Here is a 51,822-nt window from a genome sequence, read left to right as displayed (position 1 = left end):
AACTGGAAACCGTTGCCCTGGGAGTCTCCAAAGACTTCAGGAGGGTCAACAGTAGACGTTTCTCGCGAAGTGGGAGAACAGTAAACACAACGGGCCTCAGCCTAAAAGAAGAAGAATACAAGGTTACAGAGAAGACCCATTTGTCTTTTTCAAGGAGGATGAGCCAGTTTGGCCTTTGATCAAGTAAGTTGCTAATTAAATATGCATTGGGTATTTAGAATTTTGTCTTTGTAATTTTGTTTTTGTTTGGAAATTACAGGTAACAAATTTAGTTTTTGAAATGAAAAGTGTTAGGGATTAATTTGTATTTAATTTTCAGGGATTTTTATGAAATGAAGCCAGAGTTGCCACTCGATTGTTTACTGACCAGGTGTCATGTGGGCAAGAGGAAAAACATTTACTTTGTTTCGCCAGCAATCCGAGACATTATTGACAAAAATCAGGACAAAGTTAAGGTAAGAGTCGACAATATTTTTGCAAATAAAGTGAAATTATTAGAACAGAAAAATATTAGAATGTTATTTTGTACTGATATTACAGTGATTTATTTTCAAACAAAATTATCTAACAATTTTTTTGTGTTCGAATAAACATAAAACTGGACCAAGAGAGAGGAAGAGAGATTTAGCTACTAATTTAATAATCAGGTTCAAAAAACTAATTTGAATACTTATAACCAGTTTGGGTTACCATCTTTAAATAGAGTTTTGTATGTGACTTTGACAACTTGGTCAAGAAAATGGCTTGTTCTTGACCACAGTTCTCTCTTCTGAAATCCAGGGTGGTTTTTGCCTGGGTGGGTAAAAGACTATAGGTACAATAAAGTGTTGAGCAAGTATTGTTAACCAACTGAGCACTTATGACAGATTCTATTATGGACGTGGGGGGTACCAAAGCACCCATGGTTCCATGGTAAAAAATAATCGTTCCATGGTACTAATCTCAGAAAACTGAACTATTATTTTTAGAGGGGGTCACTCTGAAAGTTTTGAGATACCACCAGACAGTCCTTATCACAATTTTCTTATCCATATTTTCCGAGCACCAGTCAGTACCTGAAAATAACTTGGATTCATCTTGTGTGTTGTCTGTCTGGAATGATCAATTTTACAGCGAACCCGATAAAAATGTTATTACACCAGATTAGTAACTAAATATATGTGTACATTTTGATAGGCTGTCCTTTAGTAAAATAAATAAATCAGTATTAAATGCCCTTCTTTGCCATGGAAAACTAACAGAGCTGGTGAGAAAATATTCTGATAACATATTTCTCCTTGTGTTTGTTCAGTAGCCTGTATTGTCAATTTCACGTATTTCGTCTGCAAACATTTTTATAATATCAATTACCAGATCAAGATTTAACATTTACATTCATTGGTCTATGGAATATACCATTATTGCTTGTTCTATTCTTTTTTGTCTTGTATGTATTATCAAGTGGAAAACAACAAATAATGAGCCAAATAGATAAGCTCAATACCTTTCTTACATCTTGCCACATACATCTTCAGTTAACAGATAATGCCAGACTTAAATTCGCACATGCATAGTTGGTGTGTATTGTACGATTTAGCTGTACACTGTGATATCATTTGTGTAAACCAAACATATTTCAAAAACAAAATCATATTATAACCAATTGTTGTGAGCATTGTGGTCAAACCATACGGAAAATCAACAGTAAAGGTCAGGGCACACATACAAGGTTGGTGACCAGAGGTCGGATCTTCAATGTGTGAGAAATGGAGTGCCTCAGGGCTCTGCTCTGGGTCCTTTCTTATTTGTTATCTTTGTTAATGATTTACCTGATTTTGTACCAAATAAAAGTGTTCTTTATGCTGATGACACCACTCTATTGTCATCAAACAAAGATAGCATGCTAAATAAAGTGATAATTAATTACATGAAAGAAAGATCCTTCCTCTGGTTTGATGCTAATAAATTAAGAGAAAACTATGAAAAAACTGAGGAGATTGTCCTTAGTTTGAGCTCAAAGGTGGACAGTAAATCTGTAAAACTGCTGGGCATAAACCTGGATTCTAAACTGAATTGGTGGGTTCACATAAACTCTCTTCGCTCTCGCTTATCGAGGGTTATTTTTCTATTAAAAAAATTAAAGTCCTGTACAAGCAAAAATCTAGTTATGAATGCTTACTTTGCTTTTTTTTAATGCTCACATTACTTATGGCACTCTCTTGTGGGGCAACTCTGCTGGTGCAAAATTAGTTTTTAAGACTCAAAGAAGGACATTACGAGTTATTGCAGGTATTGGTGAGAGAGATTCTTGTAGGCCTGTCTTTGTTGATCTAGGTATTCTTACCCTTCCATGTATATTTATTTTGCAAAGCCTAATTTTCCTTAAAGAAAATCTTAATTTGTATAATATTAGATGTTATGTCCATAATTATAGTACTAGATCTCAGAACTTGATAGACCTCAAATAGTTTAGATTAAGTAAAACTCAGAACAGCTACATGTACATTAGTGTAAAACTTTTTAACCTACTACCACCAGATGCAGTTACCACTACTTTAAGGAATTTCAGAAATTGTCTTGTGAAATGGCTGAAGCAGAAGGCTTTCTATTCAGTAGAAGGAATACTTTTACATGATTTAAGTGACCTTAAATTTTAATAATGCTATGTTTTAATTTGTAACAATTATTATTTATTGTGATCTGTTGTTTGTTATTGCTATTATTAATTTATTATTATTTATTTTAGCATTAAGTTTTAATTAATACTATATTTTGACAATGTTTTAATTGTATATTTATTTGCATTTCTCTATAGAGATGGTGTTCTTGACTGTTGATCTAATAGTACATTATTGTAAACCTTATCTGACTTTGTCAATGCATATAACATATGTGGGACGACAATAAATGATTCTTGATACCTGCACCGCGCCCAACACTTACATTGGCCAAGTGCAATATTCAACCTGCAAGCCTATACATGTCCGCACTATCACCGGACCTTTGAAGCCGCGACGTGCCCGCACCGTCACAATTAGTTTCAGTTTTAATTTTGATGGGAACAGTGTGGTCTGAGCGTCATCTATCATAGACATAAACTTATTGAAGAGACTTTTTTTACAGTAAACTAGTATTGTTTTTCTTACTGATGCTAAAATTACCACACAACACAGTAGATGACATTTAAAAATTTAATAGTAAAAAAATTATAAAAATATGTTGTATACTTAGTGATTTTAGAACAAGTAAGGTAATTTTTTTATAATTTAATAATTTTGGATGTATTGAAATTGCTTGTCTAAATTTTTCTGGTATTTTGTAGGGATTAGATTTAAATGTTTCATTTTGTATTTATTTTATTCTTCTCACTAAAATAAAGGCTTAAAATCAAAATAATTTTAACTTTTATCTTTTAGTATCTGTCACTTTAAAATTGAAAAGAAATATGCTCTATTCTAAACAGTCAGATTTTTTTTGCCCGGACAGCATGCGGACATGTGTGGCTTCATAGTAACTGAGCCAGGCCTGCACTGACACTTGTCCACAACTCGCGTGTTAGGCATGGTGCGGGTATGTATATCCCGACCTAAAAGGAGCCATGTAAGATTAAGAATAAAATGTGTTAAAATGTGAGTTTAAGAATAAATATTTTGTAACATATTTTATAAGTAGTTCATGTATATACAAATATTATATATATATATATATATATATATATATATATATATATATATATTAACAAATATATACAAAAGATAAATGCTAAATATGAGCACAAAATCTTAAAAAATGTCAAATTTATTAAATATCTGAGTTTAATTTGAAACCATATCTTCAATTATTTCTATAAAGAAATTTTTGTTATTTCAGTTGATAAATGCTGGAGTCAAAGTGTTTGCTCGATGTGACAACAAGAATGTGAACTGTTGCTTTCGTCTGGCACAAGAGGTAAGATTTGTATGCTAAATACTAATAGTGTATTTTTCAAGTCCGTTAAGTACAGGGCTACACGAAAATCTGTTTTATCCAGGATTATTGTTTTACTATCTTTGAAACAAAGTTTGATTCCAATATCAATCCTAGAATCGTGTATTGATTGAGGGTGTTATATTATCTAGGATTAAATTTGTTACTATCTTCAACTAATGAAACAAAGTTTGATTTCAATATCATTGTTTTATTTTAGTGTGGCAAGTATTAGACAAATTTGTGTTTTAGGAAATATTGATTACAATAATTTGGACTTTTGAAAAAATAAACTAAAATTTAAAGTGATAATACATTAGCACATCATTACCAGAATCTGGAGCTTATAAAGCACCAGAGGGTTGTATTAGTAGACAATAGACAATATCTTTATTTGCATAATCTTGGAGATCAGCATGGCGTCACAACTGTTACAGAGAAATTAGTTAAGTATGAGAAAGTAGTATAGTATCGTAGTGATCGTTTTAGTAGTAGAAGATCATCACTGACCACATGGGCTTATGCTGGTTAATGAAAAAATTACTCACCTCACAAAACACTTTTTACTGAAAAATCTATATTAACCCTAGAGCTGGCAATGGTGTCACTCTGTACTGGCGGCTCTATTTTAACAGCCTCGCAGACATTTCTTATAAGGTATTACATTTCATAACTGTTAGTCCAATGTAAGAAAAATGTTTTTTGGAAATTTTTGTTGTAAATATTCCGTTGTGTAACTGCTTAGCAATAAGCTTTACATCAAAACCGTAAATTTTTAACTATTCGAAAGTTTATCCTGATTCCAAAAATATATAATTATTGTAACTTTTACCTCAAAACGTATGTGTTACAGGGCTTTGTATGAAAAAGCACCCATATTTACTTATTTTTAAAAATGCGTACATTTCTAAATACATATTATTGTTCGTGGGTAAACATAATCTCTTGACTGCATTTATACTTATATATAAGTATGACAGTTAAAACAAAAATAAAATAAAATTTTTATCTTACCTTATTTACATATGTACAATATATACAAAGTTTCATTTTTCACTCAGCGTCACTAGATCCCGCCCTGCGAGCTCTCTAAGATCATTTGATCAGTCTCTAAAGTTTTCACCCATACTGAACAACTAAAACTATAACCTAAGAAAGCTAAAAAAACAATAATAACAACACCAAATACTATTGGATTCGTAAACTCAAACACAAAACCCGGCACTTGTTTACAGTTTCACAACAATGTGGTTGACCCGTATACGTTCACGTCAGCTGTCCAAAAAAAAAAAAAAACGATGTTTTACGGTAAACAAAGAAGACAATAATCGAAGTAAGAACAGTAAATCGGTACTATAGTTATTGCTCTTCCAGAATATATAAAATAAAAATCATTTATATGACCTTAATTGCCTACAATTTCAATAACTGTACATGTCTACTTTGGCGACGAATATTCGTCGTTGCCAAATCGGACGGGCCTTTGGCGACGAAAATTCGTCTCATACCAGCTCTAGGGTTAAATAATACTTGAATGAACTAGCACTGTACTCTTCTGTAGGACTTTAGATAAATGTAATCTTAAATATAACAAAAAATTGTATTTATAATTGTTTGTAAATTAATAATTCTAAGAAATAAATATTTTTTATGCATCAGTTGTATATTTATTTTATTGGAGTGTATAATAAATAACATGTGAAGCGCCTCTGTGTATTATAGTTGGCATTAAATTTATTTGTAATTCTTATTTACTATTATTCTTTATTTATTTTGTTATACTAAAACTATTGTTTTAGTTTTATTTACATATACAACTACTATGATACCATTCTACATCCAGAGATGGATTTGCATAGAATAAATAAGTATTGAATTTTACACCTAATAGACTCAAGTAGTAAACTACAAAATCTTAGTAACATTCTCTTGAAGGAATGTAGTGGTACAGAAAATGGTAAATCATGGTCATCTGATAGTTTTGAGAAAGAGTGTAATAGTAAAATTACAATAATCTTTTTATTCTAGGGTTTAAATAGCATATCACAGTATATAGGAGATTGCCGGAGAGTATCTATTTGCAAGTCTGATCTACTCACCCTCCTGACTGTCGATGATCCCAAACATCCTCCTGAGACTACAACTCTAGATCCTGCCACACAAAAGAGACTCGAGGCTGTCTGTAAGTCTACCTAATCATCAACGATTTATTTTAAGTTTTGATTAATTGAGGCAAAAATGTGCAAATATTAAAAATTCCAAAGCAAGCAACAGTTTAATTTTTTATTTTGAGTTTTTTTATTTGAATTAAGGTAAGATTTATTAACCAGTAAACCATAAACAATTTGTCTTTGTTGTTTGATTATTTCTCTTGATCATATCACTTTCACGATCGCTTGAATATCAACCCTTGAAATGGCATGTGCCGGGTATCCAGAGTGAAAGGTCATCATGTAAATATCCGATGCAACAGAAACTTAGGAATATTCAACAGGTAGAATGCTAGGACTTCAAATTATGCCCCACGCACATGTGCACACACACACACAATAACTTTTAGTTTCTGCGCCAGACCTTGTCAAATTGGTCGTGTCACAACAGAACAATTTGGCAAAATTACCATTAATTTACATTTTTTTGTTTATTCTCTTTTGTAAATTCCAAAAGATGTCTATGGATCCGCATATATAAAAATAACTGTACTGAAATCTTGTGAAATAGAAAGTCACGGAAAAATCTCTTATAAGTCCTAAATCTTTTCTAAAAAAAATACCTGGTCTGAATCAGTTAACCTATTTTGTTTGTCAGCTGGACATAGTATTGGTTATTTAGCAATATGTGTAATGGATAGTTGGACTTTTTATAGATTTCATCTTAAAATAGTCCGCTATGAACTTCTCAAAACCAGGGAATATGACTTTGTTCTGTATTGTAATTAGGTTTTAAAAATTGTTTATTACTTTTATTCCTGCTTTTCAAATAAAAATGTTTTAAGGATATTGATTGTCTTTGTCATAGCCCATGGCAGTTGTGTGCTGGAGTATCGAGGGGAAGATAACCTCAATCTGGACCTCGTGGGGTGGAGGGGCTCGTGTTCTCTCAGGGCCTACGTCTCTCAGCCTGACTGTGTGCACTTTCTGAGGCTCTTGGGTGGTGACACTTCTATGTTTGGTAGGTAATTCTCCTCGTACTCTAGTAGGAAATTATTGTTATTTAAAGAGAGCAAGTTTCAACATAAAAATATTTTGTTGAAGTATTCTTTGCAATTACATTTTAGAATTTAATTCAAGTGCTACATAAAACCGAATTTTAAAATAAACACAACACACTTAAAATATGTTTTTAACCCTTTGAGTGCCACAGCGTCGCTAATTTTGACGCTACGAAAAGTGCATAAAGTGCCAGCGTCGCCAATTTTGACGTTTCGTATTTCGATAGTATTTTATATAGTACAAGATTATTTGGGCCAAATAATCAGACGGCTGTATTCAATAGGTTCCAAACTATCAATAAATACGAGTTTTATGTTGTTTCTCTACTATTTTATCTGTGAAACTTATGTTGTTTGGGTACTTATCAAGAAGCCACTATTTTTGGACGAGTTTTCCTTATCGGGGACAAAATAAATTACATTGTTAACAACAACTGACTTTATTTAACCTATTTTGGAATGTACAAGTTATTACGACAATCAATTAAATCAAAAAACTATAAGAACAACGTTTCATTATTCGGAAATGTCAGGTCATTCGTGTGTCTATTTGGAGACGATTTGGAGATAAGAAGTATGACTCATCGAGTATTTTTCTATTCATTATGGAAGAAGGAACGTATAATGAAGTTTATTTTGATCTCTGATAAGGAAAACTCGTCCAAAAATAGTGGGCTGTGATAAGTACCTGTACGATGATTCTGTCTTACAGTCACGCGACGTAGCGGACGAGTACCGTGTTGCGTAACGGCCTTTCTTGTTGTTTATGTGCCGATAACCAAGCATTTGAGTTAATACAAAATAAAATAGTAACTTATATAGTATTTTACTGTATTTCTTTACAAAAGTAATGTATGATTTGAGTTGTGTTCAAGCGAAAAACGTGAGTTTTCAGTGTAAATATTATTAGGGTTATTATTTAGTAAATGTAAACTTTTATGTAAATATGTTAGCAAGTATTAGTTTCTAAATTTACTAATCATAATTATTTGTGTTGTATTAATGTTTTATTAGATTTATTGGGAAAACTACATCATTACTAAGTAATTTCTAAACTCTGACAAATGAAGTACAGTTTATAAAATGTCGGTACCGGGCAGCATTTTGTTAATACATATAATGCCATGTTTTTAAAATTCTATAATAAGATATTACACATGGGTTTTATTTATAATCATATGGCCTTTATCATGGTATAAAGAAAAAAAATCTTAAAAATACCGTATACACACAAATTAGGTCGAAACTTAACTTTTTATACAAAAGTAAAAAACTTTTTTTATAAATACTGAAATTTTTTTATTTTTTTAAATCAAATTTTATTTGTAACGATATGTATCATATTCTGCATTTAATAAGAAAAAAAACAACAACAAAATGATGGAAATCTGTTTGGTAGTTATTTTACAACAGCTTTTTTCCCAAAAGCTTACAAATATGCGAAAAACAGCGTGGCACTTTATGCATATGCCTTCGGAAAGTTCCCGTGGCACTCAAAGGGTTAAACTTTACCATTAGGATACTTTAATATTAGGATAACATCCTAATATTATGATTCAGGCCATTCATCATGTCACTCAGTGTGTTTCACAATGAATAAAAGAAATATGGTAGGTTTATAAAATTCCTGTATTTGTTAGTAAAATAAAACGTTTGATAATGTTTATAATTTTCGTTATTGGAAAATGTCATGTAACAATTCTATTGAAGTGATAAGACACAATCAAAAACGTTTTTGTTTGTACGTCTATCTTTGTTAAGTGTAAATCCAGTTCGAGTTCAAGTTATTTTTGCATTACTGGTTTATCCTAATATGTTTTTAGTGCAGGGATAAAAATGAGTTGGTCAAACTGTAGCATTACAATTACCTGATAACAAATTTTTACTTTGTAAATGTTGTTATTCAAAAACGATATTTAAAACTGTGAAATCATTCTTAGATGTTTTATATCTCAGCTATAACTGCAACAACAATTTGTAATATTTTCAAAGCTCTGATATTTATATCACATCACATGGGCTCATTGCACAATGGTCGTGATGCACTATTATTTATTTATTCATTGGATATATCACCACGTAATGCAGTGGTAACAGTATCATAAAGAATAACTCATAAAAATCTATTGTTTTCAGATAAAAATAAGTTCAAGAAAGAAGATGAAATAAAGGAAGAATCATCTGAACTAATAATTACTGATAAAGATGAAATTCTTGAAGACATGGAGACTAAACAAGAGGAAAGTAAAGATGAGGTTGCGACAAGCGGTGCAGGAGATACGACAGACCCTAAGTTGGAAGAAGACATATAAAGAAATTGAAATCAAAGAAAATCTATGATAGAGGTGATTGTAACAGGTGGTACAGGATATACAAATTATGATAGCAAACTCCATACTGTATACTATGTGTTAATGTGAAATGTTTTCCTGTACACAATTCATTTTATTGAAAGTATTCACAACCACATGCTTCACATGTGGTTAAACCACATTAATTTTGTGTTGACTCCAATGTGTTTTATTTTATTTAGTGATTGTTAAAAACAAAATATACTATTTTTACTTATGTTGTTGTTTCCTCAATAGTAACCTCAAATTGTAATTGGTGAGATTTATTTACTTTCATTCACCATACAAAATTATGTATTGAAGATGTGAAAATCACAAACATTTCTTTCTATCTACTAATTTGTATTAGATTTTTCAACACTACCAGAGAACTATGGAAAATGTAGGTTGGGATGGTGTATGGATTCCTATGGATCCAATTGCAGTTTAATGCAATAAAATATTATCTTTATTAAAGTAAACTTTTATCAAATGTGGTTTACATGATTTTAAACCATTTTATGAATCATAATTTCCCGTTAATAACCAAAGGGTTGCCAGCCCAGTCTATGTGCTAGGCAATCAATCGCTGATGCTTTTCCCCATTTTTTGAGAAGGTATTGAACAGTTTTGGTGTTCTTTGTTTAAAGTTTGTTATTGACAATGGATGATTTGATGAAAGGATAGTTGGATGTTGGACATTTACTATCATCAAGGTAGAGTGTTCCACCTTTGTTATTTCAGTGTGACATGACTGTTGTGCTCTTGGCTCCTGTACATTGAAATTGCTTGGGTTCATTATCTCCAGAGTCTAGACTTCAGCCGTCCGTCTACCACTTATCATCTATACCTGTAAGTGGCAGCCCATTGCCATACTCTTTGGTTTATTGACCCCTTGAGTGCCTCGGCATCAGCATATCAGATTGAAATATACGAGTAACCATATAGCTGCATTCAATACCTCATAGGTGTTTGGAATGATAATTAACTATAACGTTATGGTCTGTCAGCTGATGAATTTATCAGATGGGAATTATGTGTTTAAGCTAGTAGTACTGTTTACTTCATTCAGTAATTAATTGTATATTGATGAAACCAAATCATAAATAAATCTGTGTATAATTTACATGTATTAGTGTAATAATATAAATATTGATGTTTGGATGTTTCCACAACAACAAGCTTTTATTTGTTTTATTGTTTCCAGTATATCTACCTATAAAAGCATGAGTTTGATGACCTATTGTTGACATTAGTTTATTGTGGATAAATATATTGTGCATACATTTTGTTTATGAATTCATGGCATCCCCCCCCCATCGCATGGAGGGGCTAATAATAATAATAAATATGGACAATTTTGAATAAAACTGAAAAGTTTAAAAAAACTTCTTAAAACATTTGTACCAACACAAACTTAAAATATATTGTATTTTATTGTTACCTTGATAAAATATTTATTATATTCTTCATTTTATTGCAAAAGAAGCAAAACAATAATTAATTATGAAAATCTGTCAAGTGGTTATTAAACAATTTTTTCAGAAAAGCTTGCATATGTAAAAAAAATCAGGTAGGCAATTTAAGGGGCCAACATAGCAAAATAATTAACCTAGCCTCTCTAGGACTGAATGTTTGAATTGATTTTGGCAAAAATGCATGCATGTTCTAAAATATTAATAGAATGAATTTGGTCAGTACAGATAAATTAGTCATTTTTCAGGACATTTTAGTCCATTTAGTTGCTCTATAATAGTGTTTGTTACTATTTCCAAGTAATTTCTTATTTAATTTTGTGTAGTATATATTTCATAAATTTTTAGTAAGAAAATCAAAAAAATCAAAAGCAACTATTAATTTTCTATTACTTTTTTGTTTATCTGTTTCAATAATTTTTTATTCAAAACAACAAAATGTTTTTTACGTGGAAACCAGTTTTTATTGCTTAATTATAAAACATAATAACAAAACAATAAAAATTCATACACATTTTTCCACTTTTTGATGATTTTATGACAAGATCCTGAATTAGTTGTCTGGGAGATGAGATAAAACTATTTGTTACATTCAATTGTTATTATTAAAATGATTTAAAAAACTATTTACACTACATACAATGACCATTCATTTACTTTTTATAATTCACTTTTGTGTCAGTCTTTGAGTATCTTTGATATATCAATGTCACTGACCAAGTATCTGTCTACTGAAAATTGTCTTGCTCCATGAGGTAGCAGAAGAACCAAAAACTCATTTAACAACTATAAACAGGTAAACACTAAACATTGAGAACACAATACATAGATGTAAGCAGAACAATGGTGTCGAAAATTGAGCATATGGCAAAATGCAAACAATGATGAAACAAGCTATAGTTGTGGTTCCAGTGTGCAAACATAACAAATCGAAACTGAATAATTGCCTATAAGAATGCATGAGGGCACAAAACTGCGATATAGCGGAAAAACAAACAAATACACGATTGTTAGCATCTAAAAAGAGTCCAACGAGTGCCGCTCGGACAAGATTATTCAGTACCACTCGGCCACAACGAGTGATGTTCAGTAAAGTTCCCCAATGGGTTAATGTGTTAGTGTTATATACACGTGAAGAACGTTTTAACTAGTACACAACAAAGCGGGAGTAAATGTGAACACGATAACTACCTTATTTTTTTAATAGACATTCCAAACTTGGTACATAGACAGTATTTGTACATAGCTTAGAGGAGTTTGTTAGCCAGTCTAAATCAATAAAAATTTTCATGATGGCGATTATTCTATTATAGTACACTCTCAGAAATTAGGATAACATTAATCTAAAGTCTGTAAAGTCCGGACCTGATTATCAAATAAAGGTTTACATCAGTACATTGAAGAAAATTGACATGTTGGATATAATTAGGTGGGTAGCTGAAGGATAGGAAGAAATCACTCCTATGTTATTGGTTTCATTGTGGAAGGTTCTGTTTGAACGTGACTGCAACAAGTTCATAGAAATCGATCGAGAAGAGTTTAAAGAAAATGAAGTAGATTAAGAAAATGTTTCAATCTTACAAAAACTTTCCGGAGTTGATAATGTAAATGAAAATGACTTTAATGAGTGGATTAAAATTGACGATTAAGACAAAATAACAGATGGTATTGTTGAAATGTGACAAATAACGAAATTTTGGTAGATGAAATGCCTATCCAGGAAAGTTGTATCCCACATTCCAAAGGGTTTAAAATGCTAGACGGAACACTCAATATACGGAATACGTCACTCAACCAGAAGGAATATCCACAGCTGACTTTATGCATTTGAGAAAGTTGAGAGACTGCGGCAAGAAGACAAGCCAGAACAGTGAAGCAGGCGTCCATTATTGACTTCTTCAAGTAATAAGTTCCATTCCTTTATTTTAATATTAAAACCAGTGATATTATTTAATTAAGTTGTATAGTTCCTACATGTAATTTGATTTAACTGTGTTTTGTTTACAGTATACTACATTGTGTATGTACATAATCTTATATTTTATTAAATGTTTAATATTCAAACAACCTCGATTTTGTCTTTACATATTACCGCGACCTCATTATGCTGTAATGTGACACCATTTCTGTTCTTGATGAACATGTAATAAAGGATATTGATTTGATGCTATTATTTTCCCCACTCATCATCATATTTCTCCGTGGTAACAACAGAAAAAATTAATCATACCAACCTATGGTAAATCTTGGTTTTATAAAGTCCGTAGTTTGTATGATTTTGTTGATTGACAAATTTGTTCAAAATTATGTGTAAAATTGAATACAGACACAGAATAATTGGTGGCTTAAATTACTGATAAGTTTGTATTTCATTGAATATTTAATAATCTTGTTGGTGGTGCATGCCACGTAACAGAATTCACCGATGGAAGGGTGTAGTTGACCTCAATTAATCTTCTGATATTTGATTTTGATACGATGATATTCATGTAGAAAATATGCTAGCGACTTGCACTATCATCGATCTATAAACTTAGTATTAGTAAGTTTATAGGGCAAAAATGGGTTCTGAATCAATTTGGAATAATCAGTGAATTCGAAATTTGGCACACTAATCACTGTATTGATGGACTCCCACTCAAAGGTTTTTGTGAAAAATCCATCACTTGTCTCCTAAGAATCATATATTTAAAAACTGTCACAATGTTTTTCAAAATTATCCAGGAAAGTCTTACCACTTTCATTCCAATTTGCTTTTGCTTTGTATTGACTAATTAAATATTGTTTGGCAAAATCAATGAATAATTAATTATTCTAATCCTTCAACATTACTAAACATTCAGAAACTATTATGAAACAGTTGTTTATAACAACTCAAGATACATCTTACAAGAGTGTGACGTCTCTCTGAATGAGTTGTATCGCCTGATCTCTCATTGACATAAACTTGTGAATATTTATTTAAATGTTTACCCACCTTGTTGTATTCTTCCAATTAATTGGGTTTGATCAATTTACAAATTTCAGCTGCTGAATAAAACAGAACACGATTAACACTGTGCATTTTACTATTTGCTAGATCTATGAGGTTGAATCAGGTTGAAAAGTTTCTGAATTGGTTTATAAATATGCATTGAACAAAGTTGAAAACTTACAAATCTATTTACCCTCAAAATACTTTTCTGCAACAATACACTTGCCCCAATGTTAATACAGCTGTTCAAAATACTTTTGGAAATCATTATGTGAAAATTTGTTCATCGCCATTTCCTTTACAGCCTTAGCATCTGCAAATTGTTTGCCTTCAACAACGTTTTCAATCGCGGGAACAGGAAAAAAAAACGGCTGTCACCAGGTCAGGTGAGTAGAGTGGATGTTCTAGCGTGCCACACACTATGAATATTCTTGGCTAGAGAATTACAGTAGACAATAACAAAGACTGATATGTAAGGGCATTGACATGAAGAAGCAAAAACCAATTGTTTCTCACTCATGTTTCAGGGTGTTTCCTCCTGATGGCATCTCTTAGCAAGCACCTATGAATTTCCATATAAAATTGTTAAGTCACTGTTTGTCCTTCTGGAATGAAATTGTAGTGATTTAAACCTCTGTAGTCAAAAACATTTTCAACATAACTTTTGCCTTGCTTTTGTCCAAGCCAAATTTTTCTTTTCTTGGACTTGTTTTTGATTTCTATTTAGAGTACTGATGTGTTGTTTTAGGGTCATAGAGAAAACACCATGTTTTGTTACTAATTACAATTCTTTTCAACAAATCGATCTGCATCGGCCACATAAATTAAATCACCAGCCATTAACATTTGCTTTTCTTAGCGGTCTTTAGCCAAAATTTTTGGAACCATTCACAAACAAATTCTATGCTTATTCAAATGATTACGAAGACACTACCGTGTTATAAATTTATCTCAAATGCAATTTCATTAATTGTTAGTCTCCTGTTTGCTTGCACAACTTGCTGTACTCAATCAATATTTTCATCACTGGTTACAGTTTTAGGTCATCCATTACGAGGGCCATCTTCAATGCTTTTATGACCTTCAAGAAAATATTTGTTATATTTGTAAACTTCATTGTCTCATCTCCGTAAGCATACATTGTTACTCAAGAGTTTCACTATGTAAATTTTGAAGCAAAACAAAAATTCGAATTGAAGGAGGAGCTCTTCTTATTGGAAAACACTATGTTCTATTATTTGATAAAAGAAAAGTCACAATTATCCAATAATTGTATTGATAAAATTATTGGATAGTTGTGACTTTTCTTTTATCAAATATTAGAACAAAAATTTAATGTTTGATTTCTGTTCACTAATTGCCTTTTTTTAATCGAGCAGGTTCACTTGCAGGCACATAACAACACCCAGTGTCCACAAGTAAACATGGCAACTAACAACACTAAAGATATTCTCTCCCTAGGTATAGTACCAATTGTTGCAGAAGAAATTTCCCATTGGCATATATTTTAATTTCCAGAACTCATTGAATCCACCTCATATTATTGTGTTGGAGCCAGTGGCTATTTCAAAAGGTAGGACCTTTTGAAATATGACTTAGTACAGCCATTGTTCTAGAACAGCTAAAGTAGGATAATGTTACTCTGAAATACGATTTATCTATGGCATTTTAAAATATTGTATATTTACTTTTCTAAATTTTCCATTGACCAGTATTCTTTATCATGTTCCACCTCTTTATCAAGTCTTCTTTAATATGTTTCAGAACATCTTCACATTGATCTTTAACTAGGTTAAAATGAGATCACTATATTTTTAAGTTCAGTAAATAAAAACCACAATATTGGAATTTCAAAATAATTTATTTAGTTTGATTTAAAATTAATAACAAATAAATTAACCAATATTTTAACATATAATAATATAAAATATTTAAAAAATAACACATTAAACAATTAGAGATTGAAACACAACAATTCAACATAGTAAAAATTCTAAATAACACATACACGTAAAAACAATAAATACAATTATCACAAAAGTTTTATATTTTACACTATATAACAGTTGAGAATTAATTGACTTAGTAAATCTAAATTGTTCTATGTCGGATTTATCCTTAATTTAAGAGTCTTTGAAGTACAAGCTCAAAATTTTAATCAGGACTTTGAACTTGTTCACAGAATGTGACATAGTAGTTTAACGGACAAGAGGTGAGAACATTCTCAAGATGGCTTAATAATTTGGCCTAATTTTAAAAGGTGAAACTGCATATCCACACAGGGCCTTAAAATGTGATCACTGATACAATTTGAAGTTTTTTATCTTTAGGGGAATAATCTTTTGTGCTAGGATGGAATAGAAATGGATGATTCCACCTTGCAAGGAATATCTAAATCGATCCCTCTCAGATCCCAGCACTCGAGAAAACATGTTCTCTTGACTTGACTTCACTCTTTACATATTGGAATATGTTTTTGAGTGTTGAATGACATTTTAGCGATAGATATAAATAAAGAATCTTACCAATTAAAATATAAGATGTATTAACTTTTTATTATTTTTAACAGATACATTTTGGTTGTTATACTATGCAAAAATTGTTATGTTTTTATGTTGAGGAAAACATTCTCAATGACCAAGTTACAAATAACATTTTTACTTGAAGACTTTGTTTTTGTAAGATTATCTAACCAGCAACCGTACTAAGAGAACACCAGAGTTGGTTGAGTGAATAGAATAGTCACGGTGCTGTACCATCCATGTGCCTCTAATCTTGAAAAAGGCATTTTTCACCATTTCCACAGTACATTTCATTTTGTCAAAGTTATAAAATCAAGATGTTTCTTATAAAAAGTTATTTATACTGACAAAAGTAAACAATTCACTTTATATTTTTATTCAACCCTTTGGGTACCAGATGAAATTTGTCTCTGTGTCTGATGAATACCAGTGACTTTTACCTAGGGATTACCGAAGAATGACGAACTGGGTTGTTATAAAAATTGTGCACTGGAGCTTAACATTAAGGAGCTTTTAAAGTTATTTTATTGGGTGTGTAATTTTGTAAACCACTATTGAATAATAATAAAACGTTCAATTTTTTACACAGTTTAATTGAACAAGGCTGCGATGATTACTGCAAGCCTAAACTAAGAGAAGTGTAACATTTCTTTGTGAATGTTTGTTTCTCATGATTTTCTCAAACACAAGAAATTACTGGATGAGAAACAACTTCGGTTCTACAAACTACAGTTAACAAGAATTCATGAACACTTTTAAAATAAAATGATTGATAATAGAAATTAGTTGTGGTAATTGCTTTATGCTTAAAATTAAGATTATTCACAAACTCTTCAAATGGTCTCTTGAGTAAATAATATACTCATTGCATTATATGAAGACACGAGTTCTTAAAGTCCTGAGTGGAAGTGCATGAATTCACTCTTTAATGTTTGAATATATTAAACGGATTTCACTGAGCCAATCAAACACTTTTAGAACATTCTCACATTCTGTATGTATATCAATAAGTAACATCTAAACCTAATTACAGGGAAAATCATCAATCTTTACAATAATACTTCATTGAAGGTACTTTTAAATATAGAAACACACAACACCAATATTGAAAATATAATTAGAAACAATCTGAGGAATTTCTTATCGTATAACTCGTTCTCTACACACAACATCAAAAATAACTTGCTAATTCTAAATGAATGTAGTCTTGAGAATTGTGCAATGCTCGTAATTTGTGCAATCGTAGTAAGCAGATTCAAGGCAGGTTCTAAAAGCATGGTTTGAAATTTCTGGCTTACACTGTAAAGAACTTATTCAATATACAAAAACTGTTCAGTTAGGAAATTTGTTTTTACAGGTTTTTCTTATAAACTTTGTTCAATAATGTACAGTAATTTTCTTGATAGTAAATAAATTAACTGGTGTAAAATAGTACTTTTTTCAACAATTAAAATACATACTAAAGAGATTAAGAGTTCTATAACAAAATGCAATCATTGCATTTTTATTTTACTGTTAACATTTTAATTATTAGTTACTGTATAAATTTAATTTCTTTAAAATAGATTTTGTAAAATAGATTCCTTACAGTGTAATCACAGCATGACTTCATTTCTTAATCTTAACAAGGTACTAGTTTCAATTTTAAATCTTGTTAAAACGATATGCACAGATTTTAAAGTCTTAGTGCGACTTCAAATTCATATGTTTGAAATTGGATGCTTGAATGTGTCTTTATAAATGTATAAACATATTACAAAGAAACCTAAAAGAGAAATAAAGGGATAAGAGATAAAAAATATTTGAAAGTTATAAAACTACAAATAAATTTAGTCCAATATTATTGATTTCATACAAAGTTACTGATTGATTGAAGATATGTTGATCTTGTGAGCGCTATATAATTTTACATCTTTTTATACTTAAATTTTTGGGCTAAGATTAATTAATCATTTTTATGTATTAGTTGTGCTTATTTAATGTTAAGGTTGTAGTATGTATAAATAATGTTTATATCTAAAAAGTTTTCATAGTTTTGAATTTTATATCCAAGCTTTGTCTCAGCCAAACAAAAGTTGCTTATACTAGGTTTAATAAAATAGAAATTATAATTTTATGTTATAGCATGTATTCATTTTATTATTTCCTACTAAATACCTATTGGTTATTTATTTGAACATCTTATATGAAATGGGCGGATTTGTATTTACTTTTTATTACCTAAAGTTATTTTATAAGTGTACATAAACCATGCTTTATTATTATATTTTTTGGAACAGATTTTGATTTTACATAGATTTGCCTTTGTTGTATAAAAAGGCTTTGGCAATTTAAAAAGCGCTATGTGCAGTAGCTAGAATAAGAACAATAACTATTGAGCAGTAACAAAATCTAGGAGACGATTGCTAAGCTTAGGCATTCCTTTTCTTGATTGGCATTTTGCTCAGCGGAAGTTGTACATTGATGAGGACGTCTGAGGCAAATCTGGAGTTTTAGAACCTGTAATTTAAAGTAACTGGGATTAAAATTATTATTATTACTGTCTATTTATTATCTAGTAATTAAGTATTAATCAACATACATTTTATAGTTATATAACTTTGTTTGGTGAGTTGAAACCTACGTGTTAGTTTGGTTTTGACGAACTTGCGTCTTGGATGTTTGGGGCAGAGATGGGCTCCATTCAAGTGTTCCCGCCACCAGTCCTCACCTGCTCCCACCACAGTCCGACACAATGAGCACCTTAGAACTCTGCCCTCTGTACACATCAAACATGGGGTTTTTATTAATCTGAACAATAGGTTCAAGTACACATATACCATTTTTACTTAAACAATTCAGGAATAACTTACGTAAACAAGAAGGAGAATTTCGGTGTTCTTCAAAACTGTCAACATGTTGTACATCGGAGCAAAGATCACACTTTTTATACAGCTTGCGCAGATCACATTCATCTGTAACAGGAAATGTGATTTGTTAGAGAAAATTGTAATCAATTGTATTTTAAAAGCAAGTATGTGTGCTGATATAACAATTTTTGTGAAGACTGGGTGAAAGTTGTATATAAGCATATAAAAGCTCTTTTCTGCAAATTGTTAAACTTCAGACTTGGAGCTTCATATTTTATTGTATCAAACTATTTGAAAACACTCGTTTTTTGGCAAAACTGAAAGGCTTGAGTATAGCGACTTGCTTCAGGTTACGTTAACTAATGTTTTTATTTAGTTATACTATTATTTTGGTTTGAAATACATTATATTGACAGTTAAAACAAACAAAATTAACCAAAGTACACTCAGCAGATGAGCATATTATTACATGCCTGCAAAAAAGGACATGACAATGTACCCAGATATCATTTCTTTTTGCGCTCACAATAAGTGTTTTACTTTTTGCTACTATTATTCTGATAAAGATTAGAAATGAAAGAAAAATTATTGTACTTTTATGTTAATTCACCTGCGAGGTGTTGGTTCAGTGATGCAACCTCTACCACTTCTTGGCAATGCTGGCACCGCATCAGCATGGGACAACTTTTCCAGTAGTGGATGTTAAGACCCTCCTCTGTAAACGATTCTGACCTCTCGAGGCAGAAGATACATTGCCTTGAGAAACAGATAAGCAAGACAGATCAGATAAGGAAGACAAGTCAAATAAAGATGAATAACTGTTAAAAGATTTATTAACTACTGTACAAGATAGGTTTATACATACTTGTCAAGAGGCTGGTCAGGTGGTGGGGAGAGGATACCTCCAGACGAGGATGATGATGCACTGTGGCTCTCTGAGGAGTTGGTGGCAATGTTGGCAGCATTGTCAGAATGAGTGTATGCACTGGTGGACGGCCTTAGAACAGACGACGTAGCCGGATTGGCACTACTCACACTGCCTGACCTCACTAACTTGTTCTTGTTAGAAAATGTTTCAATAGGTTTTCTCTAAAAACATTTTAAATTTGAATCATTAACATATTAAAGATGAAAGTTACAAAATAATATTTACTATTGCTATTTCCAAACTACCAAAGTATTAACCAGAATTGAAACCATGAGCATGTAATATATTGTATTAACTCTTTCACTCAGACTCGAACTTGTACAATTGTCCTCTCTGCTTGTGGGGTTGCTATGGGTGGCATAGGTGTTCTCTGTATCTGGTTGGAAGGTTATGACCATGTGGTCCCTCAGCTCGTCGGGCCACTCTTAATGGCCCTCACTGTTTTCCTATTCAGCTCGCTAGGTTACTATGTGTGGTCCACTGTATTGCACAGTTATCAAATTCAATCCTTATTCAGTGTGACGGAAAGCATTGTAATTTCTCAAACAAATATGCAACTAAATTAATATTTCTCTATTTGCAGCACATACCACATTAAGCATCATTTAAGAGTTATTTTTGTCAGAGTCATAGTCATAGTCAAACTACTTTATTCTGTAATATGAACAAGGTACAAAGAATAGCGTCACTACAATGAAACTAAATACTAATATTAATTTTAAAATAAGTAACATTAATAATATTTTTAAGTAAAAAATAAAATCGTAACATCTTAACAATTTATCTTCAATTCTTCTTTAAATGAATTAATTGGTTTTTGTATTGAAATATTCCTCAAAAGAATATAGAGACAAATTAGTTAAATAATCTTTGACTTCTTTTTAAAATTTTAACAGATCTGTTTCCATTGTAAATTTTGTTGGTAAATTATGTAAATATCTAACACCTCTGTAATATGTTTTCTTTTTGTAAAATTCGAGATTGTGTTGATCGACATGTCTATTAAAAACAAGTATTATATGTATGTTTATTGGTGTTTAGTATCGGATCAAAAAGTTGTTTTACATAAATTATTGATTCAAATATGTGTAAACCATATACTGTCAGAATTAATACAAGTTCAGAAAAAATATGTTTAACAGAATCTGTATATCTTAAATTTTTTATGATTCTCAAAGATTTTTTTGTAGGACCAAAAGCCTATCTAAATTACTTATTGTTGTTGCTCCATAAATGCTTATTCTGTAAGCTAAATGTGGATGGATCAAAGAGAAATATATTAATTTCAGTGTATGTAAATTATTAATTTTTGCCATTTGTAGCAATGCATATAGACCAGTAGACATCTTCTTAGTAACATGATCTACATGTCTATCCCAAGCTAAATTTTTATCTATTATAAGCCCTAAAAACTGTTTGTGGTCTACTTGTTTAAGTCTGTCATTGTCTAGAAAAATGCCACAGTTTAAATTTGATCTGGATTGCTTTGTAGAAAAAGAAATATAATTAGATTTATCTGAATTTAATAAAAGATTATTTTTGTCAAAAAAATCCTTAATTCTACTTAGACCAATATATGATGAAATTTCAATATTTTCAAGCTTCTGACCAGAAAACAAAACATTTGAATCATCAGCATACAGACACACGGCACCATCCAACCCCTCCATCACCCCTGGCAAACCTCCTATATAACATAAAAACAATAGAGGTCCCAGGATAGACCCTTGGAGCACACCATGCCGTAGTGTCTGCAGCTGTGATCTGTGAGCCCTCACATAATGATTTTTATTGTGAAAAATTGTTTCTTCTATTTCTACATATTGTTTTCTATTTGTTAAATAGGAATCAAACCACATTTGCTCCTTTCCATATATACCGAAGCTGTTTAATTTCCTTATTAACTTTACATGACTGACTCTATCAAATGCTCTGGTTAGATCTAAAAATATCCCAATTTATTACTTTTTCTCTTTTATCAACTGTGTCAATAATGGACTGGATAAATTCTATACCGGCCGTTATTGTTGATTTTCCACGACGAAAGCCATGTTGTTGTTTGTCCAACAGTTCATTAGACTCTAGGTGTTTTAAAAGCTGATCATAAAGAGTGTCAATGCCACTGTAACTGCTTTAGTTGTCCTAATCACATGATAAATTTCGTGATGCTTTTCACACATTTTACCCAAAATCACATAAAATTCAACCTGTTATAATTTTAAAACCATTTTAAGGGAGGTCAGTTTGTCCTTTTTACGGTATCTAATCAGGTATGAAAGTACAGATCCAAATTACATAAAATTCAACCTGTTACAATTTTAAAACCATTTTAAGTGGGGTTAGTTTGTCATTTTTAAGGTATCTAATCAGATATGAATGTACAGATCCACTATATTATTGTTATAACGTTTATTTAAAAATATTTTTATTTGTTAACTAGAACATGTGTTTTTGAGTAAGAAATTAAAAAAGTATTTTGATAAAACAGTACCGGGTGTTTACTTTTACATAAACATTCAAACACATGTAAGGAAAAACATGTTTAAAACAATTTATTGACTTGTGTACCTTTAAAGCATTCACAAAAAAATGTATTTTTTTGCATCTCACAATACTATTATTATTATTATTTCTAGTTAGTTGTTTCAATCAGTTTTTAACACTTTCTTATCGTACACCAAAAAATTCTTAATTAACAATATCAACCTTGTCCCTCAAATTCTACCTGCTGAAAACTGTTTTAACCCTTCCAGGGTCAACTTACTGTAGCCTTAGATTGCCTATTATTCATGTGTTGGGGTAAAAAAAATTTTTTGACCAAAACTGCTCAATTTGATTTTAAATTGCTTACCTGTCATGGAAAAATGGAAATCTATCCATAAATAATTTTTCCCACCTTTTTTTGTGTGATAGACCAGTATGCGTATATAAGCGTCATTGACCCTTCCACAAATTGACATGCGTATATAAATATAATTGATGTTTAGGTTTAGCGTAATAAAAACATTTTATTATTAAAAATAAGTATGCATTACATGATTAGGGTTAACATACAAAACAAATAAAGTAAAAACTAATCATATAACAAAGGAGATTGATCACTGTCCATTCACATAGTCCTCCATGTTATGATAAGCTTTGAAACAGCTATCTGGGTGAAGGAACGGTTTGTTGACACACGTTTTACAAATATAGATCGTTTCTTTTCGCAGATATTTTTTTGTAGCAGACATGGCATCGATGACCCTTTGTGTCTCTTCCCATGAGATGAAGTTTTCCGTCTAGCCGTGGTACGCGGGGTGCAGAGCGACTGAGAAAGGAAGAGGCAGGCAGCCGACAATGACCTTGACTTGCCACTAAAACCCCTCCCCCACCAAGCAGCCCGAGCCATTCCGGCACACCCTTCCCCTACCTTACTGCCACCAAACTACTTCACTCAATAACTACAGAACTGATTGCAAATTTACTTTTTAGAGTACAACTGGGTGAGATGTAGGAATAAAATATTCATGACTTATTCTAAGGCAACGTACATTATAAATTTCATCTACATCAATTCAATAGGTATGATCGAGTATGAAACAACCTAACAACTTCAGTTCAGTACGCCGAGTGGAGAGCGTCTCAGTAAACAAAGAGGCAACCGACAATGACCTTCATTCAGTTGCCGCTAAAGCCCCTCACCCCCCCCCACAAGTTGCTCAAGCCACTCCGGCACCCCCCCCTTCCATACTGCCGCCAAACCACTTATATTATGTTCCCGATTAGCTGGAATAGCTGACAACTTCAAATAATAAGGATATTCATGAACATGATTATGTGTATATACACGCACTTGACGCTTGGCCAAAAGAAGTGTATGCGTAAATATACGCATATGGCCCCCGGGAAATGTTAAGTTAGGCATATATAACCGTCATTGACCCGGGAAGGGTTAATAATTTTAAATGCTAATGCTACATTTAGTACATTTTCAAATATACAAACAAACACATACAACAGATACAATATTTTAATTACCTCAAGGTCAACCTTATCAAACTCCTGCATAAGATGGCGATAGAGCAGATTGCGACGTGTAATATCATCATCAGGTGGCAACTGTTTGCGCACAATGCGTGAATTGACCTTGTACACATGGATGAGAATACGCTCAGCTACCTTGCGTACTGCCTCGGCAGGATGGTGTAACCCAGACACTCCCAGTTCTGATAGAACTCTGCAGGTCATTCCACTGCACACAGTCATAAAATTGATATAAGTATTATGAATTACTCGGCCTTGGTATTAACACATTAACTGCTGACTAATTTTACCTATGAGTTAGGCTGTGCTGAAAAGAAAAATTTTACTTTTCGATGTGTAGACACTCAAAAATATTTGTCTTGGGTACAAAAATAAACTTTATTACGAATTTTACCTTATTAGAAAAAAATTAATAATGGACTCGTAAACGCGTCGGCAGCATATAGCATCACATATTGACGCTATGTGCTGAAGACGCGTTAACGAGTCCAGGAGCTTTAAGTGACAAATAGCACTTGATTTAATAATAATAATAGAATGGAATTTCTTTTACTTACATCTCTGGATCGAAACACAATAATAAATTCATCACTACAAATATTTACACTATATACAGAACGTTTCTTCTAGGCGTGATAACTAGCAAAACAGTCTTGAAGACACAAAGCTGGTGTTTCTGGACAAGCTTTGCACTGGTATGTTGTATCCTTTCTTCGTCCGTTACGAGTACACACTTTACACTTTTTTCTTGCTCTGATTCCTTTGTCATTCAAAGGCAGCTTTGTAGGTAGGTGCTTCACTTCCCCCTCGTTGTCTTCCTCTTCTTCATGTTGATGTTCCCTGTCAGGCCCTAGAAGGTTTTTCACGATATCCAATCTAAAGTCCAGCACTGTCATTTTCTTGCCAATAACAAACTTGTTATACAAAATAAAAGCATTGAGGATACCCATTTGTAAAATGTGGATCAGCAGCTTTTTGTGCCATCGCATGGTCTTCCGCTCACATGGATAGTAGCTCATGAGCTGATCCTTCCTATCCACTCCACTCACATAATTATTATATTCTATTATAGGTAAGAGCTTAATGTTTTCCTTACCCCATCGGTTCACGGACAGATTCATGTCATTTTCATACTGGTTACTAATATAAACCACCTCTCTTACATCCTTCTACTTCCCTACCATTATACCATCATGGTATTTTGCCACCGTTTCGCCTTTCTTAAGTTTTTTAGTTATCACATCTTTTGATACACCTACTCTGTCTGATCGTAGGGTTCCTGTAATGTAGGTTCTTTTCTCTATAAGAGATTTTGTCAGAGAAATACTGTTGTAGAAGTTGTAAGCAAAAATTGAATACCCTTTTCCAAGCCATGGTTCCATCAAGTGTAACACTACTTTCTCGGCATGTCCTTCTCCAGACAAAATGTCCATAGCACCTGCGTACACAGCAAACTTCATTACTAGTCCATTTGGTTCAGCAAGAATGTATAGCTTTACTCCATATTTATGTCTTTTATTCTTAATGTATTGTTTAAACTTAAGTCTGCCTCTAAATAGAACCATAGACTCATCTAACGACAACTCTTTACTGGGTGAGTATATACACAACATTTTGTTGTTGAAATAGTCAACAGCAGGTTTTATTTTATGTAATCGATCATTATTTTCATCACAGTAAACAACACGTAAACATCTTAAAATTAACAAAAATCGGTCTCGTGACATGTACTCACCAAAAAATGTTTTGAATAACTTGTCTGTACTCCAATAATGTTGTAGTTGTGGCAAACGGACAATTCCAGTATGAAACAAAAGACCAAGGAATATGTTAAATTCCTGCAAAGTCAGATCTTTCCATTGACATATTCGTGACTTTAGTTTGTTCAGATAAGAACACCTTTTCTGCGTAACTATTGGTTTCTTTGACAATACTTTGAAGAAACACATCATCAATAATAAGTCTAAACCAATCTATTGGTTTATTACCTGGTGGAGGAATTCTTAAACCCGTTGGTCCATTAAATAAAAATGTTTTTAATTGGGGCAATTCACTCCATTGCAAAACAGGACGAGAAGCTTTTTTCCCTCGACGAGAAGTTGGTTTAGCTGAGGGTAGACTGTTTATATGGCTAGGACCAGGTATAGCAAGATCGTTATCACTGGCAGCAGGTGATGCATTATTGGGCTCGGCTGAAGTAATGTCAAGAACAGAACTGTTCTCGAGCGTGGTGTTATCAAACTCATCTTCATCACTTGATTCATTTCCACTCGGCCTAAAACTATCGCCACTACTATACTCATCAGATTGAGAGTCGTAAAGAGCATATCTGTCGATTTCACTGATAGTTAAATTATCAGGATTACGAAAATATGTTGGATCTTTGTCACTTATGTTAAAACACTTCAAAATCACATAAATCAAAAACGAAACTAACTTTCGAGTAAGGTAACCTATGCAGCGGGCAGTTGCATCCGGCACCCAGGCCTTGGATGTATCTGCCTGTTCTTCTAGCGCTACCACCATCGACGACGATGTAGTACTCGATGATGCTAGCGGAAGGGTTGAGTCCATGGACACAGACACTGGAGCATGTGTAATGGACTACAACCTTAAGCTCTCCCCTTTAAACTGCGCAAGCGTTGGGCGATGGAGCAGAAAAAGGCCGACGGCAACCTGGCTTCCGGACAGTCAATGGAGGAGGCAAACGGGCCAAGAGGTCGGCCAATGAAAGAAGAAAGATGAAAAAACAGAGGAGGCAGCACCGGAGGCAACTGCAGGTGCGGTCTCTACTCCTATTGGGAAGAGAGGGCGCTCGGGCGGTTCTTCGGCGGAAAAACCCCTGCCGAAGAGGCGCCCGACCGCACCTCCTGAGCAAGCAGCGCATGCGACGAGTACCAATCCCTCAACGGAGGAGGGGTTTGGGAGAAACATTCAGGGAAGTTCTGACGGGACATAAGCTAGTCTTGGTCCCTGCGAAACTTTCCTGAGAGGCGCCTCTCAGAGGAGGAGGCTATGGAACTTCGGGGGCGCATTCTCGACGAGGTACTCTCAGCAGAGGGTGTGTGCCTGCAGTTCAGAAGGTGTTTCCCCGAAAGGGGGCTCTCGTCATGCTCTGTGGCAATGACGAGACCAGGGATTGGCTGCGGGGTCTGCTCCGGGGCTGGGATCGGTGGCCCTGGGGGAATAGGGGTGATCTGTGGGGACTACAAAAGACCTCATAAGATCTACCAAGGTCTTCCTAAGGGTCGATGGTCCCATGGCCGGGAAGGACTCTGCGACCATTCTCAAGGCCATTAACAAACAGAATGCTGGGATCTCTGTGTCGGACTGGAGGGTTGTTGGAGATGTCCACACGGGAGATTCCAGAACTCTTGTAATTTTAATAGATGAACAGTCTTCAACCACTCTTTAAGGGGAGGGGCTGGAGGGTGTTCCATTGGTGTGGAGCAGGTCCAGCTGAGGGCGCGGGGTGGGGCGGTTGATCATGGGGATCAAGGTTCTTTCAGATCAACCTGCTGCAGCACAATAAGGCTGCCTCGGCTGTATTCTGCAGACGCTTCCTGTCGGAAGATTTTCACGTGGCTCTGATACAGGAACCTTGGATTAGCAAGGGAAAAATATCAGGGCTTTTCAATGACAGGGGTGAAAATATTTAGTGCCCAGGTTGAAAATGCCAGGACATGTATTGTTGTAAGCAACAAGGTGGACAGCATTCCTGTTCTGGAATTTTGTTGCAGGGATCTCGCCACAGTCAGGTTGATGGTGGCTGGTACTGGACGAGCCCTGCTAGTTGCATCATCATATCTACCGTATGATGATGCGGAGTTCCACGCCCTCCAGGGAACTGGCTGCCTTGGTGGACCATGTTGGGAGGAGTGGAGCGGAACTGGTGGTGGGATGCGACGCCAACTCGCACAACGAGGCGTGGGGGCAGCACCAACACTAATAACAGAGGTAAGTTACTTCTAGAATACATAATGTCCCGTAGTCTAATGATCGCAAATGTGGGAAAATGTCCCCACGTTTCGCACGAGGACAAGAAGGGAGGTGCTAGATGTGACCATGATGTCGGAGGGTATGGCTGGTCGATGCATGGCTGGCATGTGTCTGACGAGCCTTCCCTCTCTGATCATGCTCACATCTGTTTTTAAGATCGGTGAACAGATGCTGGAAAAAGTTTCAGTATAGGAATCCGAGGAACACAAACTGGGTATCATACAAGGAAAACCTCAGGGCACGGCTGGATTCTGATTCCACTAATGGGAAACGGATTCACAGCGCGGCGCAGCTTGACGAATCTGCTGACGGTCTAACTTCTGCGATTGTCGGCTCCTTCGATCTCAGCTGCCCGATTATTAACAAAAACAGATCTAAGGTAGCCTGGTGGAGCTCTGAATTGGCCTCTTTGAGGAAGAGGGTCAGGGCTCTATTCAGGAGAGCCAAAACTTGGGGCACTTGGGACAACCTACCACGAGGCTCTTGCACTGTACAACCGCAAGGTTCGTACGGCTAAGAGGTTAGCCTGGAAGAAGCTCTGCACCGATATTGACAGTGTGCAGGGCAGTGCAAGGCTGCAAAAGCTATTGGCAAAGAATCCCATCTCGCCGCTTGGGTAGTCTCAAGGACGATCAAGGTGTTTACATTACTGAGCCGGAAGGAGTTCTGAAAGTCATGATGGGAACACACTTCCCGGACTGTATTGTTCATGAGGGTGAACAACCACCCGAAAGTGAGGGGAGACATGCGGGTCGCGCCACTCATTCGCAGTGGAGTCTGGCGCACCGTATTGTTACCTTCAGTAGGATTGAGTGGGCTATTAACTCATTCAGTCCTTACAAGGCTCCCTGGGGGCGACGGGGTGAGACCGGTTTGCTTGCAGCGGGGATTGGACATTCTCCTTCCACAGCTGTGCAGACTGTTCAGAGCCTCCGTGGCTCTCAGGTACATCCCACTACCCTGGAGAGTGTCCAGAGTGGTGTTCATACCGAAGCAGGGGAGGGCGGGCATGGATCGGCCGAAGTCTTTCAGGCCGATATGCCTGTCCTCCTTCCTTCTCAAAACCATGGAGAAAATGGTTGCCAGGTTTGTTTGGGAGGGAGCTCTTCTGGAGCGACCTTTGCATCCTAACCAGCATGCCTACACTCCAGGAAAGTCATGCGACTCGGCCCTGCATCAATTGGTATGCAGGATTGAGAAGACGCTGGCGGCAAAAGAGGTAGCTATAGGAGTCTTTTTAGACATTGAAGGTGCCTTTGATAATACAGCCACTCAGGCGATTATCAATTGCGGTCTCGGGGAACGTGGCGTTGATGGTCAGGTGTGTGACTGGATAGGGGGCCTTGCTCACGGACAGGGTTTTGTTTCAACCCTCATGGGAGCAAGTGTTTAGTGCGAAGGGCTACGAGGGGCTGTCCGCAGGGCGGCGTCCTCTCTCTCCTCTTCTGTGGAACCTGGTTGTGGATGACCTGCTGAATTCTTTGAAATAGCAGCGGTGTCTTTGCACAAGGGTACGCAGATTGATATTGTGATTCTTGTGAGTGGCAAGTTCAACACAACAATCACGGAACTGACCAATGCTGCTCTGAACATGGTGGGAAACTGGTGTGATAAGGTTGGCCTCACCGTCAACCCCACCAAGGCTGCCGTGGGTTGCCTTTTACCAGGAGGCGACAGATGGAGGGCATTGGTCCTTTTCTATTTAAAGGCTCACCCGTTGAGCTGAAGCCTGAGGTCAAGTACCTGGGCGTGATCCTAGATAGGGTTCTAAACTGGGGACCTCATCTAGAAAGGGTCATTGCCAGGGGTAAGTGGTCTCCTAATGCAATGCAGACGTGTGATAGGTGGGCCCTGGGGACTGAAGCCGAGGCTCTTGTACTGGCTTTATGTTTCCGTGGTCAGACCTGCACTAATGTACGGAGCTGTCGTATGGTGGCCAAAAATGGAAGCCAAAACGGGTGGTAGCACGTCTGGCGGGTTATCCAAAGGATGGCCTGCCTCGCTATCACAGGGGCCTTTTCCTAGTGCGCCAGGCCGCGGCTCTGGACTGTTGTCTTAATCTCGCCCCCCTGGACATTGTTCATTCGAGCTATGGCCAGGAAGAGTGCCTACTACTGTCTTCAGCAGACGGGATTCTGGTCGGGCTGCAGCGGTGGGCACTGCAGAATTAGCACTCTGATACAGGAGGATGTTTTGCATATGATCTCTGATCAGATGCCACAAAAGTTTTCCTTTGACAAACCCTTTAGGATTATTTTGCCCTCAAGGGATGATTGGTCAAAGGGGAAGCAACCTCTTCCACCAGCGGAGCTTCGAATGGTACACAGACGGCTCTAAAAACAAAAAGCGGCACAGGCGCTGGAATTCTGGGAGTGAGACCATGTAGGGAGCTGGTGGTTCCTATGGGTCCGTATCCGACAGTCTTTCAAGCGGAGGTCGCAGCCATTATGGAATGTGCTCGTGAGAAATCTTCGTCTGCGATATAGGGGCAAGACGATTAACATTTCACGGACAGTCAGGGCAGCGCTGATGGCGCTGGATTCTTGCGCAATCAAATCCAAACTGGTTTGGGATTGCTATCAGAGACCGTTTCCCCTCCCTTGCCAGAATCAACAAATGTAACCGTTTGTTGGGTTCCTGGTCATGAGGGGATTTTCTGGGAACGAAAGAGCTGATGCCCTGGCCAACCAGGGCTCAGCAACAATTATGACGGGCCCCTCAACCATTCTGCGGTGTTCCAAGGTGTGAATCCTCTAGGGTTGTCTCGAAATGGATTCGCGCGGAGCATGGGAGAAGGTGGAGGTTGCATCCGGGTTTGAGAGTGAGTAGAATGGTATTACAGTCACCTTCCTCCAAGGTGGCCTCGGACCTTCTCTCATTAAACAGATCAATGTCTTTCCAACGTCATTGGTCTCATTACGGGGCATGGTCACCTGAAGAAGCATCTACACAGAGTTGGTATCCTTCAGGAGGATCCGCTCTGTGGAAGGTGTAATGAGCAGGAGGAGACTGCTGAGCACCTGCTCTTTGATTGCCCAGCAATAGCAAGAGAGCGGTATGCCATCTTTGGTAGCTTGAAACAGGGGTGGCGAGTTTTTCCCAGGAGGACTTGATAAGGTTGTTTTCGCGGCGGTTTGTTGAACTGCTGAAGTTGTAGACTGGTAGTCCTCATGGTGTTTTCGGGGTGCGCAAAAGGCCCTTGAGGCTTAAGTGCATGGCAGTAGGCCGCCCCAAGGAAGAAAAGAAAAAAAAAGAAGGTAACCTATAATCTTCACTGTCGTAACGTCTGATTTACAATAAACCAATCAGCTAAGCTACCAATTAGGAGGAAGCAGGTGCGCGCGCAAGAACGCGTTTACGCGTCTCCCGCACATGACTCGGTTACCTGCAGACGCGTTTACGCGTCGTCAGCACTGAATGTGTTAAACTAAATATTGTTTTTAATACAACCTAGGTATAAATTTATACTTGTGTTTTTAAAATTATGAGAACTTATGAAAGCATGATTCGTTGGTTTCAGAAACAATTAACAACGTACTATACTTAAATTTATGAGGCATGTTTACTTTAATTTTAGTTACCACATCTGCAATTTTGGCATTTTTAATTAATATTTTATTCCTGAACTAACTAACAACAATTGAAATGAATGAGACAAATCTTCTTTTGAGAAAATTACAAGTAATTTCATGTATACAAGAGAGTTTGATAACATTGTTAAGAGAGAGTGAACAATAATTTTTAATATAAATAGCACAGATGCTACATAAAAATGCCACTGAATTCTTATATTTTAAAATGTATTTAAAATATTATAATTTTACTTTATATTTTGCTGATTTAATTATCATAATTTTTTTGTTTATTTATCATATAATAATTCCTTGTTTTAAAAGTATTTACAGAATTTTACTCGTGTACTTTAGAGAATAATTGATTGCAATAATCATACATTGAAACCTTAATATTAAACTGTTTCTCAAGTATTTGAACACCAACTATTTTGGAAGTAGTTAGTTTAGTTACCTTTGTTTGTCAGTGGAGATGCCATTGTTCAGAATGAGCTGTTCCACCATCTCCATCTTGCTGAGGGCCAAGCGAGGATGTGTGCTTGATGTCAGTACTCTTGTCAGGTGAACTGGTATGATATTTAAAGATCTGGAAAAAGGATTGTGTTGTAAATATCAAGATCAACAAGCTCAACCTGTTCTGGAAGGTACTAGAATACTGTATTTTGTAGTGGTCAAGTATCTAGTAGTAGTTCTAGACAAAAGGCTCACATGAAATCCTCATATTGAAAACACTATTCCAAAAGCAACTAAAGCTCTTGGTGCTTGCAAAATATTCCTTGGATATAAATGGGAACTAAAACCCAAGATGATATATTGGATTTATGAAGCCATAATAAAACAAATGGTCACATATGCAGCCCTTGTGTGACTGCCGAAAGTAGAACAAAATACAGCAGTCAAGAGACTACTGAGTCTTCAAAGACTAGCATGTCTAAGAATTACTGGGGCAATGAGCTTCTGTCCAATTCTGTCACTGGAAACAGTACTCCTCTGGGGCAGGAGGTGAAGGAGATAGTGAAATAAGTGCTACAAAGCTGTTGAGTAGAAAGGTGACTAAGCTTACCTCATCTGAAGGACACTTGACAATAATACAGGAATTTCCTGAGGCTGAAATGATAACTAACGTGTCTGAGTGTATGGTAAAGAAATACTCCTTTGATAAACAATATCTCGTCTCCATAGAAAATAGAGATAAATGGAATACAATGGAGGCCAACCCTACTTAAGGTGTTCTGAGGTTTTATACTGATGGCTTATGTCTGCACTCTAGGGTAGCGTTTAAAATATATTGGCTAGGAGCCAAATTGGCAATGCCCTTAAGGAAATACGCCACAGTGTTCTAAGCATAGTTCATGTCAATTGAAACATGCGCAAGAGGACACACAAAGCAGGCCTAAAGGTGCACAATATTTAATATTTTCAGACAATCAAGCAACATTAAAGGTGTTTGATGCCTGCCTCTTTAACTCAATGGTAGTATGGGGATGCAAGAATGCACTAATTAGCAAAGGTGAACAAAGTTGCCCTAGAAATTAAGCTTCTTGCACAATTTTAAGTCTTTGGGTCAGATCGTTTTTAAGATATCGTGTGGACAGATAGACAGGCGCACAGACATAAATAAAATGTTTAACCTTTCAAGTGACAAGGCTTTGCTAATGCTCGGCCAATAAATTGTACCAATATACTTTTCTACTACATCAAGTGTTGAAATAGCCACTGACTGTTGAAGTGGTTATAAAAATTTGCCTAGAATGATAGAATGTCCCATAAATTTAAGATAATAAATATTTAAAGATCTTTTAAAATATATTTTAAACAATCTGTTCTTTTGAATTTTAACATGATTCTGAATGATTTTTTCTGTTGTATGTGTATTTCATTTAAATTATGTTTTGTTATAGCACCCTATATACTTATCCCAAGACATGTGAGAATCAATAAAGGTATTACTCATATAGATTTCAGACATTTGGATACAAAAGTACATTCTTTTACAATGCATGACTGACAGCGATGATCATCTCAAGAAAGAGTTGATGGAGCCCTGAAATTTTGTGCTTATCTATAAATTATAGTTAATATTATGTATGTGACATCAGCGTTTATGCACACAGAGCCCCCCCCCCCAGGTAGGCCCTTTAAATAATAGAGGAATAGAAAGAAGGTGACTCAAGACTATAATACCAGCAATTTTGAACTATTTATATATCTATCTTAGTTTTTATAACAGACATTATTAAGACTACAACAACTTTTATAGTACATTTTACTGCTTGAAATCCAAGCTGTCGCTTGTCTAATGACTGACTTTCCTCTAGATAATTTAGCAGTTGAATGTAAAACAGCATATTCAAAGATTTTTAAAGAGATAGGAAGCAGTTACAATTTCTCATAGCAGGTAGGTCTCTCAGATCTTCTCGAAAATAGGTATAACACATAAATGGATACTATATATGTAATTGCTATCAAAGAAATGTTAATTAGATGATCAGAATCATTAGAGATCAGAATTGTAAGCATGGCTTCTTTAACAATATTAATATAAATATCGTTTCCTGCTAAGAATGTATTTTTAAGAGATAAAATTATTGTTTCTAGCTGTAATTCCACTACTTGGAAAATCCCAAATTCCTGTTAGTAGAGAATTGGTAGTATACGAACAATGTGAGAAACATTTGGTATTTTAATTTATCTAAGCCAACAGCTATAACAAAAAATTCATCAAACAGATCGACCATTGCAACAGTTTGAATTATTGATTTCCTTTTATAAAAAACCATTACACTGGAATTTTGGTTTAATTCTTTGCCATGTTGTGATTAGGTTATTTGTTGGGTGGTTCAAACTTTGTTTTTAGAATTTTAGAACTTTTTTTTTTTTTTGTAGATTTGTAATAGGTATTGCTCTCTGGTGTCTTCCATAATGTAGTTTGTAATTCTTTGCCTTTGTACATTCTAAGAATTTTCTTTTGCCAATATAATTTGAAAGTCAAATCGTCTATATTTAAAAAAACTTTAAGTTTAGGTTCATTTTATTATCTAAGAGCCTATCTTTAATATTACCCATTTTGTGTTGTTACCTATCCATGACATTATAGTTTAGCGAAATTAACTTAAAAAATGTAGTTAAACGCACTGAAATATACATCATAGGTTTTATTTATGTAAGCTTAATAAGCCTATATTCTTTTGACCACTAAAAAAATGTTTTATGATTTTTTTTTTAATTTATTAAAGTTTGTGTGTAATTTGGTACTAATCTAGAAAAGGATGCAAGTGTACATTTAAACATTATTATTATTGCTAATCAAAATTTCTATCTTCCTATTTCTTATATTGTTATTTTTTTAACTTAAGCAAAAAAAGTAAAATTGTTACACATATTTCATAGCAGCTTTATTTCATACTATTAGGTAACATGACAATACCATGAATGTTGGCCGTTAAGTTTATTACAAGTTCCACATACTACAGTTTTGTTCATTTATCTTTTTGGTAGTCAGTTGGACAATGTAAGTCTTTTACGTCTCTACTTGATCAGAGCCAATTCATTTCAGCATGAATGTTTCTTGCAGATTAAATGATTGATGTGTATGACTGCTGTATATTATAATCTCTTTGTCACTATACTATGACATATCATAGCATGCCTAGGTTGTGGAAAATAAACTCTTGTTTAATGCATTTTGGCCTGAGATATATTGTTTAAACTTCACACAAATATAAAAGATTAGTTTCTTGCAATAGCACCAGTGTCAGTATTATTTCTTCAGATTTCTTTATATTATATTTATATTATTAATAAAGCAAAGCGACCAGCCTTGCAATGATATCTCTTGTACTAAAACAGCCATAAGTATGACTTGCTACTTGCTGCAAAGGTTTACATGAAAATCCCTTGTAGAGAAATCAGTCTGCCAATGAATGGTTTAAAAAGATTAAAACCCCCAAAGAGTTTTGTTTAGCATTTATAGGGAATGTAATGTGAAAAATAGTTTGGAATTTGGAGCAAATTAGAATTGAAATCTTATCATATTATACCAAATATATAATTCAATTCTGAAGAAATGCTTACATATAATAATAATCATCAACCAGTCCAATTAAGAAAACTACTATCATCAATACCTGACATCTGAGCAGTCAGCTAAGCTGAGAATTGTATGCATTGCCATGTTATGTATACGAGGCGTCGTATCACCAGATTTTGATAGGAGTTCCGGTAGTAGTCTGTCCAAGCTACGAGAGACTTCAGCTGTCGAGACCCTGAAACATACCCAGCCAAATTACCATGTTAAAATCAAATTTTTCCCAGTAAATAATGCACTAAGGAAAATAATTGAATCAGTACAAGTATATTAACCCTTATCAGCTCAAGTAATGAAGTCAAAGTACCACACTTGGGAGTAAATATTGATGTGTACATACTGATGTCTCCACATGGCACCTCTAGGCTGTTGCGGGTTGTGAACTGTTATGTTTTTTTTTTAACAAGTTAAGAATTTTCTGTGGACTTCAAATATAAAGTTATTAATAGCTTCTGGAGACATGATATCCAGGATGAGGTACGGGGCTTATTTCTGCCAAAATCCAATGAAACAGCAACAATGGTTATAATGTGAGGTACTCTCCATCACACTGGATAAAGAATAAACTTCATTGATCCAACCTCTACTAGTTTAAGTAGGTAGTGAAATCATTTCTTCCTCAGGTCTAATGGCTTTTGGGAAAAATTAGCTTCACCTAATCCAAACATTATCCTCTTTCAAAGTGTATTTTCATTTACACTTAGTAACATGCAACTACAGGACATTCAGTGGGTTGTCCATTGTCAGTTTTTGTTTTAATCCATTTAGGCCCTACTGAAGTTATAAATAAGCCAGAATTGATCCATATGGGAAATATTAAGAAGTGTTCAACTCACCTCCCAGCGACAAATTCACTGAAGAAGTAGCGGATGATCTCAGCAGCAGTACTGTAGACGATGAAGACCTTATCCCTGAGAGCTCGATGCAACAAGTAGACAGCAGCTCGTGCGACTTTGTTGGGTGAGTGTGTTTCTGTATTCTCTGGTGGTTTGACACACTCACTGCGAACATGGGCTCTTAGTGCTGCCTGTAGTAACCGCAGCCCCTCCTCCTTGTCTGAGAACTGCTTTGAGAAGAACTTCTCCACCTGATTAAACAAAATAATGTTTCTCTATAAAAATAATATATTTGAAACCATTAAAAAGTGTTCTTAACCCTAGTTATACAGCCACTGTGATACTTGATTATTTATATGTAAGGCTACAATGGTAATCCTTTATCATAATAATTTATGTTTTCAATAACTGACTTAAATGATAACTACACTTCAAATCTGTGCTGTAACACATTCATTAGTCAAATATGTAGAGACAAAACACATTTTAGAGCAAATGTCAAGCTTCTACAGTTTAGACACTGCTACAAAATAGAACTTTCATTCAGACATACATTTTGAAACTCATCCACTTTGTTGATCAACAACTTTTATGACTTCAATTTGGGAGTCAGTCTTCTAATTGTGCAGTCTCCCAGCAGTTATATGCCAGAAACTCATCTAAATAATACAATAGATTTTACGCTAAGACGGCATTTCAAATGAGTTTTAAGAGTTTTAAACACTTTGAGCTTTTTATTTCATTTGACAAACTCTTGATGAAGTAAACAACTGACTGTGAAGTGTTCACAAGCTACTTACTGTTCTGAATCTCCCAATCTGGCAGTTATTTCTGCCTCTGGTCTTGTAAACATGAATGTCTTGGCTGTTGGTCAAGCCACATTTATACATACTGTGTAACGTTGTTTTAAAAATATATAGGCTTTGTAAAATTATCAATAGCTGCAAACCTTTAAAAAGCTGGCATACACGATTCTCTTAATTTGCAATGATGAGAAGGCTCTAAAAAACTAATTATTTGTACATATCTCTCACAACACCAATTTGTAGGAGAGGGGAGAATAAATCAAGTCATAATAAGCTGAAATCAGAACTTGAATTGTGTAGCATTTGGCTATAGATCTCAAAATACAAATATCTGAATCTAATTTGTACAAAAATTACCATACAATAATAATAACATAGTTTAGTAGATATCATACAATGTGAATACATACAACAATATGAATATCAAGGACACAATCTACCCTTTAATTCATCTAATTTTGTATAGTAAGGAATAACATTTATTTTGACAACCAAAAGTTATCTTCAATATAAAAATGTTAAAATATTTTCTGAAAACAAAATAAATTACAACTTTAAAAATTGAATTAAAATTTATAATCTTTTATAATTGTAACTTACATATTACAGTATTCATGAAAAAATAAAGAGTAGTAGCCCAACAATGTGTGAAAATTTGCCACGTAATTGTAGGGTTACGGTATCATGAATATTCATCTCATATTTACATTATTTACCAGATAATAGGAACAATAACTTCATTACTATGTCTGCATTTCAAAGTAAATAACTAGTGTATAACATTTGTCCCCATTTTGAAAAGTTCTTTGTAGCATTTTAAGGTCAGAGATTTATGTATCAGTTTTATTGGAGTATCACAACAGTCAATATGTCAGATTATAACTTTGTTGAGATATTTAGTTTTTACTCGAAGAAAGAAGCTGGGTTCAATCTACAACTCAGCTCCACTACAGGAAACAGAACGTTTATGGTGATCACAAAACTGTCTGTAGTAGTTGATATAAGTAATTCAACAATTATGGTACAATAATTTTATTTAAACATTTCTTAAATTTTGAAGAAAATCAAAACTCTTACTAAGGCCATTCCAAAAACCGCTATTGGTAAAGCAGCTTGTTTCCTTTCTCGTTCGTTCAGTTTGGACACAACAGCTGATGAAGATACATTGTTCTCTCTTGGTTGCTCGGCTGAGTGAGTGCTGAAACAGGCAAAATGCAACAAATTATATTTGGTCAACACCAAACAACATACCAATTTCTAGAAATGTGTGTAATTTCAGTTTCCCAAAGAACTAACTAGATTAAATACTTGTAACCAATGTAAACAACCAGGAATTCAAATCAAACATATATATATATATATATGTCATATATTGTATATATATATATATATATATATATATATTGTATATATATATATATATATATAAACATATATACACATGTGGTAGTTTATAGTGGTGGTGTTTAGCAGCAATGCATAAATATTCATAGTTTATGTAATTTATTAATTGATTTGCTTAGACAATTAAAATATTTTGTAGCAAATAAAATATTAATAATACAACATAGTTATACAGTAATTTCGTAATTAATCTTAGATTTATTAAATAATATAATTTCTACTCTGTAATCTAATTCTAAATTAAAAATTAAAAAATAATTGTTAAGCCTATATAAAGAGAATCCTATGTAGTTTAAATGAGCACATACACTGTATTGTATTACCTTGCAGATCAGGAAGTGATTTTATTCGACCACAATGATACACAACACCATATTGACGGCACTGTGCGCACTTGTCCACAGGTTAATTTTATTGTGAACTATGACTTAAGATTTTTGTAACAGTCACACTGAAAATGTTAGAATAAAATCATTTTACTCTGTTACTTTTTGTGGAAAACTTTACTGCTATACCTACTTTCTATGGGCAGGAACAGTTCTCTCGTCATAAGCTTCATAGCTGTTTCGTGCTGCAGACTTGTTTCTGCGTCGCAATGATCCTGTGCCTGTTCTGATTGTCACTGGTGTCGCAACATACGCCTGGCCCTTTGGTGTAGCACTGGAAATCAACATGTTAAACCTTGAGCAAGTGCTGATTGTACACCAAGTGGGCAATAAGACAACTTTTATCACTTAAACTATCACAATCTCTATGTCTATTTTAACTGCCAACATCTGGTTTTCCGGTTGTTGAGAAATTATGCACAAAACACCAGTATCTGGTTTTACATATTTGTGAAATATTATAAAATATATTAAGAGTCACATTAGCGAATTTGTGAGCATCATGTTTAAAAATAAACACACACATATATAATTTTGTTATAGAAAAAATCCACATAATATGTTTTGAAAATGCAAAAACAGGGTGTACATTAAGTGTCAAGCATTTTTGCTCTTGCTAAATGTTTGGAATTTTGAATTGTAAAAATAGTAATTATTTGTACTTTTTCAGTGTTCTGTATGTTTGACTAGTGCATTGTAAGCAGATTTTTTGTACATTAAGTGTCAAGCATTTTTGCTCTTGCTAAATGTTTGGAATTTTGAATTGTAAAAATAGTAATTAATTGTACTTATTCAGTGTTCTGTATGTTTGACTAGTGCATTGTAAGCAGATTTTGTATACAGAATCAGTCTATTTTATTGATGAATGCCAAAGATTAAATTACCTTTGAAAAAAGAATTTGTTATGTATATGGGATATCCGTATTTGTGTTTACGAATTAAATAATTTGCAATACCATGGACTATCTTTTTATTGGTTTAGAAATTATTGTGAGTGATGTAATGATATTGAGGAAGAAATATTGAGTTGGATCTTTATTATTCTGTACAAAGTAAAACTAAAAGAACCACCCAAACAGAAAAACTAAAAAACTTCATTTTTAAGCTATAATGTTGCACATTTTAATACTATTTTTAATACAGGTGATTTAGCAAAATAACAAAGCAAATGTTAGTGTTATATTATAATCATAAATAATGATAAGATTAAAACCTATGACATCTGGCCTAATGTGGGGACAGGTTGGGCCGGGTATTGTGATATGAAGACCACAAGTTATTTGTACTAAATACACTACCAAGGTAGGAATTTACTTTTGACGACGCTATGTGATTATGAAAACGTTAAATACCAAGCTGGAACTATTTCCAATAAAATGTTGGAAATTTATAATACAACAAATATTAATCTATTCTATTTCAAACATTAAAACTAAACTAAATGCAATGGATATTTTTAATTTGTTTCGTTTAATATGTACAATAAAATATCATTAAAAATTGTATACAATAAATACAAATTTATTTTATAAAAAATTAAATATTCTGTAAAGTACAAAAATTAAAATCAGGTATTAACTTACTGAAAAAGTAAAAATTAACTATTCCACCAATTAATTACCAACATGTCCCAATGCACACTCGAAAGCTGACATAACAGCACTAATATCACAGTTTTATCAAGGTCATTGTTTCTAAAAAGAGTACGTGTGAGTTCTTCTGAAGGGAAAACTGTTCCTCCATCCCTCCCTATCTGACCCACCCCACCGGCCAACATGTGGATAAAAGTGATCAAGCTTGCCTGTGTGGCAATCCTTGCTTGCAAAGCTTACAGTTACAAAACATTTTATTGTTTTTCACCAGACCAGATAACGGAGATACCAGATATGACAGGTTTTACTGTATGTGATTGTTTTAATGTAAAATGCTGCAAAATGTCCAAACTGGGCTAGCAGTTAAATATACCTCTAGCAAAAGACTCGGCAGTATTGGAACAGGCCATGTGTAAATTGCCTCACAGTGAAAATATCAGATGATATGATACATATATGCATGAAGATGTGAATGTATGTAGTGCTTAGGGTCACTGGACCATATCAAAATGTTTAACCTTAAGCATACTATCCACGCATAATTAAAAAACATTAAAAATATTTTCAATATTAAAAATTTGTAAATGAAATAAAACTGTATTTCTTTAGACTATATTAAATAGTATATTGTATTATTTAAGTTTACATTTATACCTTATTCTTAACACAATTGCTAAATCTAATAAGAAAATACAGTAATTTTGACATTAAATTGTACAACTGACCCAGTTGGACTGACCCGACCAGCGTAGTGTAGGGGTGACACCGGACTCTGGTAGAGGCCAGGTGAAACAGCAGAGACTGTGTTGTCTGGCACAGGGCGCTGAGGTGGAGATGTAGCCTCAAGGCTAACCGGGGCTCGGACTCGTGGCTTCACCGAGTATGCAGGCACAGCCAACTCCTCGCTCAGTGTGGTCGTGCTAGTTCCATTGTCAGCATCTGGCGATTCCTCATCATTTTTTGCCAGAGGCTTTTATGAAAAGAAAGTCAAATTTTACAGTTTATTGACATTTTTGTACAGTAGTTTCATTTAATTTATTTTATAGTAATTAATATTAATCCATAAACTATTCATTTATGATAATAATATTATGTTCAACTCTACAGTTGGATCTATAGTACTAAAGTTACTTAAGCTCAGTACGGTTTTTTTTCTGCTACATAAGGTATTTCAAAATATTTTTATTTATGGAAATATTACTTGAGTACATAACTTACTCCATTTTCTTCTAATAGATCATCTACTTCCAGCAGTGCATACACTTCCTTTCTGTACTCGTCCATCTGAGCTTTCTTTTTCTTTGCTTTGGAATAGTCTTCATGCATAATGGCTTGTTTCTTCCCTATTTCCAATTTTCCAAGCCGTTCTCCAGCTGCTCGTAGCTCTACCATCGCTGATTTCAGTTTTCGTGCATACTCGAATCTTTCATCTACACAAAAGGAGTGTTATTTTATAATGTATACTTATATAATATTTTTATACTGTAATATACTCTAGTACTATAATCTATGTACATTCATATAAACACAAAAAACATATTACAGATATTATTTAATTAGTATATATTCCATGTTGCTGATCATAAGTTGATCACAGACTATATGGAGATCGTTTCCTGATTTATTACACTAAATGCTGAGAACTGTATTTACATGAGGAAATAAATAGTCTTTCATTTATTTTAAAATGTATTGTTTATGTGGTTTGAACATATTGTATGTTTATACACATTTTTATATCAAAATATGCAAAAAAAATTTTAAATCCATTTCCAAATTCTGTTTACCTGACTTTATCAAGTGTAATAAATTACAATATGTACATATTTGGTGTTACTGAAAATTGTTTGCTGATTTAAGGAAAATATTGGATGGATAATATGAATTCAGTCCTGAGAAATGTTGAGGTCATTGTAGTCCAAAATATTTAAAAAAACTGACCTTGGACAGCCTGATGTTTCCTCTGCTCTAGTAGTCGGATGATCCTAGCCACATCCTTGTCCACGTACATCTCAAAGGCCAAGTCATCACATGCTGAGGAAAGTGATCCCTGACCACCTGGGAGCAGATTATGATCTGTATGGCCATTGTTGTTCTCTTCTCCCTTGCCTACTTCATCTCCGATCAATTGGATTGCAACTATGCTCACCTACAAGTGATTATTTACCTTTATACACATTTTTCACCATATTACTTTTCGATAATCATGGTAATTTTAAGTAGATAAATCAAAAATGCATAACTAAAAATAGTTTAATGTTCTGTATCTATCCGAAATACAGTACATTCAAGTTCTCAAGTTAGGATTTTAGTTAAAAGATTTATATTGAAGTTGAAAATAATGTAAAAAACTAACAATATAAATCAATAAGCTATAACATTGATTGATTTCAAATTATTTACCTGATTGAAAAGATTTAAATCATTGTTGTGATTCTGGTAAAGCCGAAGTTTCACATACGAGGTTGGACTAAAAGGTGGAACTGTGATGGATTTCAGTTCTCGGCTTTTAAATTCAGTAGATTGGTTATCACTTAACGTTATGTAGCCCAAGTATTCAAAAGGTAATTTGGTTGCTTCCTCATCAGCAATATCATCTGCATAATCTTCAGGACCGACAAACAGATCTATTCTCTCAGCTGAAACAATGCAATCATTCTCATTTAAGGTACTTTATTCAATAAAAGGGAAGCCATGACAGCATATATTTAGCATACAAACAGCTCATTTTAACTGAATACCCACTGGTTATGTCATATTAAAATAACTAATAAAATTGAAAATCGATACTTTACATAAAAAATGTGTTTGTGTGTAAATAGTAATAAAAAATATATATACAGGGTGATTCAAAACTAAACGGCAATCTCTCGAGAGCTTATTCTATAGCTAAAAACAAGTAAAAAAGTTCATATAACCATATGCCCGGAAACGCTTCGTTAGCGAGTTACGCCTAGCGAAAGATTTCGCCCGGATTTCAGAACCCTTGGTGAAGTCAGGCCGTATAAAAATGGTAAAGGTAGTTACAAAGATACAAATACGATTGTTTTTTATGTTTTTATATCTGACAAATTTATTAAAATTCGTCCCAGAGCTGTAAATGCAATACTTTCAGAGATATCTTACGTAAAACACAAGAATTGGTGCAAAGAAATAACACATTTTTGTGTTTAACGTAAGATTACTTCCATAAATGTTAAATAAAGGTCATTTTTTTCTTAAACAGATTTGTAGAACATTTAATTCTGAAAAGATTCATGTGAATTACTTAGGAAAAAAATTAATAATAGGTATTGAAATTTAGCTTTATTTAAAAATAAAACAGACGCACAGAAATGCATATTCTTATCTGCATAAAATATTAACTAATGTTTAGGTTGTGAGTAACAGCTGATCATTTATTCAACACTTTTTATCGTCATATTTTCTTTGCAAAGGTTGGCAATATCAGCTGATCAACAATTAAGTTCATGAAGTAATATTTGAATAACCTTTATGGAGGTTTTTTTTATTGTGGCGTGTGAAGATTGTATTTTGTGAGATCCTGTGATTATTTGGAAATATTTTATACAAGTGTATAAAATATTTTATTAAATATTTATTTTTAAAATATTTTATTAAATATTTTTTAAAAGTGTATGTAATTATCTTAGTAAATAATGGCAGATAATGTAAATGGTATGTATTCGTTTGAAGAGTATACGGACATGATACTGATTTACGGCAAAGTTAACAAGAATGGTTTAGCTGCAGTTCAGGAATATCGTGATACTTTTCCACATCGAAGAACACCTGATCGCAAAACATTTGAAGCTGTGGAGAGACGACTTAGAGAAACTGGTAGCTTTAAACCGAAGCGAATAGCTACTGGTCGTCAACGTAGCGCAAGGAACTATAATAATGAACAAGCAATAATAAATGCTGTAGAATTATCACCAACCACAAGCACCAGACAATTATCACGTCAGTTAAATATTTGCCAGTCAAGCGTTATGGCGGACACTTCATGAAGCACAGTTGTACCCATTCCATATAACACGTGTTCAAGACTTATTATCGTAAGATTCTTAATAAACGGAAGATGTTCTGCCGCTGGTTAAGAAGAAATTGTTTACGACATCAGTATTTTCTTCGGCGTATTCTCGTTACTGATGAATCCTGTTTTACTAGAAATGGAATTGTAAATTTTCGTAATACCCATACTTGGGCGTACGACAACCCACATGAAACTGCGACGAGGCATTTTCAACATACATTTTCAGTCAATGTATGGCTTGGTGTTCTGGGTGATAATTTGATTGGTCCATTTTCCCTCGCTAATCGACTTAATGGAGTAGTGTACTTAAATTTTTTAAGAACAAACCTGCCTATCCTCTTGGAAGATATTCCTGTTCAAAACAGAATAAATGCATGGTTTATGCACGACGGGAGCACCTCCACATTTTTTCTAATGATGTGAAAAAACTATTTAAATGATACATACGGTAGACAATGGATTGGTCGAAATGGACCAGTAAAATGGCCACCACGTTCTCCTGACCTCACGCCAGCAGACTTTTTCTTATGGGGTTGGATGAAGTCTATTGTTTATTCAAAACGGATTAACACCATAGAGGAGTTACGTAATCGCATTACAGAGGCGGCAGAATCTATCAAGAATGCTCCAAACGTTATGATACGCGCTAGAAAAGAGTGGATTCGTCGTGCGAAAAACGTGCATTGCTAACAACGGAGGACACTTTGAGCAACTATTATAGGTGATTATTACAGTTTTATAAAGGTAAATACATTTTATGTTAATGTTCAGTCTAGAATAAATGATCAGCTGTTACTCACAACCTAAACATTAGTTAATATTTTATGCAGATAAGAATATGCATTTTTGTGCGTCTGTTTTATTTTTAAAAAATAAAGCTAAATTTCAATACCTATTATTAATTTTTTTCCTAAGTAATTCACATGAATCTTTTCAGAATTAAATGTTCTACAAATCTGTTTAAGAAAAAAATGACCTTTATTTAACATTTATGGAAGTAATCTTACGTTAAACACAAAAATGTGTTATTTCTTTGCACCAATTCTTGTGTTTTACGTAAAGATATCTCTGAAAGTATTGCATTTACAGCTCTGGGACGAATTTTAATAAATTTGTCAGATATAAAAAACATAAAAAACAATCGTATTTGTATCTTTGTAACTACCTTTACCATTTTTATACGGCCTGACTTCACCAAGGGTTCTGAAATCCGGGCGAAATCTTTCGCTAGGCGTAACTCGCTAACGAAGCGTTTCCGGGCATATGGTTATATGAACTTTTTTACTTGATTTTAGCTATAGAATAAGCTCCCGAGAGATTGCCGTTTAGTTTTGAATCACCCTGTATATATATATATAAGTGTGTGTGTCGGCGCACGCACACGTGTGAATGCACATTTAACAGATCTTTAAGATGATCTGCTATTGAAAAAATAATAAGAGAGCAAATGTGTTTGAAGTTTAACAAAGTTCACAAACATTCAACAAATTTACATTTTGAAAAACTAAAAAGCATTTGTATGTATTTATTAGATCTTTTATATTAAAACATCTGCAATAAATCTAAAACAATTTATAAATAAACAAGAGAATAAAAGTATTTAAAGTTACACATTCTTCTAAGGAGTAAACACTATATTTGAAGCCATTGTTTTTCTTATCTCACAGTAAACTCTGATAAATTAAAACATTTCTGTTTTGATTTCAAGAGCTGGCTGTATTGAAACGACCTTGAGTTACACTCCTTAGAAGAATGTGTAACTTTAAACACTTTTATTCCCTTGTTTATTTATAAATTGTTTTATATATTTTATATATATAAAATATATATAAAATATATTTTTTTATATATAAATTGTTTATTTATATTTTTTAGAGTTATGGCAGATGTTTTAATATAAAAGATCTAATCAATACACATACAAATGCTTTTTAGTTTTTCAAAATGTAAGTTTGTTAAATCTTTAATAGATCAAATAAAAAATTGAATTTTTTTTATCCAATAACAAAACAATTTTAAAATGCAAGGAGTGTGAATACGTATTTAGCATATCTTTTAAAACTATCTGCAATTTAAAAAATAATAAAAGTGCAAATGTGTTTAAAGTTTAATATGGTTTGCATGGGACCAAAATCAAGATGGCTCTACTCTCTCAATTGTACTCTGCAGTTCAATATATTTCTTTCATTTTCATGAAATTAAGTTGTTAATTTCCTTAGAATTTACTTACATATATTTTATTATTTACAATTATTTTGTAAATTTGACAGCTTTTTATGTTTTTTTTAAACTTTACTACAATAATATTAAAAAAACTACTGTTGTAATAAGCTGAATTAAAAATTGAAGAAAGGGTTTAAAGTTCAAAAATATTTTTATTAATTCTTTAAATAATAAAAGGAAAATATTAGTAAAAGAATTATTGAGTCATACAGAATTGCAAGAGTTTTTTTTTTAAATTTTGCTTGAATTTAGATTAGTATTTGACAAAAGAGTTATATGGTTGATTTCCATAAATTGTTTCTATGAACAACTCTACACTAGTTGAACTCTTTGGATCCTAATTTATTTAAATACCTAAAGTAGACAGCTATAAATAGTGTACACTATCAGAAGGCTTTGTATGTCTAAAAATACTCCTGTAACATGTATGTTATCTTATTACTCAATGATTATATCTATAAAATTCATTGTTGCTGATATCTTAGAATTCCATTTTCTCAAACTACATAAAGTCAAAAGGTTTTTTTTCAAAGTAGGAGAGAGGATACGAACTAAATCTTCTTATAATGCAATTAATTTTATCAGATAAAACTTTATTTTGTATTCGGAACTGAACAAAATTTCATCACTGGTCAAACCTATTTTAAGATGCTATTCAAACAGCAAATTTAACATTTTGATTTACTACTATCTGTCTATTTATTTCAAATAAACTATAAAATATTTAAAAGGTCTTTTCTTTTGCTGTACAAAATAATAAAGCAATAACAAATATTACTTGCCTGTTAAATATTTGAATCGTCAGCAACATTTAATTGGTCTATTTGAGAACCATAATTTAATAACTTCAGAGAATTCTCAAAAAAAAGCTCTCAACAACCTAAATCAACTACAAATAATATTAGATCTTGGGACTAATAGCTGAAAATAAGTGTATAGATATTGGTTATATTTTTATGTAAACAAACGTTACTTTGATTTAGGAGTTTTTTTTTTACTTATTTGAAGGCTCTTGAGAATTAAGTATCTATGGAGGGAACCTTATAAACTAACATCGTCAGACTTTTAATACTGCACAAACATGCAATTCGCATCATGTTGAAATTGAATTGGCAAGAATCTGTAAAGGATCAATTTAAAGAACTAGGCCTAATGATGGTTTAGAGTAATTATATTTATCAATGCATTTTGTGCACTGGTCAAACTTTAAACACTGTTTCACTGGTAGGGGATTTTCACCAATAGGTTACTTCACAAGAAATAGAAATAACTATTTAATACCATCTCATAGGTTGAAGTTCTTTGAATAAAATATCACTTTATCAACTATAAATAGTTGGTATAAAATATTATAATGCCCTTCCAACTATTTTTAAAAGATTTCAAAATATTAATAAATTTTAAAAATAATCTTAAAAATTACTTTTTAACTAAACCTTTATATTTAAATTGGCAATTTTTCCCACCAAGACTTTACTTAAAACAGTAACAATTATTGTAATAAATAATTTTAAATTTTACGATAAGGATTAGATTCTAGTAGTGTAATAGTTGCTCTATCAGTTAATACCATTCTTTGTACATGTAAACAAATTATGAATAAAGACTATTTTCATTTCATTTCAGAGGAGTATGTGGCCTCTTTGGAGGTAAATGTATGTCAGAAGATTTGCGATTGTTTTTTGAATGAAAGCAGGAAGAAGATGATCACATGAAAGGGTTTTAATGAATAAATTTTGTAGGTTGATAGATGGGACAGTGGAAGAGGTGTCATTAGTTGTCCCACTGACAACGTATTTAGTAAGTAGCTTGTAGTTTAAAATGGATTTGAGACTTTTGACTAAGTGAGAGGGAATTTTTATATTTGAGTTGGACAGTTCACTTAAGGCAAATAAAAAGGTGTGAGATAAATGGTTTTGAAGTGTTCCGTGTTGATTGAGTTAACAAGTTAACTGCTGCAGAGGTCAATAACTGCTACTTGCTGTCTTATTAAAATACTATATCATCAAAGATAGAGCGCATTGAAGTGGTTAAAGCCAAATTAAGTAGTAAATGACAGTGTGACTTAAAAGTATGGAGGATAATTGAAAAACATTTCATTATTAGGATAGGAGAAGAAGGACCTGATAACTTTCTTTGAAGTTTACAGTATTTGACCATTGGCATAAGTGGTTGGAGTAAATTAAGAAGATTCAGTCTCTTAGATTGTGATTTTAGTTTTTAGAAAGACAGAGGAAATAACTATTAGAGAGATTAAGAGTTGAAAAGTACATTATAAATGAAGACAAGTGGAACTCGAGGAATATTGCAAGAAGTGAGAATATTTATTGTTATTCATTTATCATTGCAAATTAATCTTAATTTTTTAAAGATAGTTGTGAAGAACAGGTGTTTTTAATTTTTTACATGAAAATGTCATCTAACACTTTACTGGAATTTATGTATCAGTAAATAATGTTTACATATAAATATACATAATTATATTATTGTTAGTTTCACATGTGAAAATGTTACATGGTGCAATAAAAATGGTTATCAATTTATCATATATAAGAAACAATTTTAATTCCAAAGTCTATTTATTATCTTTGTGTACAGAAATAATAAGTTAGGCATCATAGATGGAGAAAAATTTAAAAAAAAAAAAAAAAAAAATTTTTTTAAAAAATTTTTTTATTAGAAAAAAAAAAGGGGAAAAAAAAATTTTTTTTAAAAATTTTAAATTTTTTTTTTTTTTTTTTTTTTAAATTTTTTTTTTTAAAAGGGGGAAAAAAAATTTAAAAAAAATTTTAAAATTTTTTTTTTTTAAAAAAAAAGGGAAATTTTTTGGGAAAAAAAATTTTTTAAAAAAAAAAATTTTTTTTTTAAAAAAAAATTTTTAAAAAAAAATTTTTTCCCCCCAATTTTAAAAAAATTTTTTTTAATTTTTTTTTTAAATTTTTTTTTTTAAAAAAAAATTTTAAAAATTTTTTTTTAAAATTTCCCCCAAAAAACCTTTTTTTTAAAAAAGAAAAATTTTTTAAAAAAAAAATTTTTTTCCTTTTTAAAAATTTTAAAAAAAAAAATTTTTTTTTTGGAAAAAAAAAAATAAAAAATTTTTTTTTTTTTTTTTTAAAAATTTTTTAAAAAAAAAAAAATTTTTAAAAATTTTTGATCTAAAATTATATCCTGTAACCCCCAAAAAAAAAAAATTTTTTTTTTAAAAACAAAAAAAAATTTTTTTTTTTTAAAAATTTTTTTTCAAAAAATTTTTTTTAAAAAAAAAATTTTTTTGGGGGTTTTTTTTTTTTTTCCCCCCCCCCCCCAAAAAAAAAAACCCCCCCCAAAAAAAAAACCCCCCAAAAAAAAAAAAAAAAAAAAATTTTAAAAAGTTAAAAAATTTAAAAAAAAAAAAAAAATTTTTAAAAAAAATTTTTTTTTTTTTAAAAAAAAAAAAAAATTTTTTAAATTTTTTTTTTAAAAAATCATGGAAAAAAATTAAAAACCCCAAAAAATTTTTAAAAAATTTTAAATTTTAAAAAATTTTTCCTTTAAAAAATTTTTTAAAAAATTTTTTAAAAAATTAAATTTTTTAAAAAATTTTTTTTTTATTCTTTGGAAAATAAACCCCTTTGGAAAAGGGGGTTTTTAAAAAATTTTTATTTTTTTTTTTAAATTTTTTTAAAAATTTTTAAAAAAAAAAATTTTAAAAAAAATTTTTTTAAAAAAAAAAAAAAAAAAAAAAATTTTTAAAAAAATTTTAAAAAAAAATTTTTTTTTTTTTTAAAAAAAAAGAATTTTTTTTCCCTTTTTTTAAAAAAATTTTTTTTTTTTTTTTAAAAAAAAAAGGGTTTTTTTTTTTTTTTTGGGGTTTTTTTTTTTTTCAATTTTAAAATTTTTTTTAATTTTTGAAGGGAAAATTTTTAAAAAAAATTTTTAAAAAAAAAAAAAGGGGGGGGGGTTTTTTTTTTAAAAAAAATTTTTTGGGGGTTTTTTTGGGGGGTTTGGGTTTGCTTAAATTTAAAAAAAAAATTTTTAAAAAAAATTTTTTAAAAAAAAATTTTTTTTTTTTCCAAAATTTTCCTTTTAAAATTTTTAAAAATTTTTTGGGGGGGTTTTTTTTAAAAATTTTTTTAAAATTTTTTTTCAAATTTCCCAAAATTTTTTTTTTTAAAAAAATTTTTTTTTTAAAAAAAAATTTTTTTTGGGGAAAAAAAAAATTAAAAAAAAAAAAAAAATTTTTTTTTAAAAAAAAAAAATTAATTAAAACCCCCAAACCCAAATTTTTTTTTTAAAAATTTTTTTTAAAATTTTTTAAAAAAAAAAAAAAAATTTTTTTGGGCCCTTTTTTTAAATTTTTTAAAAAAAAAATTTTTTTTTTTTTTTTTTCCCCCCAAAAATTTTTTTTATCATTTTCCTTTTTCCCCCCAAAAAAAAAACAAAAAAAACAAATTTTTTTAAAAGGGTATTTTTTTTAAAAAAAAATTTTTTTTTTTTTATTTTCCCTTTTCCCAAAAAAAAATTTAAAAATTTTTTTTTTGGGGCTTTTTTTAAAAAAAAATAAAATATATTTAAAGCACTAAAAAAATTTTTTTTTTTTTAAAAAAAAAAAAAATTTTTGGGTTTTTAAAACTATTTAAAA

At 32.7% G+C, this 51,822-nt stretch overlaps 2 protein-coding genes across 2 annotated transcripts; one reads left to right on the top strand and one right to left on the bottom strand.

The window, feature by feature from the left end:
- The first annotated feature begins 67 nt into the window (after window positions 1-67).
- LOC124374268 (tRNA (cytosine(34)-C(5))-methyltransferase-like) lies at window positions 68-9,724 on the top strand. Its single transcript, XM_046832513.1, has 6 exons — window positions 68-183; window positions 320-455; window positions 3,850-3,927; window positions 5,974-6,127; window positions 6,964-7,116; window positions 9,293-9,724. Exons 2-6 carry the CDS (start codon window positions 333-335, stop codon window positions 9,466-9,468), a joined length of 684 nt encoding a protein of 227 aa, XP_046688469.1. The 5' UTR covers window positions 68-183; window positions 320-332; the 3' UTR covers window positions 9,469-9,724.
- Window positions 9,725-15,777: 6,053 nt separating this feature from the next.
- Window positions 15,778-43,670, bottom strand: LOC124374271 (centrosomal protein of 104 kDa-like). The gene is made up of 16 exons (XM_046832515.1): window positions 43,664-43,670; window positions 43,346-43,581; window positions 42,884-43,091; window positions 42,161-42,372; window positions 41,668-41,912; window positions 39,484-39,624; window positions 38,638-38,758; window positions 36,755-37,005; window positions 35,959-36,096; window positions 32,286-32,417; window positions 24,255-24,468; window positions 20,172-20,395; window positions 19,917-20,062; window positions 19,310-19,411; window positions 19,081-19,215; window positions 15,778-18,956 (listed from the first exon to the last, which is right to left on the bottom strand). Exons 1-16 carry the CDS (start codon window positions 43,668-43,670, stop codon window positions 18,901-18,903), a joined length of 2,568 nt encoding a protein of 855 aa, XP_046688471.1. The 3' UTR covers window positions 15,778-18,900.
- Between the last annotated feature and the right edge of the window lie 8,152 nt (window positions 43,671-51,822).

Source organism: Homalodisca vitripennis, unplaced genomic scaffold, assembly GCF_021130785.1.
Source record: "Homalodisca vitripennis isolate AUS2020 unplaced genomic scaffold, UT_GWSS_2.1 ScUCBcl_7675;HRSCAF=15463, whole genome shotgun sequence".
NCBI lineage: Eukaryota > Metazoa > Arthropoda > Insecta > Hemiptera > Cicadellidae > Homalodisca > Homalodisca vitripennis.
Note: the sequence above shows the minus strand (reverse complement) of the source record. Positions and strands in the feature narration are given on the sequence as shown.

Excerpts from the sequence above, each read along its gene's own strand:
- LOC124374268 (XM_046832513.1), top strand. The coding sequence starts at position 333 with ATGAAGCCAGAGTTGCCACTCGATTGTTTACTGACCAGGTGTCATGTG. Across the intron at positions 6,128-6,963 it reads AAAGAGACTCGAGGCTGTCT|CCCATGGCAGTTGTGTGCTG; the intron begins GTAAGTCTACCT and ends TCTTTGTCATAG. Across the intron at positions 7,117-9,292 it reads TGGTGACACTTCTATGTTTG|ATAAAAATAAGTTCAAGAAA; the intron begins GTAGGTAATTCT and ends TATTGTTTTCAG.
- LOC124374271 (XM_046832515.1), bottom strand. Across the intron at positions 38,759-39,483 it reads ACTGTTCCTGCCCATAGAAA|CACTCACTCAGCCGAGCAAC; the intron begins GTAGGTATAGCA and ends TGCCTGTTTCAG. Across the intron at positions 36,097-36,754 it reads AGTGAATTTGTCGCTGGGAG|GGTCTCGACAGCTGAAGTCT; the intron begins GTGAGTTGAACA and ends GGTATGTTTCAG.